Below are 71,010 nucleotides of genomic sequence, written 5' to 3' on the forward strand. Positions count from 1 at the left end.
CAATGCGTGGATTTGTGTGGCACCTGCAAAAGTCAAAGCAAAAGACACATGCCGAGATATTGCCCCAGTCAACAGCAGCCCACACCAGTCGTTGCAACATCCCCTCTGCAACAACTCCCAGGCTCAGCACTTCAGCTTAGTCCCTCAACTTATCTTCCTGAGGGCTGGTGTTTTGGATCTGTGTCCAGCAAAACACCACGCTGTCTGATGGGCATGTTCCTCTTCATCACCTGCAATCAGAAAAAAAGGAAAAATCAGAAACAGTGTCACCAATAAGGTGTACTTCAGCCATCAACAACCACTTATACTACATCCACCACCTCAAAAGAGCCCCACTCACCTCCTCAATCCAGAGTTGAATGCTGTGGCCACCACTGCTTTGGACACCTAAAAGACCAAGAGAAAGAGCTACTGTTCTGCTGATCAGTACTCACTAGCTCCATGAACCCACTCTCTACCACCCCAGCTCGCATTCAATGCTCATATGGTTCCAAAGGTGGCACGCACAGCACCTGAAAAATAAGGGAAACGTTTAAGAGAGCTGACGTTAATACATGGCTGACCCAGCCCACAGCCATCTCACCTTCTCCAACTGCTTCTCAAGTCACGGCTTTGTCACTCCAGCACTGTGTGACACCTGCCAAAGTCAAAGCAAAAGGCACACGCTGAGATATTGCCCCCAACAACAACCAGGCCACTGGGAAGTGCAACTCCTGCTCCTTTACCTCAGCCTCTCACCCATCTACCTGCCATCTCTTTGAGGTGCCAAAATGAGGTTAGGAGGGCACCTGAAAAAAAAAACCACAAACAACAAGGCATGCTGATGACCAATGAACAATGCAACACTTGAGAAATTACTGCTCCTTCAGCCCACCAGCCTTTGCTCGCCTTGCCACAGCCACCTCCAGTGCCCATATCCCGCTTCCGCCTTCAAAATGACAACAAACCATAATGTGGTCGGGTAGCCAAGGGAGGCACCTTCCCACCAACTCCACACCCTGACCAACCTTCAGATGGCAGCCTCCTCTCCTCCTCCATCTGCTTCTTGCTGGTCATTGACACGTGGGATCTGAAAAACAGAATGACGCAAGTTACCGGACCGCCGCTCAGCCCAAAGTCAGTCGGGTTGTGGCACTTCCTGTGGCCCCTGAACCTACACAGCAGGCAGGGCAGCTTCAAGCCAAACACTCACACACACAGACTGACCCACGACACAGCCATGTGAGTCACCAGACTTGACCTCAAGATAAAACTCGCAGCAAGAAGACGGACTCTGGAATCCAAGACTTTTGGGCAATAAGACCTACAGCAATGTGTCTGCAAAGCAAGGGAACAAAGCGAAAGATGCCCGAGAAGCTGCCTTCAAGACCTGAGGATGCAAGGATGCGGGGAATGAGTCCAGATGCTGATGCAGTTGGCGATGATGTTTCAGAAGGTGACAATCAAGGAACTTCCAAGTCAAGAGACCGATCTGCAATTTAGACTCGTCGTGTGGAATAACACGCTGCTCATTAGCACCATGCTGAGCAGGAAAGGCTTTCCAGGGACAATGCCCAAGATGAAGGACTTGCTCTGTGAGGACACAGAGGACCATCAAGGCCCGAGGAAGCTCTAAGACAACAAAGACGTACAACACAAAACACACAACGCCACACACCAAGGCTGGAGCTGCCCTGCCCATGCTGGAATCATCCTGGAAAGTAACCTGTTCCCTTCACCCACACAAAGGGGGCTGATTGTAGACAGCCCTCTCCACGACACTAGTTTCAAAACACCACTTGCAATTCCCAACCTCGACTCCTCTGCTCAGCCCCTCCCCACCCACCCCTGGGCCCTCAACTTATCTTCAAGAGCGACAGCAGCACAAAACCATGGTCAGTAATGAAAACCACATTGTTTGACTGGGATGCGCTTCCAGTCGCACAGTTCCTCTTCATCCCCTATATATTGAAAAGAAAAAACCAAAACCCACAGTTCACAAACAGCGCTGGCACAAGTCCCACCTAAGCCAATGCACGCTACTTCCGCTGCACTCACCTCTTCAAGAAAGCCCCACGGTATTCCACGCACCTTCTCATTCCAGAGTTGAACACTAGCACCACCATTGCTCGGGGCACCTGAAACACCAGGAGAAAGAGTTCCTGTTCTGCTGATCAGAAGTCACCAGCCCCATGAACCCCTCGCTACCAACTCAACTTCAATGCTCATCCGGTTCCAAAGGTGGCACGCACAGCGCCTGCAAAAACAAAAGGAAACGTTTAAGCGACTTGACATAAAATGGGTGGCTGACCCAGCCCACCACCATCTCGCATTCTCCAACCCCTTCTAAAAGGGTCTTTGCCCCTCCAAGGATGGCTGTGGCACCTACAAAAATCAAAGCAAAAGGCACATGCTGAGGTAGTGCCTCCAACAACAGGCAGCCTACTGCGATGTCCACCTCCTGCCCCTTTACCTCGGCCTCTCACCCATCTGCTGGCCGTCCTTGTGGGGTGCCAAAAGTAGGTTCGGAGGACACCTGGAAAACACAAAAAAAACAGGTGATACCAATGCCTTCAATGGCAATAAAACACCTGAGAAATAACTGCTCCATCTGCACACCAGACTTTGCTCAACTTTCCAGAGCCACCTCTGGAACAGATATTCTGCTTCACTGGCTGCTCTCACCCTCAGAAGGACAAACAAACCATGATGTGGTCAGGCAGCCAGGAGAGGGACCTTCCTTCCAACACCAAACGCTGACTAACCTTTGGATGGTGCTCTTCTCTCCTCCTGCTCTTTTATGTACATCCTTGTCACACGGGATCTGAAAAACGGTGATACGCAAGTCACTGGAATACTATTCAACAGCTCTGGACTAGTCCTTTAGGCTCTTCCAAAAAACCCTGACCCTACAACTCTGGGAAGAGTAGCTGCAAGACAAACACACCAATTCAAGACACAGCCCTGCAAATCATGAGACGTGATCTCAAGAGAACACCAAGCAAAAAGAATATCTCTGGGATCCAAGTTTGTTGGGCAAGAAGCAAGGGGCTGAAGCAACAGATGCCCACCAACCCGGGCTTCAAGACCTAAGGATGCAGAGAACAAGTGCTACTCTGCAAAAATCCATGACCAGAGATGCTGATTAAGAATGGAAAAGTGTTTCAGAATACCACCATCAAGAAACTTCCCAGATGAAAATAATCCATGTGTTTAACTCGTCATGAAAGACATAGATGCTGCTGACTAGTACTGTGTTGATGAGACAAGACCTTCCAGGGACGATGCCCAAGATGCAGGACTTGCTCTGTGAGGACAAAGAGGGCATCAAAGGATGAAGAAGTTATAAAACACTCAAGACAGACAACACAAAGTACACACGACCACACAAACACTGGAGCTGTCCTGCCCAGGCCAAACCAATGCTATAAACTCATCTGCCCCCTTCACCTGACCAAAGCAAGCTGCTCTGACCAAAGCAGCCCTCTCCCTGATACTAACTTCAAAACCACTCCCTGCCATTCCCAGCTTTGTCCCCTCTGCCCATCCTCAGTCCCGCAACTTATATTTGATGGTAGGGATCCAAAGCCGTGCTCCTCAAGGAAACACAAAACCATCCACAGAGATGTTCCTGCAGCCACAAGTTTCCTGTTCATCATCTGCTGTAAAAGAAACAACACAAACCAACCATATCATCACACATAACTGTCACCAGAAATTCCAACATGAGCCAGCACCAACCTCTTAGAGAAGACCCAGCTTCTCAAGAGTCCTGTGAGGTCTCACCCACCTGCTCATCACAGAATTAGGCACTGCAGGAGGATACCTAAAATAAACAAAACCACTGTTTGCCTTGAAAGAAGTCACCACCTTTATGAACCTCCAAAATTACCACCCTGGCTTGCCTCAGCTCCAAAGTTGACAAAAAACAAAACACACAAACAGCCAAACAAAAAAAAAAACCCAAAACAAAAACAAAACAAAAAAAAGCTTTAAAAGAAACACAAACCACACATACACAAACCCACACAAAAAAAATCTTACAAAAACAAAGGGAAACACTTAACTGAATTGACATTAAACACCCAGCTGACCGAGCCCACAGCCATCTCACCTTCTCCAACTGCTCCTCTGCACGTGGCTTTGTACCTCCTAGGCAGTGTGTGACACATGCAAAAGTCAAAGCAAAAGACACATGCCGAGATATTGCCCCAGTCAACAGCAGCCCGCACCAGCCTTTGCTCAGAAAGCTTCAACATCCCCTCTGCAACAACTCCCAAGCTCGGAGCCCCACTCACCTCCTCAATCCCGAGTTGAATGCAGTGGCCACCACTGCTTTGGACACCTAAAAGACCAAGAGAAAGAGCTACTGTTCTGCTGATCAATCATAAGGAGCTCCATGAACCCCCTCTCTACCACCTCACCTTCAACAGTCATCCGTTCTCAAAGGCAGAAGGCACACCACCTGCAAAAAAAGGGGAAACATTTTACTGAGTTGACATAAAACACGTGAACGACTCTGCGCACAGCCATCTCACCTTATTGAACCGCTCCTTGACACATGGCCTTGTCACTCCGGCACTGTGTGCGACACCTGCAAAAGTCAAAGCAAAAGGCACACACTGAGATATTGTCTCCAACAACACCCAGGCCACTGTGACATTCGTCTCCTGCTCCATTACCTTTGGCCCTCGCCCATCTGCCTGCCATCTCTTTGGGGTGCCATGATGAGGTTAGGAGGGCACCTGAAAAAAGAAAAAAAACACATACAGGGGATGCTCATGACTAACTGACAAAACAACACCTGAGAAGTAACTGCTCCTCCAGCCCACCAGCTTTTGCTCACCTTGTCACAGCCACTTCCGGTGTCCGTATCCCGCTTTGCTCACCGCTTCCACCTTCAAAATGACAACAAACCATAATGTGGTCAGGTAGCCAAGGGAGGCACCTTCCCACCAACTCCACACCCTGACCAACCTTCAGATGGCGGCCTCCTCTCCTCTTCCATCCATTTCTTGCTCATCCTTGACTTGTGGGATCTGAAAAACAGAATGACACAAGTTTCCGGACCGTTCACGTTGTGGTGCTTCCTGTGGCCCCTGATCCTACACAGCAGGCAGGGCAGCTCCAAGCCAAACACTCACATGCACAGACTGACCCAAGACACAGCCATGTGAGTACAAGACTTGAATTCAAGATAAAGCTCGCAGCAAGAAGACGGACTCTGGAATCCAAGACTTTTGGGCAATAAGACCTACATAGATGCCTCTGCAAAGCAAGGGAATGAAGTGACGGATGCCTGAGAAGCTGCCTTCAAGACCTGAGGACACAAGGATGCGGGGAATGAGTTCCCCTCAGGGAAACTGGATGGGCAGAGATCAGATGACAATGCAATTGAGAATGACATTGCCAAAGACAACCATCAAGAAACTTTCAAATCAAGAGACCAATCTGCAACTTTAACTTGTTGTACAGAAGATGGTGCTGATCAGCACCATGCTGATCAGGAAAGGCTTTGCAGGGATGATGCCCAAGATGCAAGACTTGTTCTGTGAGGACACACAGAAGACCATCAAGAGCGGAGGAAGCTCTAAGAAAAAGACAGACAACACAAAATACACAACCCCACACACCAAGGCTAGAGCTGCCCTGCCCACCCTAGCATTGTGCTGGAAACTAACGCACTCTATTCACCCACCCAAACGGGGCTGATTGTAGACAGCCCTCTCCCAGGTGCCATCTTCAAAATACCTCCTGCAGCTCCAAGTGTCAGCCCTTCTGCAACCAAATTCCTGTACTTAGCTTTCAGAAGGCTGTAGGTCTAAATTTCTGTCCAGCAATAAAAACACATTGTCTGACTAGCATGTTCCTGCAGTTTTAAGGTTCCTCTTCAACAACTGCATTTAAAACAAAACAAAACAAAACAAACATGCATACAACCATATTCTTGCTATAAAGAATGCTACCTTTTGGTGGTTCTAAAGTTCTTACCTTAAAGAATCTTCTCAAACAGCCCAGTCAGCTCAACAGCTGCCCTCAGCTCCAGGAGCAGAAGAGCTCTGATCTCAGAGAAGCCCAGGAGCTGACTGAAGACCCTAGCCAAAGGCTGTAGCTTATATACCCCAGGCACCACCCACTGCTTTTCCCACAATCCCCTGGGAAAGGGGAGGTGGCAATTGCCACAAGGTATAAAAGCAGCCAGAGGAGAAGCAGTCAGTTTTCTTCTCTTTCTTCAGTTTACAGGACAAGCAGAGAAATTTCAGGATGCCAGCTGATGATTTTTGGTGTTTTGTCTCTCTTTGTTACTTCAGCAACAGGACTAGGTAAGAGTTCAACCCACAGGGAACCTTAACAGAGTAAAGGTCATTGGAGGCTTAGATTAGACAGAAAGGAGGAAAGAACAAGTGGGGTGGGTCACAGATATGGACTCACAACGTCTCCTGAAAGACTCAGAGGGGTGAGAGCTCTGCAACAAAGCTCAAAGCGTACTAAAGGCTACCTGGAAGGCACTGTTCTGTTAGAGGGGTCATTTTTGGATCAAAGACACTGAAGAAAGCTGAGGGGCACAAGCAGCAGTCTGGAGGGGACTTGAATAGAGTACAGGTGTCCCTGGGATATTGGGAACCGAATGACAGACGGCGTTAGAAGAGGTTCCTGCGGAGCAAAAAAGGCGTAAAATGCGCACCGGACCAGGAAGGTGGCTGTGGGACGCCGACAGGAGGGCATGAGGTTGGCCTCCAGAGCCGTGATGGTGGGAGAAAGGTGCTGCGAGAGCAGTAAAAGGCAACTCTGGGACACGAGGAAAAACTGTATGTGTTCAGTTGATGTACAGATGTCCTCGGAGGCTGAGTGACTGAACAGATGTCTAAGATCACAACAAAAGAAGGAAGGGTTCTGGAGTGCAAAGAGAGCCTGAAGAAGGATTCTGTCTCAGTAAGAGAGCTAAAAAGAGCTCCACAGAGATTGAAGGGTGTGGGGCGGTGTGAAGATGGTCTCGTAAGGAGCGGTGCCCTGAATGAGAGGGTTTTGAAGGGCAATAATGTTGAAGACGAGTCTGGGAAGACCCTGTGGCAGAGTCTTGAGGGGGAGACGGGACCCCCATCTCTTTTCTGAATGTTTCTTCGGAGAGGACCCTGTGTGCGGCTGGATGCAGTCTTTGCCCCTGGCAGTAAAGCAGTGTTCATACTCTCCTTCTGCTCCAGAGCTGGTGTATTTTATCTCTGCCTTTTAATACCTCGCTACCTGTCCGCATGATGTGCACCCAACCTGTTGTATAAAGGGTTCATTTAAAATGCATCTTACCCCAGGGTGGTTGGTCTCTTGGCTCTTCTACATGAGCCTTTCATTTCACTGAAGTTCTGATGGTTTGCTGCCATCTCCAATAGATGGATCCATTTGCTTCCTGGTCTCCATATGGAACTCTGGTTCCTGAAATTCACCTTTCATTTTGCCAGCTCCATGTCCTGTGGACTTATCTGACTCTCAAGCGGGGAGGGGCTTGCTGCGCTGCTTTTCAACTCTATTAGTCTGTCCCTAGTGGTTCATGTGGCAACAGTTTTTCTGGATTTCAATGACAGTTGAGAGTGTCCTGAGGTCTGTACAGGTCTGCTACTTAATATGATATTTTGCCAAATGGGTGGGGTCAGCCCAAAAGACACAGGCACCCAAATAAAGAAGTTAGTTTATATTTACTGATGTATTAAATTATAAGAGAACAAGTGCAGAAACAAACAACAAAACTGAAGTGCAATAGCAAAGTCAAAGCAAAACACAGCAGCTCATCTAATTGTTACTATACACACGCAGCGATAGCGAGTAAGAAAGACGTGTCGCCGACTGCCGTAATGATTCTACTTTGTCTGGATCTGCGGTTGCTGGGGAGCCCTGGTTGTTATGAGGACATGGAGAACCCTTCCCAGGAGTTGGGAAATCCTACACGGTGCATCCTCTTGTAGGTGAGGACCCCAGAAAGGGTCCAGTTTTTCGAGTATCCTGTTGCTGGTAGTCTGGAGGAATTGCACTTTTCTTAATGTGAAAACATCTGGTCTTCTGCCCCATAACGACTGAAACCAGGGCCTGGCTGGGGTTCAAGTCACAGATCATAGGGCTACGTAAACTATCTCCCCTAAGCATCTTACTGGTAGTTACCTAAACTATCTGCCCGGTCAATTCAGCATATTGGCTGCTTTTGCACTCTCTCATGGTTTCAAAAAATAGTTCTCAGAATGGGGAGGGTAAGCTACTGCTTTCACAAGCCTTTTTCCTCCTATATACTTAGCTAATCTCCCAGTAAACCAAATGTGCTCAGTCTCAGTATGAGTTAATAGATCCAAGGTTTTTCCAAACCTCAGTAAAGATTTATTTTTGAGTGCAAAATCAGGGTTTAGTTCTTGATTACTCATGGGGGGCAGTGGCTAGCTGCTAGTGGAAGGAAATCACACCATAGCCTCCACCTTTGGCTCTATCTTGAATATATTTGACCCATTGCATGATAGGAATTATAGCAGGCAGAGCTGCTTTATGTCCTATTGTGAGTTGTTCTAGTTCTAGCGCAGCCCAAAAACGTGCTAATGTAATATATGTGTTTGTGAATTCATGTTAAATAATTATAAAGTGTTTGCTAACCTAACTTTGAGAGTACTAATAATATATCTGTATTCAACATTGTGAAATATGCAAATATAGGAATTCTTTAGAATGAAATATGGCTGTTCTTTCTGTAACTACAAGGCTTAGGGGAACAAGAAACAAGACATCCACAGTTTCTGTACCATGAAAACACTACAATGTACATCCTGTTGTGCTAATCTAAGCTGATTTTGCTGCTCACCACAAAGCATTGAATTTAAGGTGGTTTTACTGCTGACTGCAGAGTGTTGCACAGGAAAGAGTGAAGGAACTCATGTGCAGAATTGAAGGGTAACGAGAGGGGAAACTGAGGCAGACACTGACTTCATCCAATGACCACCAGATGGGGGTCAAAAAAGACCCTCAGAGATAAAGTGGACATGCGCCTTTGAAGGCCTGCCTCTTCCAAGAACTAATAAGCATAACCTAGCCTATTCCTAGAACAGTCATGAATATGTATTAAGGTATGGAATATAAGATAAAAGATTAAACTTTACGGCATGCGTGTGAGTGGAGCAGAGACTCCGCACGCACTCAAAGCTGTTTTGCTTATTGCAATTTTATTAATTAAATTAAACTATTAACAGAATATTGAGTCCCAGTCATTTATAATACTAATAACTCTCAAAGTGTAGTTATTTTCTGCTTCTGGTAATTTTCTCCCCTGGGCTCCAAGTTCTGTGTAACTAACTTGTCTAAACTATGTTTACAGATATGTTTGAGACCTCTTCTTATTTGTGAGGATTGTAAACCCAAAACCTTTTGTTAAGCTTCTTCTGTCAATTCCAAATCACCCTGCTGTTCACTTCTGCAAACTCACACTTTTCCCTTGTTACCTCACATAACAGGGTTAGGATTGGTCCTACGTGTCAGATGCGCTGTCTCCAAAAACCAAATAGTGCGACGTGTGCTAAGAATTGAACACCCCAATGCACACTGCCACGCACTGAATATTAGAAGACACAAAACCATTGACCGGCAGTCGGGCATCTTTTTAGCGAAAAACTACAAATGAGTTCCCGGAAGTCGGCCATTTTGTCACCGGAAAACTACAAAAGAGTCTCCGGAAGTCGGCCATTTTGTCACCGGAAGTCGGCCGTTTTGTCACCGGAAAACTACAAATGAGTCCCCGGAAGTCGGCTATTTTGTCACCAGAAGTCGGCCATCTTTTTAGCGGAAAACTACAAATGAGTCCACGGTAGTCGGCCATTTTGTCACCGGAAAACTACAAATGAGTCCTCGGAAGTCGGCCATTTTGTCACCGGAAGTCGGCCATCTTTTTAGCGGAAAACTACAAATGAGTCCCCGGAAGTCGGCCATTTTGTCACCGAAAGTCGGCCATTTTGTCACCGGAAAACTACAAATGAGTTCCCGGAAGTCGGCCATTTTGTCACCGGAAGTCGGCCATCTTTTTAGCGGAAAACTACAAATGAGTCCACGGAAGTCGGCCATTTTGTCACCGGAAAACTACAAATGAGTCCTCGGAAGTCGGCCATTTTGTCACCGGAAGTCGGCCATCTTTTTAGCGGAAAACTACAAATGAGTCCCCGGAAGTCGGCCATTTTGTCACCGGAAAACTACAAATGAGTCCCCGGAAGTCGGCCATTTTAACACCGGAAGTCGGCCATCTTTGTAGTTGAAAACTACAAATGAGTCCCCGGAAGTCGGCCATCTTTTTAGCGGAAAACTACAAATGAGTCCCCGGAAGTCGGCCATCTTTGTAGTTGAAAACTACAAATGAGTCCCCGGAAGTCGGCCATCTTTTTAGCGGAAAACTACAAATGAGTCCCCGGAAGTCGGCCATTTTGTCAACGGAAAACTACAAATGAGTCCTCGGAAGTCGGCCATTTTGTCACCGGAAGTCGGCCATCTTTTTAGCGGAAAACTACAAATGAGTCCCCGGAAGTCGGCCATTTTGTCACCGGAAAACTACAAATGAGTCCCCGGAAGTCGGCCATTTTAACACCGGAAGTCGGCCATCTTTGTAGTTGAAAACTACAAATGAGTCCCCGGAAGTCGGCCATCTTTTTAGCGGAAAACTACAAATGAGTCCCCGGAAGTCGGCCATCTTTGTAGTTGAAAACTACAAATGAGTCCCCGGAAGTCGGCCATCTTTTTAGCGGAAAACTACAAATGAGTCCTCGGAAGTCGGCCATTTTGTCACCGGAAGTCGGCCATCTTTTTAGCGGAAAACTACAAATGAGCCCCCGGAAGTCGGCCATTTTGTCACCGGAAAACTACAAATGAGTCCCCGGAAGTCGGCCATCTTTTTAGCGGAAAACTACAAATGAGTCCCCGGAAGTCGGCCATCTTTTTAGCGGAAAACTACAAAAGAGCCCCCGGAAGTCGGCCATTTTGTCACCGGAAGTCGGCCTTCTTTTTAGAAAAAAACTAGAAATGAATCTCCAGAAATCGGCTTTTTAACACCAGAAGTGAGCCATCTTTTTAGCAAAAAACTATAAATGGGTCCCCGGAAGTCGGCCATCTTTTTAGCAAAAATCTACAAATGAGTCCCCGGAAGTCGGCTATTTTTAACCGGAAGTCGGCTATCTCTTTAGCGACAAACTTCAAATGAATTACCGGACATCGGCCATTTTGATACCGGATGTCGGCCATTTTTAAACGAAAAACTATAAATCAGTTTCCGGCAGTCGGCCATTTTTTAATCGGAAGTCGGCCATTTTCTAGCAAAAAACCACAAATGAGTCTCCAGCCAGCGGACAAACTACAAGTTAAAAATTTGGAATTCCCCTTGTCCCCAGGACCCCCCCAGTTGCCCCTTAGCGTGGAAACACACCATTTGGGAGATCCTCTGATCTTTGCCAAAACCTCTCAATTTTCTCTCTTACTTCATAGATTCATTTACTCAATCGTGTTGGAAGGGGCCCTCAAAGAGCATCTGGTCCATCTCTCTACGTAATACTATGGATTCAATGTCTTAACACTTTTCTACAAGTGGAAAGAGGGGGGGGAAATCTTCCGCTTCTCCTGGGAGACCATTGCAAACTTTTACTGTCCACATGGTGAAAAATGAACTTATGTCCAATCAGAAGTTCCCCGTTACCTCTCATCCATTAAGCCCCACCTTACCTTGGTGCTGGAGGACCAAAAGAGAGAACAGTGAGCAGCTGCCTGGCTGCTTCTAGTTACAGGAGGACAAAAAAGAACAGAGTTCAGCTGAGTAATGGGGGACATCTGGTTTCTAAAGAAAAACAGAAAAAACAGAAAGCGTGTCTGGCTGCTTCACACGCTGCTTCCAGTTGCTGGAGGACTGGTGTCTGGCAGCAAGCCAGCAAGCATTTAAATACCCATTTACACATATAATATCTGCTTTGACCTATACATCAGCTTTGATACACTCGCACAGACTCCCTGGAGCAAAATGTCCCCCATCCCCCCTGGTCCCGCACTCCCCCTTCACCTCTACCCCAGACAGCCTGACAGCCCTTACAGCCCATTACCCCTCGCCCCTGTAAGTCCAGTGCTTAAAACACATGTATAAAGACTATTAGGCAGGATTTGTCATTACATTCATAACATCAAAGTAACACTCGTGCTGGGGGCAGAAAAAGCTTCCATCCTCCTTATTCCACTGCTGGGGGAGAGAACCCTATATAGCTCCCTCTACTTGTACTAGAAGAGACAGCTAAACACACACAGTGCAGCAGTAGTGGCCCTGCATCCTGCTTAGACAGCACAGCTGAAAGGAAAAAAATGACTCCTGAAAGTAAAAAAATAAATTCACCATCTGCTCATGAGGTGTCCACATGTTCATACACATCCTATTTAAATACTTCTATAGGCAAGTATTTAATTTCCTTTCTGCATTCATTTAATTTGTACAACTGTTAACTGATACCATTACATTTTCTATCTTGAACACAGGGATAATTTGACAAGGAATTTTTTGTTACACAACCAGGAGGGAGAGCTGCCCAAAGGAGATACTACCAAACCACCAAGGAAATTATCCCATTTAGAGGGAGACAAACGTAGTACTTCAGAGCACTCCATCAAAACATCAGCAAAAGATACCTGCAGCATCCAGCTGTCTCTCTGTTGAAAGATTTAGAATAGATAATTAACTAAACTAGGTAATATATGAGATCTAATGCATTATGGGGCTGTTAGTGTCTAAACAATGCAGTTTGTACTTTATATAACTGTTTTTGTTACATTTATGATACAAAAAAATCTGTGATATAACTCTGGCTTTAATTTTTGAAGGATGATGGAGAGAAGGGAGGGTAAAACTGCAGGAGTCAAACAAATCCCCAGTGCTGCAGTATATAAGGTTACCAAAAACTACTCTGATTTGTTAATACATCCGGATGTACCAAAACACACAGAGGAATGCATTTTCATCATCTCAACTGCTGCAATTGTGAACCATAAAACCAGAAACACCATCAACTTGAGAAAGATGTGCTGTGCTTCCATCTTGAGGACAACTTTCTCTTTTTTTTGAAGGAGGAAAGAGTCTTGTTGCTGCTGACTTCTACAGACTCTCGGGATCTGCTCTGATGAGGAATTTCCAAAATGCAACATCTTTGAGAGGCATTTCTGTTTTGGACTCTCTCTTCCCATCTTCTATCAATGTTCATGCTGAAGGGCAGTTGTTCCTGGTCTCCCAGCTTAGCTTGCAGCAGGCCAAGGATCAGATTCCTTCTTCAAAAAAAGGCACATCAGGTAGCTGGTATATTTCTGCAATCACCAAGCTCATCTTCATCTTCCACAAAGCAGAGTGCCAGCAGGAACAATCCAGAAGAATCCTATGGGTTGACAAACCTCTTCTGCAACAACCTCCTTCACCATCCCTTAAGTACCCATCATCCCTAAAGACACCTCCCAAGACATATAGAAATAGCACTTAGGGATATGGCTTAAGTTCTTGTCAGTGTTAGGTTAATGGTTGGACTCCATGATCTTGAAGGTCTTTTCTAATACAGGTAATTCTGTGATTAGCACCATGAGCTTCCCCTCATCTGCTCTGTACCCATTCAATGCCAGATACTGCACCTGTCATTGTTGATGGAACCCAAGCTACACCAAGAGACAAAATTACTGTTATTCTTGAAGGAAGTCAGCAGCTCCATGTTCATCCTCACTGCTACTCCCGCTCACCTAAAATGTTCATCCAGGCCCAAAAGTGGCCTACAAAGTTCATGCAAAAAAGTTACTGCTTCACGGAGTAACCACATTATTCTCTGCTCTTTGACACTGACCTTACCTTAGACTACTTGCTACAGTGAGCAGCTTTGTCCCAATGAGCCTGCTTTCAATATTTGCAAAAAACAACAGGAACGTACCAAGATGCTGCCTCAAACAGCACCCTGCCTGCAACAATTCCCATCTGTTACTCTTTTACCTTGGCAATTTGCATATCCAGGCTCTGCAATTTTCTTATTGTCACACAGTGGCTACAATAGAACCTATAAACATCAACTGATGCTTCTAACTTCAACAACACACACCCAAAAAACTAACTGCTCTTTGGTCCCACTAGTCATCACTCACTTCACCCCAGTCACCTTCAGTGACTGTCCCACTTTGCTTACTGCTTCTACCTTCAAAATGAGTTAAACAGACACTGTAATCAGGTAGCTACCAGAAGCACAATCCCTCCAACACCACACACTGACTGACCTGACTGCATTCTGCTCCCTTGTTTCTTCTTACAAGTGCACATTTGTCCTTTGCATCTGAAAGAAAGTATTACACCAGTCACTGGAATGCTGAACAATGGACAATTCCAGACACCTCCATCCAAGTTAGGAACCCTCATGCCATTAATAAATACAGCCCCAAAACTTTAAACCCATACAACTGTTAACTACTGAGAGGGTCAATCTCCTGCACTGCACAGGAAAAACCCTTTCATGTGGGTCCTATCACCTTCAAACACCATCAAAGCAACTGCCCACCCAGCCTGACTATGGCTGCTCCACCTAAAGATCACTGTACATTTGTGGCCTAAAAACAAAGCACACAAACATCACCAGAGACCCTCATGGCTCTTCATTATCCCCCAACTCTATACTCTGGGCAGAGCAGCTCCAGGCCAAACACACAAACACAGACCAAGCCAAGACACACCAGTGCAAACTACAAGACCCAACATTAAGAGAAAACTCTCAACAAAAATTACTCCGGGCTCCAAGAAGTTGGCCAAGATCTACAGGGATGCACGGGTGAGGCAAGGAGGCCCCATGGTGGCATCAAGCATCATAGAACACTGCCTGTTACAGTAATTACTCTTCAAAATAACATATCAGATGTACAAGAAGACTAGCATCAAGACCTAAGGACACAGAGACAAGGTTGCAGACGTGGAAAATTCATAACCAGAGATGCCCATTCATTCATAAAAAATTATTACAAAAGATGACCATCAAGAAATCTGCAAGATGCAAGAAAAGAAGAATCCAGATGGCACTATGACGATGATGACTAAATGTGTTCAACGCCATGGGGATGATGTTCAATATTACTGACTAGATCTGTGAGGGACTATGGAATCCAAGACTTTTGGGCAGTAAGACATACAGCGATGCGTCTGCAAAGCGAGGGGACAAAGCAGCAGATGCCCGAGAAGCTGCCTTCAAGACCTGAGGACACAAGGATGCGGGGAATGAGTCCCACTCAGGGAAATTGGATGGACAGAGATCAGATGACAATGCAATTGAGAACGACTTTGCAGAAGACAACCATCAAGAAACTTCCAAGTCAAGAGACCCATCTGCAATTTAGACTTGTCGTGTGGAATAACACCTGCTGATTAGCACCGTGCTGATCAGGAAGGACTTTCCAGGGATGATGCCCAAGATGCCAGACTTGATCTGTGAGGACACAGAGGGCCATCAAGGCCTGAGGAAGCTCTAAGACAACAAAGATGGACAACACAAAACACATAACCCCACAAAGCAAGGCTGGAGCTGCCCTGCCCACGCTGGAATCATACTGGAAAGTAACCTGTTCCCTTCACCCACTCAAAGGGGGCTTCTCCCAGACAGCACTCTCCCCTACACTAACTTCAAAACACCACCTGCAATTCTCAACCTCAACTCCTCTGCTCAGCTCCTCCCCACCCACCCCTGGGCCCTCAACTTATCTTTCAGAGGACTGGATCTCTAAAGCCATAGTTAGCCAGGAAAAAAAACAGGAGCCACTCGGGATAATCCTCAACTTGCTAGGTTCCCCTTCACCACCTTGAAATAATAAAAAAAAAAAATAAAAATCACACAATACCAAAACGAACAAGCCAAAAAAACCCACACACGTAAGCACAACACCAAAACACCTACCAGAATATTCAGCAATAAGCCCAACATTGGCCAGCACTATTCTCTTCCAAATGACGCAGGTTCACAGAAGAGCCCTGCAGCGTCCCACTCAGCCACGCTTTCCAGAGTTGGACGCTGTAGGCCTCATCATTCAGGGCACCTAAAAGGCACAAAACTATTGTTGTGCTTGAGAGAAGACACTACGTCCACAAGCCCTGCACTACCACTTCACCTCCAATGCTCATTCAAGTCCTGGAACTTGCTAGCATCATGCCAGGGAGAGACAGGCTCCCATCAACCACCCAAAGGAGACTACTTCTGGACAGCCCCCTCCCCTACAGTAACTTGAAAACCCGACCCAGCACTTCCTAACCTTGACCCCTCTACACAGACCCTCCCCAACCATTGTCTTTTTCATTTACCTTTCAAACAGCTGGGGCTCTGAAGCACTGGACAGAAAAGTAACCCACATCAGCTGACAGGAACCTTCCCAAACCCACCAAGTTCCTCCTCATCATCTGCAATAACAAACAGCAATGCCATCAGAAATAGAATAAATACCAACCTCTTCCACAAGCTCCTCATAACCCCCCGACTTGCCCTGCTCACCTTCTCCCTCCACACACATTATGGCCACCATCACTTCTGGCACCTGAAGTACCAGGAGACACAAAATTACTGTTCTGCTTGCGAGATCGAGCCTCCTCATTACCATCCCATCTCACCTCCAGCGCTCTTCCGGCTCCAAAGGTGGCACGCACAGCACCTGCAAAAACAAAGGGAAACACTTAACCAAGTCGACGTAAAATCTCTGGATGAGCCAGCCCACAACCATCTCACCTTCTCCGACCACTCCTCAACGCATGGCTTTGTGTGGCACCTGCAAAAGTCAAAGGAAAAGCACATGCCGAGACACTGCCTAAAACAACAGGGAGCCCACTGTGATGTCCACCTCCCACTTGCTCCTTTACCTTGGCCCCTCACCCAACTGCCTGCCAGCCTTGCAGGGTGCCAAAAGGAGATTTGGAGAGCACATTGAAAACACAAAAAACAGGGGATGCCAATGCCTTCAACTGCAATACAACGGGAGAAATAACTGCTCCCGCAGCCCACCAACCTTCGCTCTATGGAATGCTGTTCAACACATGGACAATTCCACTAAGACTCTTCAAAGGACCCTTGACCCAATGTGGGCAGGGCAGCTCCAAACCAAACTCTCGATGCTGAGGCCAACCCAATACACAACATTGCAAACCACAAGACTCAACCTCAAGAGGAAACTCTCAGGAAGATGAATGATGCCAGGATCAAAGACAGCTGGGCTGGAAGACATCCAGGGATGCAAGAGTGACACATGGAGGCTCCACTGTGGCCCCAAGAGTGTTGAAGGACACCGCCTCTTAAAAGAAGCTACTTTCTAGCTTAGGTGACAGGTAAATGAGAAGCCTGGATTTAAGACCCAAGGATACAGGGAACCAGTCCCACTCTAAGAAAGCCCACAATTAGAGATGCTGACGCAGTTAGGAAGAACATGTCAGAAGACAACCTTTGAGAAAGCTACAATACACAAGAATGTTCCGTGTTGTGAATTTGTTGTGCAAGACAATACATCACTGAATGCGTTGATAAGGTGTTTCAGAGCCGAGGGATAGTGCCCAAGGTGCAAGACCTGCTCTGTGAGCACGAGGACATCGAGGCCATAGAAAACTCTGAGACAGTAAAGACAGACAGCAGAAACTACACACCACCATACAAAAAGGCTGGAGCTGCCCTGCTCATGTTTGCATCATGTTGGAATCTAACATGGTCCTTCACCTGACCAAAGGGGGCTGCTCTTGTACAGCCCTCTCACCTACACTAACTTCCAAACCCCTCTCTGCAATTCTCAATTTTCCCCCTCTCTGTCCAGCCCTTCCCTACACCTGGTTCCACTAATTTTTCAGAGAGCTGGGCACCCGAAGCCATAGTCAACAAAGAAAGCCACATCAGGGGGCTGGGATGTCCCTGTAGCTGCAGGGTTCCTCTTCATCATGTGCCATGAAAAAATTCCAACCGACAATAACACCAGCACGCCCCACATCAGTAAACACTCACCTCTTTCAGAATGCTGAACTCCTCCAAAGAGCCCCTTGGTTTTCCACTTACACTCTCATTCCAGAGCTGAACACTGCAGCCGTTACCACTTGGGGAACCAAAAAATACCATGACAGAGCAAACAACCACTGCACCAGCCAAAAGCCCCCAGCCCTGCTCCTCTTACCTGGTAGAGCTCCAAGCACAACACGACCCCAAAGCAGACTGAGCCCTTGAGTAGAAGTGGAGGCTTTTATACCTGGGCCCAGCCCCACTACCCTTCCCACAGTCTTTTGGGAAAGCCCCCTCATCAACCTGACTGGTCACACCTGGGCTACCCCAGCCCCAGCTGGAGCCCTTCAGAGAACATCATCCCCTGCTCCGGCCACAGCTGAGAATTCTCTGTCCCCAGGGGTTGCCAACACCCGACCCCGACCCCTTGGGACACTCTGAAAGCAGGAAAATGTTCATTTAGACTCATCAGAAATCCCAGCAGAGTTGGGGACAAGGCTCGGAGCCTGAACTGAGCCAGAGAAATTAAGAAAAGGAAAGAGAAAAGGAGAATGAGGGAGAGAGAAAGGGGCAGGGGTGGCAAAGAAGGGCAAGGCCATAACAATGGGGGGAGGAGTAAAAGGACAGGGCCACAATGACAAGAAGGGGGCAAGGAACAAAGCCACAACCAGTGCTGCCAATGAGCATCACACCAGCCACTGCCAACCTCTTCAGCACCCAACTCCTCAGATTCCCCACGGCGTTCTGCTCATCTGCTCCTTCCATAATCCGATGCTGTGGCCCTGATTTCTTGAGGTACATAAGATACCAGCAAGACACAAAATTCCTGTTGTGTTTGTGAGAGGTCACCTGCCCCCTGACCCTCCTGGCTACCATCCCAGCTCACCCCAAATGCCCATCCAATCCCAACAGGGCCTGCACAGCACCTACAAACACAACTGGAAAGTGCTGCACTGAGCTGCCACAAGTTACTTTCCCTCAGCACCAACCTGGCCCCATCTGCACAGCACAGAGAAAGAGGGTGGGTCCAAGACAGGTTGGGGTGCAACCACCAGCCCTGCACAGCATGTCACCCCCAGGGAGGCAGGGACCTCCCAGCCCAGCACTGCCACCCACCCCTGCAATCAGGAACCAGGAGTAGGGCCACTCTCGGTAGGCCTCTTCCCCCCTGACTCACGACTCCCTGCAGCATGAACCGAGGGGCCACCCCCCATCACTTCTTGTCCCCTTCTCCCCTCCCCCTCCCCCATGGAGGGGCCAAGCACGGTGTGGGCAGAGCCAAATCTGAAAGGCGGGGAAACAAAAGGAGAGGGGTGCAGCCCCAAATAGGGGGGCGAGGCAAAGCACGGAGGGGGTGGAGTCACAGATAGGGCGGGACAAAGGCGAGGGGGAGGAGACACATGTGGGAGGGCGGGGCTACACTCAGACGGGCTGCGACAAGTGAGGTGGGCGGAGAGAAGCATGGGGGCGTGGTCAGGCGCAGTAGCACCTCCCAGAGCAGGGGGGGGAGCCACACAGGGGCGTGGTCAAGCCAGAGGCATGGCCACACACAGGGCAGACAGACCCGTGCACAAGGGTGTGGCCCAGATCAGGGGGGCGGAGCCACTGCACCCCAGGAGGCAGACACACTCGGGTGGGCACAGGCAAAGTACAACGAGCAAGCACAGGTATAAGTGCAGGGACACGCATGGGGAACGGGGACAAGACTAGAACGGGTGTGGGGAAACATTACAGTTGGGAGGGGGCATCACATGGAGGCTGAGGAGGGGAACTAATTTACTTTGATACTGTCAAAACAAAAATATTCACTTCTCATCTTACACATCTCTAGTCTCCGGTTAACTCCTCTGTCCTATTTCGCATTTTCATACTCACGCAGATATCAGAGTCACATCTGGTTTTGATTTATTTTTTATTTTCTTTCTGTTCTACATTTCTTCCTCTACAACAGAAGTTTTTACTTGTGCATTTGCACAAATGCATTGCATTTTCAAGTCTTTTTTAATTAGGAAATGGTGGAAGACATGATGGCACAAACTCCAATTGCTGTGCACAATCAGAATTGTTTATTATGTGGCTAGCAAGACTTACATAGTATCCTGATATCTACCGATTGATCTACAACTTACATCTCAATGTGCTCTTTCTAGTAACATAAAACCTCATCTACCCCTTCCCACCAGAGGCACCAGGTACCAGGCCATAACATCGTCCAGGTGGCAAATTCCTTACGTTATTTACAGCTCTGTTCTTCTTCAGGGTCAGTGAGTGTCAGGGAATCTGCAGCACTCTATCCCATGCAGGCCTGCTCCTCTGCTGTTCTCCTATGAGGACACACAATAAGTTCATTTTTTTTATTTGTTAAAGATATTTCTACTTATATTTCTCCTTCAAAATCTACTGCATAATACAAAACCAGGAGAAGGTAGCCTGGCCCTGGAGAAAGGGCTGTGATGAACACTAAGAACTAAAATAAATTATTACCTCATGTAGACGATATACCAGTGACAAGTTACATAAAAATGCATTAAATAAGTTTTAAAAGTAAGTGTTCAACTTGAGTAAGGCTCAATTACTGCAACCCCCTTTTAATTTCCTCGGTGCTGTAACTTGGGAAACAGGAAGAGGTACCTAGAAAATTGAAATCTCATATGGAATAAAGACCCCTATTCATCAATCTCAACTTAAAACGGAGCTTAGGGATTTTATTTTCTTCTGGCAGCATTAGATATGCATTAGATATGCATACGTATGCATTAGATATCCTCATGTGCTTATATAGTAACTTTGTGTGTTATGCTTTTCTGCAGGACATTTAATTTTACTCTATCTTTTTGAAGAATGTCACGTTTTAGCACAACTGCATCAATAAGCAACAGCTGACCAAGTTGTAATGACAGGACGGAGACTCTGAGACAATATCGAAGAGATGAGACACGTGGCCTACGGGAAGATTTGCTGCTCAGCAGCAACTGCTAGCATACAGCCCACATGGTTGGGTCTGCAAAACCACTCACGCAGAATGATCCAGAAAACACTGCATCTCAGTAGCATTCCTGTCAGATGTGTCTCCAAGACGCTGTCTTAAATAGTATATTCCCTTTCAGGAAACTGAAAAATTACCCATTGCAGGATGGCACATGAAACTACTGGAAGGTTACTCAAGCGACTCTTTGCCTACAATCCTATTGCGACTTTACTTTCCCCCCCTTTGCCACACACACCTCTAAAAACTCCCAGCCTTTCTACACTGCAGGCCACTGCTATCTGCAGCCCAGCCCCTCCCAGATGCTGCCTTGATAATCCATCTCCCCACTTAGGAATGCTTGCCGTAAGAGAAGCCGGTCTCGAATCAACTCACATAGACAGGCCCCAGCCTGTCAAGGTCGTGCTTTCAAGGGCTGCTGCTGTAAGGAAAGGAGGAAACATGCCAAAAAAACCATTTTTTTCTCACCACGCCTCTTCCACTTCAGCAGAGCTAGGTGGTTCCTGCATCGCACAGTAGGCCACGGAGGAGATCCCAGCGCTTCTCGCCAGGAGGAACATGGTTTTCCTCGGAAACGACTGAGCCTTTGTCGCGACGCCCCACAGTCAAACGCGCACTCCTTGGGACCCTGCGCAGCCACAACACCCTCCAGTGCACTGACCCACAGCGCGGGGCGCCGAGAGACGAGGACCTACCCACCCAGAATGCGGTGGCCGCGTTCCCCCCACGGCCCTCTCGGCAGGGCCATACGATGCGATGACGGCGGGAGTACCTCCTCCCCGCGGGGTCGCCAGAGCACGGCCCAGAGGGCGCGGGGGGCACACGGGCGGAGTTCGCGCCTGTCTCCCCAGGCAGCGCGCCCCGCCCCCGTTGCTAGGGAAGTGAGGTCAGGCAGTATGGCGGCTGGGAGTCAGAGAGGCTGAGGAGCTGGTTCTGTGGGGAATCCGCGTCCATCCTGCATGGGAGCGGTGGGTCCGTGCTGCTAGGCTTGCTAGAACCGAGCGGCGAGACCAGAGCCGCGATGGCATCAGAAACCGCAGGGCTGTGAGGCAGCAGAGCGCGAGCCGGCAAGGCGGGCAGAGCAACAGAACCGGGACGCGGACGTTCCGAGCTGCCGCCATGGAGCTTAGGGTTGGGAACCGGTACCGACTGGGCCGGAAGATCGGGAGCGGCTCCTTCGGGGACATCTACCTGGGTAAGGAGGGCGGCTTGCTGGGGATGTGATTGGCGGATCTGTGGCTGTGTGGAGAACGTCGGGGGCCGTGTCGGGGTGGGCGCTGCTCGCTGCCGTGCCTGATCCCAGCCCCCGGCGAGATTGTGTTGGGGATGGCCCCTGGGACGTTATTTCACCCCGTCTGGAGTTATGGCTGCGCTGCTATCCAGGATACGACTTCTGATATGAAGTACCTTGCTAGGGGCAAAGAAAGCGATTTAATATTTCGCTGGCATACAGTCCTAATTTGGACAGTGAGGAAATCAGGAATTCTGGCTTATTTAGCTGGCACTTCCCATTGTTGTCTTGTGACCTTGGGCATCGGTGATCTTCTTATCTGTAAAATGGGAATAAGAGTATAAATGTCCTCATTTGGGAAAAAAAAATGCCAGCCACCGGGTCCATAAAAATGTCTTTGGGAAAAAAACTTGTGCATCAGAGTTAAATATCGCTGCAGTAGGTTAGGAAAAATTGCTGTCACAGGAATGTTTGGGGTTTTTTCGAGGTCTAAAGAAAAATATACACAACTACGGATAACTAGGTTTCAGTTAAAAAAAATTTCCGAGATCCTTCAAAGAGTCATTATAGTTTGCTGTCCTGTTGCTGGAATGTTGCTCTAATGCCTTACTGCGTGTGTTGTATTGTGCTAACGTGGTATCTGTGCTGCTGTAAGATTTGCAGGCTTGGCATTGTCTTTGCTTTTCCATTTATGTAGCTCTCTTATGGTAGCTCACCGCTTATAAGTATAATGAGCACTGGTGGGTACAAATTTTGAAAGCAAGTATTTTTAAAATAGTGTATTCTGCAAACTCTCAAATAATAACAAATGGGTTAAATACAATAGATTTTATATTCGTCCACATAGAAACGAACACTGTATTTGAACGTTGTGGCAACTTATAAAACCGACATTACTAGTTAATGTATGTGGTACGTTTGGTAGTGTATATAGTATGAGAGGTGTGCGTTTTCTTCTTAGACAGTAGTACTTCATGTTGCATTGCACAGCTGGCATTGAAAAATAATTTGTTAGTTACAGCGACTTGTTTACATACTGGTTGCCTTTTAGTATAAATCGTATGCCTGATGAAAAATCTATGTGTTTAGCTGAAGCCATGTGTTTGTCTAGAGAGAGAACTCGATTCTTTCTGCAGTGCTGCTATAAAAGATTCAAGACTGTTGTGAGAAAGAGTGGAAATGCTTGTGTAAAAATCATCATGAGCTACCATAAGGATTTTGGGTGGAGGTTAAGACTAGTCAAAATCTGAAAAAATCTTTGGGTTATTTGAGAAACTCCTACTTTAGCATTTGACTACTGCTCAGGTAAGTTAGTTTATATGATAAGTTTAAAGTGTAAGTAAAATAAATGGGGTTTTATTCCTCACTTTTATCCTTATGCATACATTACACCAGTGAAGCTGTGCAGAAAATAGTAGTTCTCTGTATATTAATATTACTGCCATGCTGTGTTTTGCACAAGATTTTTTCATGCCCAGTTTTTGACCTCTTCGTTTTATCTCTATGTAGGCAGCATGGATTTACTTTTAGGGCTTGCTGCAGATGTCATCTCTGAGCCAGTAACTAGCAGAAAATTAGGGCCTGGAAGATGCACCTAATGGCATGGATTTCTTTTTCTAGAGGAAAGCACTGTCTCTTGGGAACCAAAGCCTTTTGTAGTGGCTCATTTGGTTTGCCTACCAAAAGAGAGGCATTCAAAATCTCTGCATTTTGGGATAATGAACTGTTGTGTATTTTTAAAAAAATAACTTTGTACCTGGTTGTTCAGGCTATACAGTAGGATACAAGTGCCTTAAAATAACTTCTAAAATTCTTTCAGACTTCACAAATTTTTTTAAGTACATATACCTTCTGACGGCCCTTTGTAGGTGACCTAACTGTAGATTTTCAGCTTAGTTTTATGCTTTGAAAAGGAATGTATTTCTGCATATTTACAGTCTTCCAGTTATTTATTTTTAATTGCAGCTTCAAGGGTGTTGAACACATTCCAAAGTAGAGAGGAAGGGCTTTCTTGGCTGCCTGTTCTTAAGGTGCATTGTGAAATGCCTAATAAATATCAGCCCTGGTGTTAACTCAGAAGAACTTGCTGTACCAGCAATACCATCTTAATACCCATGTGTATGTACACACCAAAAGACACTGTATTAATTGAAAAAAAAATACTGTTTTACATGAACTCAACTGTTGATTCCTTCTAGAGTATTGTGCCCATTCTGAGGTGTGAGATGTTAGCCTTCATTAGCCTGACTTTGTAGACAGAAGGCTATAAAGCCTTGAAGTGGCATCTTAATCTCAGGAATGTCAATTGGAGTTGTAGTAGTTAGGTGCATACAGTAGCTCAGTACTCTGTAATGCTCAAAGAAAAGCATAAGGAAGAAAACTTAAGTAGGAAAAATATAATTGTTCATCTCTGCCTTATTGCTTTGTGTGGCTCAAAACAAGTATTGCTGAAGTATAAAAGGTATAGGTAAATGAAATGGAGAATAATTAGGGGTAATTAAACATTAATTCCATGCAAAGAATGACAACAGTTTTTGAACTCTGTAAAGCCCTACGGGAAGGTGAGGTAGCATAGAAGTCTAAAATCCTGCATGTCATGGAGAAAGTAAGTACAAAATTATTACTGTTTCTTTTAAAAAAAAACTTGCAGACCTCAAGCTTTTAAGAGTGGGGATCAGAACTAATAGCATGTGATGTATTTCAGGTCATCTTAAACCATGAGGTAATGTGGAAAAGGGAAAGCCAGATTCTGAAAGTATGGAGACTTGGTGATACGTCTAAAAAGTGTCACACATCTTTTGCCAGTTGCTGCTTTCCTGTAGTTCCCAAGTTGTTTGGCTGTATGTGTTTTCTTGACTCAGTGTTTCTTTTCAAGAACGTTAGTTCTTCCCTACATATGTTTAAACTTTGAAAAGTAAGCCTATTTTTCAATCATTGGATTCCTGAAACAAGAACTTAATGAAAATTTTTTAAAAGTGTTTTGAGAGAACAAATTCTTGATTCTAGATAATAGGCCTTCCAGCTGGCTATGATCATAAGGTGTCAGAATACATCTGGAGTGCATTTAAATTTAGGCAGTTTGTAGTCTCTTGTTTCAAAGGCACAAAAGGAGGTGATCTAGCATTTCTTCAGTTGGCAGGGAAGCATCCAACACATGTAAGCTTTCATTCTGTGTACTTCAGCCACAAACTGGAAGAACACCCCTTAGAGTATGTGCTGGTATATTAAATTATTTTTTTTTTTTTTTGCAATGGGGTAGCAGCAGTTTTGGCTTCCTGTGCCGCCATGTCTAATACTTGTCTCTTAACTGCTAGTCTGGTGGAGAGAATCTGCAATACTTCATAATTGTCTGAAAGCACTTAATCTCTGGATATTTGCCACTGAGCAGTATTTATTTTGTTTTAGTCTTGACAAAAGAAATATAAAAAGTATAAATGTATAAAATTCTTCTGCTTTTAGGAACCGATATTGCTGCTGGAGAGGAGGTTGCGATTAAGTTGGAATGTGTGAAAACCAAACACCCTCAGCTTCACATTGAGAGTAAAATCTACAAAATGATGCAGGGTGGAGGCAAGCAAATTATTTTCCTTCTTCAGATATTTAAATGGTTTTATGTCTTTCATATCTCTGCCACCTGTAATGCTGAATGGTTAAGATCTCTTGGCATATAAGGAGAAGGTGGCAAAGAGGGCAGAGTAGGTGATGAACAGTACTTCATCTCTTCTGTGAGCAATGTAGCAATTCCAAAACCATGGCTACAAAACTTCATGATCACCACCAGGGTCCTTCAGTGTCGCTCATGGTTACAGGATCTTAAAACTTTGGGCAATGTGGATTAAAGTTTGGTCCCATTTGGTTGTACACTGACTGACATTTGTTTTGCAGAGGTCAGTGAAAATACTGAGCGCTGTTTGGATTCACTTAACCTGACTTGCTTAGTATTGTAGCACTAAGTCTAAATTTAGTAAATTTAGGTTAATTTTTGTTACATATGTTAGTATTATATCTTCTGAGTTAAAATACTTCCTTGCAGTGGGAATTCTGATAAAATGGCATTAGTAGTAGAGAACTGGGGTGTAGCAACTTTGTAGCTACTTTGTGGTACTGTACTACTAGGATAACTCACTTGCATATTTTGGAATTCTGCAAATGTAAGATTTCCATGCAGTTCTGGGACATAAACTCAATGTAGTGAAGTTGTGTAATCCTTTGAATTCTTCCTGAACGGGGCTATACACATAAAGAGTACTTTCCACACTGTATCTCAAATGCAAAATACAGTAATCACACATCTAGAAATAGATAATAATGTGTATTTGCATTTAGTTACCTCTGATTGCTGCCTCAATAGCTGAATAGACTTCATAGAGTAAAATGCTTCCTTTATGGTCTTACTGAGGCGTTGATGATGGGGTCTTTCTGAGGATGGGTGGCACAGAGGCAGGTGGCAGAACGTTAAGTTTGCATCTGAGTAAGAGTGTCTCTATGAAGGGAATTCAGGAATGTATATGAAGTAAAGGTGAGAATTTAAAATGAGTGAATTACACTGTCACTTTGAAAATGCATAGAATTAAAGACATTTGCATTTTTGAATAAGGCTACCTACACACAAGTTTAATTTAAAGTATTAGAGCAGTCCTAGAGTTTTGCTTGAAACAACTTTCATGAGTTTCTTCATAAAGCAGGGCTGTTTTTAGCTCTCTGAAGCTGAGTATATAATACATCTTATAAGCTATGCTGCATTGTTAGAGATTCACTTCAGCAAATACAGTGGAGCTGGAGGAGAGACAAGATTAAGAAACAAGTGTGAAAATTAATTGCAATTGAAATGGGAGAGGTATTTTACAGTGATCTTGTAGGCTTTGAAATTAGGAAGTCAAAGCCTTCAGTAATAATACTCAGTGGCCTGCCAGTATTGTTGTTTTCAGGCTTCCAATTGGTTTCGTATTGCCGTCTTGTAGACACATGAATGTTACAGTCTTTTAAAATATTTAACATTCAAATCCAGCAAAAACAGTAAATACTTCCAAGTTACAAGCTAAGCACAGACTGAGAGATTCCTGGAGAAGAGGAAGAAGGCTGTTTTTAGACTTGTGCTACTATAGTTTTATATTGGTTCTGCTGTGAAATTATCAGACTTTTCATTTTGGAATGGCTGAATGTAGCATAAAATATTAACCTTTACTGTTAATAGAAGCATTCACAGTAATGACCCTCTTAGAAATCATCTTAAAAGCCTGAAGATGTATTAACCGTGTATCTGTATTAACTGTATAAATCAAACTGTTACACTGAATAGAATAAGCATTTCCTTTTTTCCAGTGGGTATTCCCACAATTAAGTGGTGTGGAGCTGAGGGGGACTACAACGTAATGGTGATGGAGCTCTTGGGACCGAGTCTTGAAGATCTCTTCAATTTTTGTTCAAGGAAATTCAGTCTCAAGACAGTCCTGTTACTTGCTGACCAAATGGTATGAAGCTGCTTTGTTGATATTGTTTGTTGATATTGCAGTATTTTGGGATACTAAAATTTCTTGAGAGATCATAACCAACTATGTTTTTAGAGGTTTGTTTAGAGGTGGATACGCTGTAATCATCAGCAAAAAGACTCAAAATCAATTGTGTTTGTATAAATACCAAATGTCACATCAAGAGACATAATAAGTCATAATTTGATTTTTAAAACCTGAACCTACACTGTTTTCAATCCAGACGTCACACTACTCTGAACCAAAGAAATTTCCTCAATAAGTTTTTTGGAAACAGATATAAAATAGACACAGGGAAAGAGCTGAAGACAAGATTTATCTGTTGTAATCTAAATTATGTCCTATTTAATGCCCTTATATTTTACAATAAAAGTTCCTTTACCTCTTCTCTCATTAAGACTATGTTGCTAGTGTTTTTATAAGAAAAAGGGGTGTATGCCTAGTCTGTTGACAATGATTTTTTTTTTCTCTGTATTTAGATTAGTCGAATTGAATATATTCACTCTAAGAACTTCATCCATCGAGATGTTAAGCCAGATAACTTCTTAATGGGCCTGGGGAAGAAAGGCAATCTTGTCTACATAATAGACTTTGGATTAGCAAAGAAGTATCGAGATGCTCGAACTCACCAGCATATTCCATATCGTGAAAATAAAAACTTAACAGGAACTGCCCGTTACGCATCCATCAACACTCATCTTGGAATTGGTGAGCAAGAGAAAGCAATAAATCAAAACTGTAAATGTGTCAGTGAATATAGTTGTAGTGAAAGTAGGTGTTGCTTTGTGGTGGCATAGAAGACAGTCCTTATGTCTGGCACTAACAGTGCAGCATGCTTGGCCTCCTATCTTTCAGTTGGGTGGCCTTTGGTCAGTTTGTAATTCTCAGGAATGAGGACTTTTTTTTAATAACTGCAAGGATGGTAGGCTTTTTCTTGTACTGTATGAGCTTATCATGGGCAAAGTAAGTCTTCGCTGTTGCTTGTTTTTCTAAGGATGTTTATGACAAGTGTTGTTGCACAGTCTTGTATTTCCAGTAGAATATGAAACCTAATGAGTCCACTTTTTTATGCTGTTGTAGAGCAATCTCGCAGAGATGACTTGGAGTCCTTGGGCTATGTACTGATGTATTTTAACCTGGGCTCCCTCCCCTGGCAGGGACTGAAAGCAGCAACAAAGAGGCAGAAATATGAACGTATCAGTGAAAAGAAAATGTCTACACCCATTGAGGTTTTGTGTAAAGGATACCCTTGTAAGTTACTCTTTTGTTTCAGTAGGCCTACGTGTTCACCTTTTAGTGGTATTTCTTTTTTCTTTACACTGAATTCTACTAATCTTTCACTCCTTTTTTTTTTATTTATGTTCCCCTATTATTTGCCACATCCGTAATAAAGACACTGTGCCTTCAAGACTGAGATCTCCTTGTTTACAGAGAATTTCTAATTAACCCTTGTACACTGTATTGTGTGTGTACACATCTGTGCTGGTTGAGTAACTCGATAACAGACAAACAGCTTTTGAAACTACTCCATTTCTTTATATGGGTACTGTTTCTTGGAGGAATTGGATTGTGTAGTCAGATGCACCTCTTAACTATTGCAGCTGTTTTACTTGAGAATTGTCCTTCCAGGTTCATCTAGTTTGTCCTCTTGATGGTCAGCGTCTGTGAGAGGCGTAAGAAACACTCCTGTATCCTAACATTGTGCCTGAAAGCTGTTCTGTTTCTCAGTTTCATAGTTGAGCAGCATTAATAACAAGGCATTTTTTATACCTGCAAAATAATACTTAATTCTGTTTTAAAACTTGTTAATATTAGCTACCATCAGATTATATTGTTGATCTTTCATTAAGAGTTCTGTGCCTGTTCTTTCCGTGCTCTTGGCTTCAGCCACTAGGTACAATAATGAGAACTGTAGTTCTTCTTGGGATTGTATAAAAATTTACTGTCTTTGATCTGTTTCAAATGTTGCTTCATACGAGTTCCTTTACATTCATTAACTCTTTTGCTTTGTTCAACAGTAGTTTTAAAACTGTATGCTCCCACCCACAACTATTGCTTAAAGAACTCTAATATTGGATCTTCTCTGCTGTTGAAAGATTAAATCTTTGCCTACTCTCTGATACAAAACTAATTGCTTTTTCAAGCTTGGCTTGGTAGATGTGCTGTAGTGTTGCCTTCAGTAGATTTCTGGTATTAGGTCATTATTTTTTTCCTTATGTTTAGGAGATACCCTATTTTTTGTGGGTTTTTGGTGGTTGTGGGGTTTTTTTGTGATAAAAAAAAAACAAAACTATAAAAAGATAATTTGAAGCTGGAGGGGGAAAAAAACCCAGTTTTTCTTTTTTTTTAATTACAGCTGAATTTGCCACATATTTGAATTTCTGCCGTTCTTTGCGTTTTGATGACAAACCGGACTATTCCTATCTAAGGCAATTATTCAGAAACCTCTTCCACCGACAGGGTTTCTCCTATGACTATGTGTTTGACTGGAATATGCTGAAATTTGTGAGTAGCTGGCATAGCTTTCTTAAACTTTTTCCTAGATTTTTTTTTTTTTTTTTTTTTTACTTTGTTGTCAGTTTTGAGTATTGTAACTCATACTGCTTGATTGTCATGTTTTTTGCTCCTGTTGTCTCTGAAGCTCCTGAAGCTCTGTTGTCAAGGAAAAAAAGATGAGGGAATGAGAAAAGGCAGCAGATACAGGAGCCATGAGATGGGGGTTGAATGACAATTATGTTGGAAGTTACAGGGTCTTAACTGTGTAAGGCTTCTGAACCAATGTCTTAAGGATATTCACCAGACTAGACTTCAGAATTACTATTTTGTCCCCCTTTGATCTTCATCATAAGTCTTTTTCAACTGTTGAGGGGGTGTACACAGTATTTGTGTACATTACGATGTGGAAGACTGTCCCAGGAGGTGTATGAAAAAATTTGTGGCAGTTCTCCTTAAATTTTGCCAAAATATTTAATGCCCTAGCAACCTTCAGTTCATGGGTTGTCCAGTTCTTTATTTTCAATATTTCTGCCTGAGTATGTATTTGTAAGCTCTATAATCCCCCAAGTTGTTCACTAGTCTTGACTCGTAGGGGGCAAGCAGAGCAGCTGAAGATGCTGAACGTGAAAGACGAGAGCGAGAGGAAAGATTGAGACATACACGAAACCCAACTGTGCGTGGATTACCCTCCACTGCTTCTGGCAGGCTGAGAGGAACGCAAGATGTAGCTCCTCCTACTCCTCTTACCCCCACTTCACATGCTGGTAAGTATCTACCTGGATAGAGGCACCTTGTAGAGTAGTTTGCAACGTGTTCCTAGTCATTGGAAATTAAAAATTAGAATTAGGATATCTGAGTAGTATTATTCTCTGAAGTTCTTGGGGGTTTGTTTTTTATCACCTTGCTTTTCAGTAGATTGATGATAAACATATACAGTCATTACCTACCAGTTGTTTTATGTGAATGTAGAACAAATGCCTTGATTTCTCTTGTTTCTCTCTGTGGAAGCTTTATATGCAAACAGTGAGAATGTAATTTTTCCAGGGACCATGTTGTAATTCCATTTTGAGTTACAAAAATCTAATGCAGCTTTTCTCGCAGCGAACACTTCTCCTCGGCCAGTATCTGGTATGGAACGAGAAAGGAAAGTGAGTATGAGATTGCATCGTGGTGCCCCAGTCAATATCTCGTCGTCTGACTTAACAGGCCGACAAGATACCTCTCGCATGTCAACCTCGCAGGTAAACAAGATTTCTGTATAATGAAAAAATGAGGATAGTTTGATAAAGTTAATTTGCCAAAAGGATATACCAGCTAATTGGTGTGATTTCATACTGATTTTGCAGATGATACTGATTCATATAAATGCATGACGTTTTAACTGGATGTGACATGGCTGTATACGACTTTAAAGGAAAATTGTTTGGTTTTTTTTTACCATGGTTGCAGTACACATAAAATACTCAGTTCTCATATTTGCTATCAATGAGGAAGCAGAGTGAGTTGGAGGCAGTTGTGAGTCATGTTTCCAAATTCTCTTAACAGCAGAGAATATTGGTGCAGAAAAGGCAAGAAATGATTGGTGAAGAACAAAAAAGTGCAAAAGTGAAGAAATGTAGTAGTTCAGTACTGTAATTCAGAAGAGATAAGAAGCCACATACATAGGTGATAGGTTCCAGAAAGCTCATTTGAAGAGGATGGCAGGAGGATGAATGATAGTGATTCATAGCTATATTCATCAGTGAAAGCATCCTCACTGGGCATGGTGACTTCGCAAAGAGATTGACAGACAATGTTTAAAAACATTTTTTAAAAAAACATTTTGTTTAAAAACATTTCATTTGCCATAGCTGAAACTTCTTTTTCAGCATATTCACACAACTTGTCACAAAGTAGGCTTTGTACAGCTTGCTTTCCATCTGACCTGTAGAATGGGGAGTCACCTGTACTGTTAGGCATACCGCAACATTACTGGCAGAGCAGCCTGTCATGAGAACTGGTACGGTTGCCTAGGGGTTTTTCCGCCACACCTCAGTTCTGTGCTGGTGTCTAACTGCATGTTTTTTTTCTCTGGACTCATTTTATTCCTTGTTGATGGAGCATATTGATAAAAATTAACTTGGTTCCTTCTGGCTTTATTGTTTAATTGACAGAATTAATTATTTTGGATAGTATGTGCTCTATATAAAATCTTAGTGCTAGATGGAATGCTCTTTTAGATGGAGGCCAGCTGGGTATCTCTAATGAAGACTGAGATAGAACTGGATTGGAGAAACAATTCTGCTGTAACACAAATGAAGTGGGATTCTTTTGGTTAGTGTTCAGCTGAAAGAATTTCACCATGTAGCTGCAATTGTTTGTGCTTGCATAAGGGATAAACAGTTCAGGAGCAGAAATGACTGGGTGAGAATAGGAGACAGGCAGGGGCTTCAGTGTTGGTTCTGGTGGTAATTTTTTCCAGCTTAAATTGTTCACTGAACTACAGTTTATTCCACCAGAAGGTCTAATGGCTGAAGTTTGTAAGCAGTGTGAAAGCAAAGAGTGTAGACCTGCACATAGATACAGGTTTTCTAAATATGCATAAATACCTGGTAGAATGATGTAAAGAAGGTGCAGCCGTATTATTCTCGGTGATATCCTATGAATGGAACAATGGATATTGGACACAAATTGGAATATAAGAAATTCCATTTAGACATAAGAAAAAACTTTTTTACTGTGAGGCTGGGCAGTCTTCCACATCTTAATTACTCAGAACCCAACTGGACATTTTCCTGAGTGGCCTGCTCTAGTTTGCTACACTTCTGGGTAATAGTTTTGGACTAGGTGATTTCTAGGGGTCCCTTCTGACCTTGGCTGTTCTGTGAGGCTGTGATGCCAAGTTCCCCATTAACTCTGTAAAGATGGTTTCCTGCTGAAGTTTGTATGCCTAGGCTTCATCTCTGGCATTCTGAGCAAATCTTGGATGCTTTGTGTCTGTCACCGGTCACATAAATAGTAAATGTGGTAGTAACAGAAATACCTGCAGCCATCTTTCTTGACCGTTGCTAGGAGAGAGTGTATTTTTTTTTTCCCTGTATTACACGTAGCTCAGTGTGCACATGACACTTTCCTAAGCATTGTAAGGTCCAAGTAATCCAGTTGGGTTTACAGATACATTTTGGTTCTACCTAACTTGTAAAATGGGAGTACTCTGAGATCTTGTAGGACTGTGGAATTTTTTTAGAAGTCTTTGAATATCCAGATGTGTAATTTGTGGTGTGGGCCAACAGTACAATCTAGCTTAATGACACATTTCCATAGATGCCTTTTTTAGCACTGTGCTTTAAGTATGGGATCATTTTGTTGACTTTTTTACAATCCTAGTATCAGCCTTGTTGAGATCTTCCCTGAGTGTGATAGAATTAGTCATTCATCATCTATTGGCTTTGGTTTAGTTCTTACTAAGCAGTGAGCCACTGCTGGTCTCCATTCGTGGTGACTGAAAAATAGTATGTGATTCCAGTGTGGTTTAAACAGCTTCCCATGGACCTCTTGGATTTGGAAGGCAAGAGAGATTTACTTAGGCTTTACTTTACAATACTTTCCCATGAGCTCATTAGAGAAAATTCAGTTTTTAACTTTCTCAGTTTTTACTTATACTATAGCAGGCAACATGGCTGAAGATGCAGTTTTTCATAGCTGCAAAAGTTCTCATTGTCTTCATGAGGTTAAAGTAGGTCTTCCATAATAAAAAAATATCTTTAGATATTAACCAGGTTGCCAATTAAAGTAATAGGTTTCCCATTATCTTTATTCCTTTTTCTTAGTCAGGAAAGCCTTTTAAAGTATCCAACTCACATGGCAAGATTATTAAGGAGACTTTTGATTGGATAGGCATAAGAATATAGAAAATCATCCTGTAGAATACCCCTTTTTATCAGGAGAACAGCAAAGAATAGCAGCTGTTCATCCATGCTCATTCCTAGTGTGTTTCCTTTGAAGGTCTTAGGTAAATATGCTACTGCTACTTCTTTTTAAGGAAGTGCTTAGACTATATTTCTGGTAGAAAGCAGCTTTTGAAGTCTGACATGCAGATCTACAGATGTTTTATGTGAAGAACTGCATTTGTTGGAGTTGTTATTTATAACTTGATAAATTAATTTTGTTGTTTTACTTCGTTGCCTTGATTTGGTAAGGCAGTGCTGCATCAGTGATCACCTCTCCTCATCTAGAGGAAGGGCTACTGCTTGTCACTCAGAGCAGTGGAAATGTGCAGAGGTGACTCAAAGTAGTAGTGAAAGCTGTTTACCTCCAAGTACAGTTCTTAAAGATGACTCTACGTTTTTATCTTTCTTTTTTCCAAAACAAATTCTGATTGGTCCATCCTCAAACTGAAAACTGAGGCTGGAGATGTAGTTAATGGGTACCAAAATTCTTACAGAAAGCAGTCTTGTTAGAGAAAGTCATAGAAAAACAGTAATTGGTAAGGCTAGCAAAATAAGCACCATGTACATTTCCCACCTCCAGGGTATTGTCCACAAAGTACCTAAATCATGCTCATTAGAAAGACTAGTACTGTGTAACACTAAGTATTGAGTGCTTGTAGGCATAATAGCTAGAATGTCTATGAAATTCTTCATGAAACTTCAGTGTTTCTAGTGAAATTGCATAAATTCTATGGCATGCATTATTCAGTATTTCTCAGTTATATGGAAGCTAGTGCAGCAGCTAGAAGCTTGCAGGGTGTGGGATAGTTGACAGCAATAAACATTAGTGAGAGTTGAGCAGTCAGGTAAAGTCTGTTCAAATTAAACAAGTTCCTGCAGTACTTCAAAACCTGACTAGGATGAAGGAGTGGAGCCCATAGTCTTATGTGAGAGAACATAATCTGTAGTACACAATGAGTAAGGAGCATAATTCTGGAGAGATCAGTGTAATGTCATAACAAAAGAGCATAATTTCATCTTTGAATCTATGTATCATACAGTAACAAACAGAAATTCAGAGGTTATTTCATGTCATTGGCGGGGGATATGCTGGAACATTACTCTTAGTTTATTTCTCTGTATGTTAAATTGCTGGAGAACTGTAACATAACACAGAGAAGATCCATAAAAAATTGAACTTGGGCAAACAGATTGTACAGTGGGAGAGTTTTAAATCTGCATCTTTCAGTTTGTCCGAGGGTGAAAGATCATTTTGAGTTAGTTGGTGTATTATGTTAGAGACAATGATCTTAACAGGAACTGACAGTTTTGCGGAAAACATACATGAAGGACTTTCTCCTTAAAATTTAAATAACTTGCATATAAAGGCAAGCAGAACAGAGGTCTAAATGAAGGCAGTTAGCTACTGAAATCCCCTTTTCCTTAGCATCAGAAGTAGATTAATTTCTAGGTGATGTATTGAGGTCTAAAGCAAGCCTAAATTATGTCTCTGTGCAATGAAGAGTTGTAATCTGTGCCAGACAGAAAATCATAACAGCTGTTGAAAGATCCTTCTGCTCTATGAGTGAATTGTTCAGTAGGTCTCCTTGGTAAAGAAGGTAGTATGTGAGGTAATGAATATTAGAGTAAACACTGCTTTGAATCAGTTCTGTCGGTCCACATTACACAGACTGCATCCCAAAAGCAGTTATATAAAAAATCTAGTTACCGTTGAGTAGCCTTAATTTCCTGTCACAGAAGGGTCAATCTGACTGCTCGTGATATACAGTAAGTTGTTAAATTTTGTTCACCCAGCAGTTAAAGCTGTGCATAATTCCTACTGGCAATAGAGGTATTCTCTCTATAGTTGCTAGAAAAGATTGGAATGCTGTACAAAGAAGTGTTTTACTAAGTGTCTTTGACAGAAGTTTTTAGAAAGCCATAGGCAACACTGGCATTTAACAACTTCAGTGTTGTGCTGCTTCCCTGGGGAAAAAGCAACATAGTCCCAGTACCTCTGCATTTTCCATCTCCTCATGAGCTCTTTCTCCATATATCCTTCTTAATAGGCATCATACTCTGCGTTGTTCTTCTGACCCTATCAGCTTTCTTTGAGGAATAATTATTAGTTCCTTTTACGTATCTCTTAATATGATAGAAATATCCTATAGAAGCCTGAAATCAGAGCTCATCGAAAGATAAATTTGCTGCTGCTTTGTTACACATCTTTATATATTGGGGCAGTGGAACTGTTACAAATTGCTGTCTTTTCCCCTACCTCAGAATAGCATTCCTTTCGAACACCATGGCAAGTAGCTGTTCGTCTCCTTTCGTTGGAAGGCAGCACTGGGTGAGTGCTTCTCATTAGACACCGAAACTTCGGATGGGGTGGGGAAAAAAAAAATCTTTGGAAACATCTGACTCTGCTCCTTTTCCTCACGTTATCTTACAGTTGTATCGGTACCTCGATGGAGCATTGTTTTTTCTCTTAACTTTAAAGTAAATGCCCTTCCAAAAGTTGAATTACTGCTCATGCTGTTCCATTGCACTCTTAAGCAGAATTTACAAAAATAGTGATTTTAAAATTTCTTAAAATCATTCAAGTATCAACAATAAAGTAACCAAGCATAAATTTTAGATGTTTGAGAATTATATGTCTTTCCGGGGATGTTCATACAGCAGTGTGTCATCCATTGAAAACCAGATCTGCTTCAAAATCATAAGACCAAAATACTTGTGTGAAGACTCGATTGACTGTGTTACTCAAATGAGGCTCTGTCTTGTCATGAATTGAATGTTCTACTACAGTCATATCCATTTTTCACTGTTATATATTCTTCTCCAGTCCTTATGAGCTGTCATTTTAAAAATACTTATATCTCTTCAGGTCTAAATTTTAAAACAGTTCACATACTAATTAGAATAGTTGGAATATGAGCATCTCAGAGATAGACAGACTTGAATTTGGGTTATTCAAAACTCCTTTCCACTGTTAAGTGCAGTAGAATTTTGTGCTTTTCTGAGTACAGCTTTTGGCTTTTTAGTCTCTTCTGCTTTCGGGAATGAAAGTTTTCATCAGGGAAAAAAGTTTCAGTTGTAATCTTAACCTTGATGGCTGAAGGCTGCTTTCTTAAGTATTTCAGGAGCTTCTTTGCTTTGCTTCTTACTAAAAAAAAGACTGAGATTTTTCTGTTCCTTAAAGAATTCGGTTGTATAGCCCCATACGCTGCCTCACTTTCTCTATAAAGCTTAAGCTTGCACTAATCCTGGATCTGTAGTTGGTGAAGAATCCTGCTATTCATCTTCTTTTTTCTGCTGCTGCTTTGTTTGCTTGGCTGACTGTGCACAAGGTGCTTCATAAACAGTTTGTAACATTAAAAAGATCCAACTGTAAATGGCAGTTTAACACTTTTAAAGTCCAATTATCAGACTTTATTATAAAATTTTAAAATTTTAAAAATCATTAAAAAAGGCAAACTTAAAGCTTCACATTGGAAAAGTTGTGTGCAGGAGGCCTGAAGATTCTGGTTTGTTGAGGGATGTATCTACATTGGTTGGCCTTTACTGTACACTGAAATATTTGTAGCTGTTCACAGCTGAAGTTAATACTGATTCAGCTACTTAGACATTACTCTCCTTAATTAATCACTTAAATTGCAGTGATGTGTGTATGTTTTTCACTATCACAGTGAAAGCAAAATAATGTTACACTGTCACTGAAATAGGTCACACTATGGAATTCAGTGACATGTCTTTCAACACAGTGTTCCATTAAAAATTAAAAGCCTGTGAAAATAATTAATTTTTTTACCCTCTTACTGAATTTTTTTTTTAACTGTATTATTCATTGAGACTTTTTCTGCATATTGGTAGTGTTATCATCTGATTTGCTCTTTCTTCTGTGCATGTTTATGCTCCGTTTACTTTCCTTCGAAACATCCTCTTCCACTGGAAAGGTGATTTTTTCATTTTAACTTCCAATAAAGCAGGAAAATACAGGATACTTCGGTGTAGCTACAGGTGGGTGCAAAACATCGTATAGCTGGTTGGATTTTAAATTCAAACACTTAATTTTGGCAATGTATCATTTAAAAGTACATTGAGAGGCACTTGTATGTTGACTGGAAAGATATGTGCTGATGTTGTCTTATTTTTTTTGGCTTTGGTAGATTCCTGCTCGGGTAGCTACCAGTGTTCTCCAGTCTGCTGTGCATCGATGAAAATTATTTTGTCATGGAGGGCAGATAATGCATGGCTGATCTCCTGTGTTACCAGTGGCTTTACTAGCAAAAATACCCTAAACTAGAGCGGAGACATTACAATTGGGAGTTCTCCATGTGACTTAAAAGGCACTTGGAGGAACATGGACAGACTCCAGCAGCTGCCATTACAGGATGCTTTTGCCAGAAACCCAATGACCTTAAAAGAACCCTGTGGTAACAGGGCTGGAAAAGAAAGATGGTTTACAGAGTTGACCGCCTGTTATCAGATGGCCATTTCAGTTTTCCCTCCACAGGCGGCAGACTTTACCCCCTTTTTATTATTCTACTGTAACTATAAATCTTTTACTTGGTTTAAGAAAGTTTTTTGTATAATTTTGCTAATATTATTGGCTTAATTCTCTGTAAAGAAGTCTTGCTTTTGTCTGATTTAAAAATGTAGAATATAAACAAACCTAAACTAAAGACAATGACTTGACATTTCGTGTTTTAAAAAATCAGTGTGGCAGGGAACATGTATATGAATCAAAACCATCTAACTTTATTTAAATCGTTTACTTATTTTTTTGGCCCCATTCTGACTGAGAGTTTTCTCTTGAAATTTTTAAAACTATAAGATTTTACTTTGGTGTTCGCTGTCTTCATTCACACTTAATATTTAACTTTCCATGTAACAAAAAGGAATTTTTAATACTCATTCTTTTTCATAAAAGGGGGGAATTAAATAACCTGCAGGAGAGTCTTAAGTATAGTAGAGGTGGTGATAATGAATTTATTTTTTAGTAAAGAATATGAAGGACAAAGTGAAAGACTCTGGCATTTGAGAGCTTTAGAATTTGAAAGTCTGTCCTATCTCTGTTTAGTTTGGTTAAATGGGTAGTTGCAAACATTTGTTTTATTGATAAAATTTTATTTCCTGCACTCTGAGGCTGGAGATTATTGCAAGTGAAAAATACACATTGCTACTGAGTCTTCAGTAAATTTGCATGTTTCATTTAGCATCTACAGGTTTAAAAATAAATAGGTTCAGGCCTTCAGTTTCATACCAAGACTCAAAAAAGTAATTCTTAAACAAAACAAAACAAAATAAAAAACAATCAAAGCAACTTATTCTTGCTATGAAGTCCTGAGAATTTTTATACTTTGGGTGTATACCATACTTAATTCTTGACTGTATTCAGCCTGAGTATGCCTAATATCATTAGCTAGGAATGAATGACTCAATACGCTTAGGTTGTTCAAAAAAACTGTTGCAGGTGGTTAGCACCTGTTAGCTATGGAACATGGGAGGTTCTTCATATTACTTGTTACTGCAAACAGTCTAAGAAAGTAGATATTCTGTCTTCACAGTACTTGTAATAGTATCAGAAGTACTGTTTATACTAGTGTGACTGAAGTAATGGATAGTTCCATGCTGGAAGTGAATGTGTATGCAGAGGTTTTGTTTGAACAGTTAGGTACTTTGAGAAATTCTTCCTTGCTTGAAAACTTTTTTTTAAAGGCCTGTTGATCTTTTATGAAGCATAATTGATAAAATTTACAAATACTTTTTTGCCCCTCTCAAAAGTCCACTCTTCCTTGGATGTTTTCAGAACATTAGCTACTTGCTTGTGTGTACTCTGGGTCTGACTGGGGAAGCCTGTGTTTGGAGAGAGTATAGTGAAAAAGCTTAAGAGTTTGATCCATGTATAAGTTTGCATAAGAGAACTATTTCCTCAGTTACTATATACTTCAGTATTTTAGGCATGTGCACTACCATTAGAACAGTTTTACACTTCACTGTGCTGTCTTTGTAAATGTCTGTGGTTAATAATGTACTGTTAGAGGGATTTAACAAAGGCAGCGTCTTTATTCTCTGTATCTGGAACATTAGATTGCTGTACTATACTTAAAAGTTGACTGCAGACTTCTAGAACTGTACTCACTTGTGGGCAGTTTTTGTCCTTCATAGTAGTTAAATTCCATCATGCAGAAAATAGTTAGACTGTCTATATAAACCTGTGTATTGGAAACCAGTATCTCAGAGCACTTCATTTGTATTACCACTGTATTTGTGTACTTAAACAAATATGTAAATACATTCATAATAACTTCATTTCTTCTTTGGTGTATCTTACTTACAATGAATCCTTACTCTTGGTGTAACTTCTTTTTTTTTTTTTTCTTTTTCTTTTTTTAAGGGGTTTCTGTACCTGCAAAGTGCTTTGTCAGTTGCAAAGACATTGTTGTCAGTTGAAGACATTGTCACGGTACTAAAACTTCCAATGAAGGATTTTGGTAGTTCATGGTCAGAATGCAGCAGTTAGGGTGTACAAGAACAAGGAGAAGGCATTCATTGCTTTGCTCACTGAAAGTGTGTCTTTTGTCTCCTTGAAGCTAAATGTATTTGTCTGCATATTGCTTTTCCAAAAGTCTTTTTTACAAACACTTTCTCTTATCAAGTAATAAGTTGTTATGATGGGAGGCATGGAAAGAGAACTGCTACTGAGACTTGATCAGTTGCAGCAGTTAGGTGAAAAGCAAGTAAAATACTGAGCTCTATCCACAGTGCCCTGTATAATAAAAGCCCTGGGTTTTGCCATTTCCAGAATTCTGTTCATAATCTGAAGGCAAATATACATTCAAGAATTCTCTTTGTTGCTGACTAGCAAGCCTTTAAAAACTGGAAGGATATTTTAATTTATGCTTGCAGTTTTCATTTAGAACTGGCTACCTGCTTTTATGTAGAAAATACCACGTGTGCTGCTGATTTACATAATCTTGATGGTTACAGAGTCCCAGTATTCTTTGTGGTACAAGTACCTTGAAAACGATTGAAAATAAATCCTATGCTTTAAGAGATATGTTAAGTAAAAGCATATAAAGAGTCCATATGTTTAGTTTAAACTTCATGAAGTTACTCAAGTCTCCCTTGGAGGAAGGCATGTAGAACTCAGTGGCATGTAATCCTTCATTCTTCAGTGGGAAAAAAATAGCATAAGCGCAACTATTTCTTGACATTTCTACACATTCTAGACCTCTGAGTGGCATTCCCTCCATAAAATTTGTCAAAGGCAACAGTTCCAAAAATTGAATTCCCACCAAAAAATCTATACAATGAATTTACAGATTTGTAAGTAGATCATCAGCTAGAGCATACATGTTAATTTCAAAAATAGGTTTTTTTCTTTGTAAAATATTAATACAAAGGTATTTATTTTGTTCAGGCTTTGCTTTACAAAAGCCACACTTCATACGTATAAAATAAGTTAGTGAAAACAAACACTTGTTTTTTTAGTATTGCTGAGTCGCCATCTGTTCAGAAATCTAGATTTTGTCTAGTTGTGAGGAAGTGTAATCCACCCTGAATTTACGACAATGTAGGACACTATATGTCGTTCAGTAGTTTTGTATCAGGTGGGTGCTCAGAGGTCTGATGTTCACTAAGAATCAGTTTCATAGTAAAATCCTACTAAATAGCAAATATTTGCAAAGGAGTAATACTTCATGACTTTCTCAGTCATTGAGAGCTTTTCCCTGCTTAATCTCATTAAAACTGGTGTGCTTTAACAGAATCACAGAAAGTTAGGGGTTGGAAGGGACCTTGAGATCATTGAGTCCAACCCCCCTGCCAGAGCAGGGCCAACCAAGGAATGCATCTAGGTGGGTTTTAAACGTCTCCAGAGAAGGAGACTACATAGCCTGCCTGGGCAGCCTGTTCCAGTGCTCTTGTCACCCTCACAGTAAAAAAATTTATCCTCACGTTTATATGGAGCCTCCTATGCTCAAGTTTATATTCATTGCCTCTTGTCCTATAATTGGGCATAATTGAGAAGAGCCTGGTACCATCCTTCTGGCTCTCTCCTTTTATGTATTTATAAACATTAATGAACTCACCCCTCATTCTTCTCCAATCTGAAGAGCCCCAGCTCCCTCAGCCTTTCCTCATAAGGGAGATGATCCACTCCCTTAATCATTTTGGAGGCTCTCTGCTGTACCCTTTCAAGAATGAAACCATTGCATGCTGCAGGCAGAGTGACAAGGGAAAATCAGATAGAATATGCATATACATGCACCAAATATGCAGTATAAGAAAAAATACTTGTTTTAAGATGGTGTTGTTTGTTAATCTCGTTTGGGGAAAATTCTTGACTCAAAATGTATGGATATGATCTGGATCTGAGAACTACACATCTAATGAACAAACAGGGATGTGGAAAAAGGAGAAGTGGTCTATATAATGCTAAAGCTTTAAGCCCAATTGTACTGTGTCTGTGCTGTGACCAACCCAGGATACTTTAGATGTGGTTGGAATAATTTGGTACATTATGCACTAGGAAGAAAATGTCTAGCCCTGGTCTCATAACCAGACAAACATTTAGTTTAATTAGAGTCCTTGCTTAGTTCAGAGCTGCAAATGTTAAAGGTACAAAGGCAATTCACAGCTTCTGGTATTTCCCATAATCCTTAAGGAAAGGATAAACCAGATTATCTTGAGGTCATGCAGAGACTTTTTTTTCTAAAAAAATGCCGAACAGCAAATGTTTCTCTACTCTCACTGCTAAGAAAACGTATTTTCATTTTATCTGACATTGTCAACCCACTGGATCTTAGATCACATTTTTCTACAAGTCTGAAAAGTGTTTTGCTATTTAAGATTTTTAAGTACTAAAATCTAGATTGGCTGATTCATTGCGTTCAGAGTTTTCCAGTGGAAGGCTTTAATTGCTGAAACAGCAGTAGATGGAAAAGTCAGAAGAGCAAGAGCTATCCTTATTTCTAACTGTTTTGAAGCATTCATCTAGGGATAGTGAGGAAAGGTGCTGGCTTGAATTTTGCCGAGATGATGAAGCAGGTATTGAGATCAGTCAAGGAACAAACAGCTTTTAACTAGAGGTAAGTAGCTTTTTACTCTGCCTCTCACTTTCCCTGTTTTCAGATGAATGCAGGGCTGCTGATCTTGCAGACTGTCACTAGCAAGATACTGTTACGATCCCAAATTTTTGCAGTAGTAGTGGATACACCATTTTCCTTTTGGTACAGATAAGACCTATTCCATAAATGGAGAGAAAGCTGCTAAAATAGTATATTCTAAAGCCATTGCTTCTCATATGCAGTGCCTCTGCTATGGGCAACATTGTTTACTCTTCAGATATTGGTGGGTGACCTTCCTTCAGCAGGTCCAGCAGCAGGGAAAAACAGTCTGCAACTTGGGTTATTCCTGTTTTCCTCTGCAGCAAATGGCCTGACACCTTTCTTTGAGACTCAGAGTAGCGGACACAAAGATCAACTCTGGTTTTCTGTCACAAGGGTGTGCTGGATGCTAATAAATTGTGTAATTTCAAGTGCATCCAGGAACTATTCATTCCTGTAGCAGCATATGCCTTCATCTGGCCATTGGAGTACAGCTCTCTGTACTGGGAGTACGGTGCTGGGAAACTTTTTTTTTTTTTTTTTTTTTTTTTTTTTTTTTTTTTTTTTTTTTTTTTTTTTTTCTCCACATTTTCGGGTGGTAAGGAGGTCAGTAATGTAAAAGGCCTTTGTGGCCATTTCTGTAGGAGCTGTTGGGTACATGTCTCAACACAGCCTAGCATACTGGCTCAGTTGTCTTGAGTGGGACAGAATGGAAGCAGGGAACCTAACTGGCGCCAGTAGTCAGTAGTATGCTCAACCCTGCCAGTTCTGATGTTGCTGAGAGATCTGCTTTAGTCTTATATCTGTGCTGGTGCTTCTTGCAAATGAAAATGGTAAAGATATAGCCTACATGAAACTGCCTCGAAAATTAAATTATATTAATAAAAGAAACCTATAATTTGACCTCGTGCAGAATGCATCCCCTGCTCTCACAAATCATTGCAGTACATTGGTAGGTCTGTGCTGAAAATAGCACAAAAACAGTGGCAGTCCTGCTCATTCATCTTTGAGTTAAGAACTTGCATGGGCCCATGAGGCACCTTCTGCGAACTCTAGATTTAGTAATTATTTGTGGTGTCTTTGTTGTAATGCCTTTCTATAATATTATATAATCCATAACCTCCTCTTCTGCCCTACACACATAAAATTGTGGCATAACACATTTCCAGCTTAACCTAAAGGTACTGTGTATGGAAAGCAAAGCATAGCATGGAAAGCCAGTGTGATCAGCCCAAATTTCCAAGATGTTAAGAGTCTGGACAGTTTGGAGGATATATGGAAACCTAATCCTGTGCCAAAATCTGAGGTCAAAGGAATAACCATTTAGTTCTCTAATAACAGTATAGCATGATCTAGCAAAGAAATCTGGTGATCAAAACCCACAAGGACAAAAATGGCTGTTTGAGAATCTGAATTCACCTTTGTGAAGCTTTTTAGTTTTTGCTTTTTGAAACAGAACTCCATCTGAAAACTGTATAAGGCCTTCACATACTATCTGAAGCAGCCTCCAGGGATATAAACTGATCAAGGGATTCTGGCTTCTTCTTGCCCTTTTATATGTTGGCCCTCTCGAGCTAGCAGTTCTGTGGTTCAAGTACTGACTTAGTCTTTAGCAAACTGAGCTGAATTTGGTGACTACATTCATGTAACTAGGACAAGCCAGCACAATTCCTGACGCTAAATTAATAAAAGGTTTTAAAGTAACGCGCTATTATGTGATAAAAATAAACAGTTTATTCAGTGCAGCATCGATTTCTTTTTAAAAATAAAAATAAAAAAAACCCCACAACCTCAAAACAAACAAACAACAAACAAACAACACCTGTCAGGATCCTAACTTTTCAATTTCTGTGCAATTGTCCTAACAATGCAAAACCATTTTGAAGAAATTACCAGAATGGAGGCGAGTATCTGAAATACCATTCCATTACGGAATGGTTCGTGGTTTTGGCACTTTGTTGGATTTACTGTATGTTTCTGTTAAAATGGTTGAGTATGAAACTAATGGTGTTATTTTTAAAAAGGTACACTCTTTAAAAAACTCTTAAAACTCTTTAAAAAAGTTTTAAGGGATTAAGGTGTTTTAGTTTTCAGTTATTATGCAAAACAGTTTTGGCATCTGAAAGCCAGTAATCCTTTGCTACCAACAAGAAAACAGAATCTTTTACAATTGGTCTGTTCTGAAGATTGTTACTGCAGTCACAAACTCTAGAGTTTTTTATAAATGTACCTGAAAGATGCATTGCAGTAGCAGAATTTTGTGTAAAATAAATTTCTTTAATGTGTTTGGGTGGAAAAAAATACATATTGACTTCCCTTTAGCTTCCTTTTCTATTCAGTGTTTTCACATGCATCTTTTCCCTCTCCTTGTTTCTTCAGCTATGCTGTCACTACCTTGGTTGACCTGTTTCTTCTCCTTCCCTCATGACAATTTCAGAGACAATCTAAAGACTGGCCAGATACTCCCCACTCTGTTTGCAGAATGAGTAGCAGAACCGACCCCGTTACTGATTGGTCCTTGTGTACTGCTGTCATAAATGGGAATCAACAATATTATCATGCTTTCTCAACCAGCAAGAATGGCAGCTTTTTCCATAGATTAACCAAAAGGATGGGTAAGTGGGCAAATGAAAAAGAAAACAAAACAAATAATAATTAAAAAAAAAAACACAAAAAAACCCAAGCAAAACAAACAAACAAAACAACCCACAAAACCAAACCAAACAATAAAACACCCTATTAAGAACTTCCTACGTGGCTAACATCTGGAAACTTACAGGTTTTTTTATATCTAAAATGCGCACTCTTTCAGAAGACTCTACTAAACCTAATATTCATCTTCTCTATGTTGCTTGTAATAATTTTCAGTGCTGCAGGGGAACTACTGAAAACCATGTATGTAAACATTGGCTGACTTTGTTTGCTTACAGGCTCTGTCAGGATCAGTTCTGCTCATTTTATTTTCTTTTCATACTACCTCATAATACCACTTGTGTTATCTGCTGAGGACAGTATCTGTAATGTGTGTTTTCACATTGAATATTTCCAGATGATAATTACAAAGATTATAGGTTTAGACAAAAACCTAGAAATACACTTACACAAATCAAGGTAACAGATACATCAAAGGTAAGTTAGGGCTGAGCCAATTAATCTAAAAATCTAAAAAAGTAAGAAATTCAAAAACCAAATGGAGAACTTCAAGTTCCTGAGATTTTTCTCCATCTTGAACTCTCTCACCTTCACAAAGAACACAGAAAGGGAAATTATATTTATCCATACAACGCAGCAATTTCACCAATATTGTTTGAAAACATACATATAATTCCACTTTTTTTTAAAATATATTCTTCCTGTGTCTTCCAAGTGAGTAGTTTCTGGTGATGCATAGCAAGACTACTTGTGTTTATAAAAGCTTGTTTAGTTTACATAAAAAGTATAACCAAAATACTCCACCTTTTACTGTTAAAGCTAATTCTCCAATAAAAGGTTGTGTAGCTGATCAGCTTCCAGAGGGAGACCCGAAGAGCTGACCAGCATCCAGGTAATAAAGCAGACGGCCCAGCCCTAAACTAGATCTATTTCTAAAATAAATAGTGTTGAAAATCTTCCTTTTCTAAACATTTTGCTTCCTGTCATGTTCACACACATGTTTCTGGGTTAGTTACAACTTTGCCATTTTTTTCAGGCTCATCTTTCAGAAACTGCTCCACTTCAATAGAGTCCACCTTGGCTTCATCTTTTGTGTGTGGTTCTTCTGATTTTTTCTTAATGCAGAAGAAATTTCCCAATGCCAATACAAATGCTGAGGTGGTAACTTCAGTTCCAGCAGTAATAAAAACAAACATGTACCTCCCTGTTGCATCCAAGAGTTTTCCTGAAAAACACAATGTTGCATGTAATTAAGAAAAGTGTTTGTCTTGCAAATAATTGGTTTTTACTTTGTAAAAATATTTAAATGCCTCCTGTCCAGAAATACCATGACTAAAATACCCTTTTGCCATGTTTGTAACAAATATTTTTTCTATTATTTCAGTTCAGTTTAACATTCACTGTCCCACCTCAATACACATGCTACCCTGCACAGACTCATGCAGTTCAGCTGGAATAAAACTAGCCTAGCCTTCATATGCAAGAGATCAAACAAGTCCATGTATTTCAGATCAAAACTTGCGTATCTGTGGCAAGGATCTGTATCATTAGCTTTCTCTCACTCCCAGTCTCAGTTTCTTTCCTGCATGGGCAGTGCACTGTCTGGTTAAAATGGAAATCTTAATAGTTGGTCTGGAATACTTGACTAATTCTGATGTTTAGTCAAATTAACTTTTCATAGGACACAGTGGAGTTGAAAGTACAGGAGAGAGGATGTGAAGAAAATGCCTCTCCAAACCTAAATACTGAGTAGTAGTACACAGAACTTTTTTTTCTGCAAGTGATTGGTACAACAAAAATAATTGATGCTTTTTAGTGCCTCCTATAAACACTGCCATTTTATAGTAGTGAACAAAGGGGGGGGAGGTTGGGTGGCTTTTTGGTTTTTTAGGGTAAAATTTACATTTCTTAAGTAATTAATTTGCAATTCTGAATTCAAATTTATGATTATTTTGTAATGCCCCCTTTTTCTTGAATTGTGAGACTATGACAGTAGTCTACCTTCCTTAAAACAGTCCAGCCTTATCAGATTCTTTACCCCTTCCCTCCTGATGTTTTCCTTTCTCCTCCAAATCTACTATAGACAGAGAATCTATCCTAGTTCTTTCCAAGGAAAATACACAGGTTTCCTGTTCTGAATCCCAGTTCCAAAGAGATCTGAATATCACAAGTTATTCATCTGTCTTATACAATTATTAGTCATCTCCTACTAAGAGGTCTGGTGCAGGCTTTCAGTGAAGGAAGTGCAGCACCTCCAGATGGCATTTCAACCAATGCTGAAACGGATCCAAGAAGGAAAAGATCATCCCACCCTGTCTTGGACTACTGACACATGTGCAATACTAGTAATGATAGGCACTTCTCACATAACTTGTCTTTTTTTCCCCTGTATAATTTGTGTAGATGGATGCAATACAAATTATTATGAATTCTTAATTCAATGGAATACCTACCTGCCGATGGTGGACCAATTAGAACAGCCATAGCTTCTGCCAGGAGCACCAGACCAATAGCACTGGAAAACTTCTGAGTACCAACAATAGCCATGAGAACTTCAAACTGAAGAGCACCTACCATTCCGTAAGAAATACCAAAGAAAATGCAAAAGACCACCAAGCCAGTATAATCAACAGACATAGAACCCATGAGATCTGTAAAGCCATTGAAAATCATAGCAAAGCTGAAGAGGTAGACACAGCGTGGTCTAACCCACTTAAGACTAGCTACCATCCCACAAATAGGCCGAGCAAAGATATCAATGAATCCCAGAATAGTCAGAAGAAAAGCTGCTTTGGTATCCTGATACCCTAAATCCTTGGCATAATTCACAACAAAAACTGGGGGAACAAAGAGGCCCAGCACCATGATAGATGCTGCTAGTGTGTAGATTACAAAACCACCATCTTTAAACACACTGAAATCCAGAAGTTTTTTCTTCACTCTCTTCTCAGGTGATTCTTTGGTAGCTTCAGACTTTTTGGGTGGCTCCAAAGGCCTCATTAATGCTCCACATACACAGCAGTTGAGCAGAATCCCACCTAATATAAGGAATCCTCCTCTCCAACCATACTCGTGTTGTAGTATCTGCCCCAATGGTGAGAGTGCGCAAAGAAACACAGGACTGCCAGCAGCGGATAGCCCATTGGCTAAGGGACGACGTTTGTCAAAGTAACGGTTTAGCATGATGAGTGAAGGCTGAAAGTTCAGTGCCAGACCCAAACCTGTTACAGAGGGTACATAAGAATTAATACTGGCCTACAATATCCCAATTACATTCTAATTACAGGTTTTCTGATTAATGACTTAAGAGTTTTATTTCAAATGGACAAAAGGAGTTGTAACATTTTTAAAAGCATTCCACTTCCATAACATTATTGTACTATCTGCTCACACTTCACTGATTGCAGCAGTGGTTATTGAACATACCAGAAAAAATAACATACATTGCAAAATACATGACAGTTTAATTCCACAGGTATATTCCATCTTTATAAAAGCCCATTTGAATGATCCTGATGATGTACATAATTGTCACAGCTAAGACATAAGCTAGCTCATTTTCAACCTACTTACCTGTAATCACACCTGCAGTAAAATAGATCTGAATTATGCTTGTGCAGAAAGAGGCTGTCACCATCCCCATTGAGGCAAAAAGGCCACCCACCAGCATGACAGGGCGACAGCCAAAGCGATTGACACATACACTACACAGAGGACCTAAGAAAGAAGAGCAAGTTAAGAGTTGCTAAGATAAACCAATTGCCGCAATTGATTTTATGTCAGTTTGCATTTTTTCTCCAATGGATTTGGCACTCAGATTTACAGTTGGAGTTGATGATCTTAAAGGTCTCTTACAACCTAAACGATTCTGTGATTCTTTCCGTACTTTACCCACACTGTCAGGCCAAATTGGAAGAGTGTTCTTTCCTCTGTAGTCAAATACTTGTCTTTTTGGTATTCAGAAGGCCATGCAATTTTTCATCATCTTTTGTAGCTACTGAGCTACAGAATTTAATTTCCTATGCAAGCTGGATGTCCTTTTGGATTTATGTGATTAATAGTAATTAATTGTAATTATGTGCTTTTTTTTTTAATTTATCTGATTAGTAGTAATTCTTCTTTGGAATGCCTTACTTACACACAAGTAATGATACACAGTTATGACATGCTGGAAATGGCTATATGATTTACAAACATTATTGCATGACACAAAACTGTTTCGAAAACAGCTGCCTACCTGTTCCATAAAGCATGGCCAACAGAATGGAGGAAATCCATGCGGTGTCACTATATCCAATGCCAAATTCCCGGATAAGTTCTTTAAAGAAGACGCTAACTGCCTTAGGAAAGGCATAGGAGAATCCTGTGATGATAAAGCAGCCAAAAAGGACAGCCCAGCCCCAGCCGCCATCAGGGGCTTTAACACCAGATGGACCATCATCAATCACTACAGCTCCCATGATGAAGCTCAAGAGTGTTCCCTAGGAAAAAAAAGTAGTTACAGATAATAGACATTGGGACAATTATCTAACCAAAATCATCTAACCAAAATAGGGACAAATTGCACTGCAGCTAAAGTTACAAAGAAGAGATGGGACTATTTTAAATACAAACCTTGAAGATAAAGTGCAATTGTAACTATTGGTTGTTTAGGCTTAGTCCATGTAGAGCTTGCAAAAGATCGGTAAAAATGAAATGCACACAGCTGAGTTTAAAATGAACATCACTTCACAGCTGTCTCGAAGTTAAAACTAGAATTCAACCAAATTAGTGTTTCATAGGAAAACTGAAGCCATCACAGTATTTCGGGGGTGTATCTGACCTTCACAAATACATAACTACTCCATGAAGCCTTCGGGGTTCTTGTTGTAAGACCTTGTTGTATGAAGTTCACTGAGGAGAGACCTGAATGCAACATGAGGTCCATCACAAGTATTCGGTGCAACAAAGGATAAATCATTCAGGTTTTTGTTCCCTACTGAGGACAGTGATACAAACATGATGCTCTGGTATATGGAAAAGAGGAAGACCCCTTTGAGCTCCTGATGAGCTATCAGTTTTCACACATTGAGTAAGTGCCTAAGCTAAATTGCAATGAAGATCTGCACAGTTTTTGTGGATGATGGTAGTCAGTAACTGCCACAGTGCTCAGTATCACTGCCTGAAGCAAATACTGCCCATTGTTGCTAGTACTACATTATCAGTACAACTGTTGATATTTGGTCATAGTTCACCTCCTCCATATGCTGCCACAAGCACCTTTGCATCTAAAAAATATTTTCTCATGGGATTGTTATGTGCTATACAGTAATGCTGCAAAGTTTTAAGAGATACTGGGTACTAAATGATGCTGAGGTACGCCCGGGGACCCTGGAGGGCTGCGGGTGGACCCTGCTCGGAGCCGCTTCCGTCCCACGCATCCCCGCCACCCCCATGACGTGAGGCGGCGTGAGCCGCCCCGGCAGCGCTAGCTGGCGGCAGCCGCACTGAGACGTGCGGGACGTGACAGGGCGGCGGGCGGGGTCGCGGCTGCAGCCACCGAGAGCTGCGCGGCTGCGAGGGAGCCCGGCGGAAACACCCTCCTCCCTGGTCGCTCCTTCGCTGCTCCCGGCCCGACCTGCGCGCTGCCTACTGTCCCGCCCGGCCGACGGGACAGACGGGACTGGCGTGCCTGAAGAGAAGCGGTCTATAAAACGGGTCTGTGTTCTGCTGTGATAAAAGAGCTAGGCTTGCAGATGTGAGGGGACCTGGCACACTTCCAACATTTCATAAAAATAAGTCTATAGGGAAACAGTAACATCCACTCACTCTTCTTCACGGCATGTCTATTTACCACATCTAGCTAAAAATCACCATAAACCAATCTACCAGACCGTCAAAGGCCATCTACATATGCACACACATACATCAGTCTTGTTTATCTGGTTTAGTCCATCAGTAGTTCATGTTAGCACATCAAAATTGAAAGACCATTAGCCACAACTAAATGAACCCTGTCTCTAAACAGAACACATATGAACTTCACCCTACTGCAGTGTGCCCTTACTACATTACACTGTATTCACCTCCCCTGGAGAATTAATAGGAAGTGGTGGGGAGGTTTCTGTCTGAAACGTGGAAACTGGAGTTAGCATTAGAAGAGAAGAGATTAGTTCATGGTTGACTTGCACAAGCAAAATTTTTACTTATCATTTCATTACTGGGACTCTGCTTTGCTTTCTGCCCTTGCTAGCTCAGTCCTGTTTAAAGGCAAAGGATTACCATGAGCTGGCTACAGTTCAGTTTCAGTATCTTCACAACACACATCAGTATTGTCAGTATTTATTCCAGATTCCTCCTATCATAAATTGTTTCTTCCTTTGGTAATGTGTTAGACAAAGAGAGTAAACGTAGTTAAATATTTGAGGTTTCGTGCTCCTGAGATTATCTTCTTGTTGCCGTGGAAACTAATGCAGGATCAGTTAGGAGGAAATATTAGGTGATTGTAGGTAGCATTGTGGGTGATGCATTTGTTGTGTTGGTGCAGTGTATTTAAAAGGAGATAATTTGTATTATTAATAGGAATAGCTAGAAATGGCAAGAATCTAAAATCAGCATCTAGTCAATGCCCTTACTGGACACAGTGCAGTACTTTATGGTCAGCAGTATGGGTAGGAAGGACATTTGTGAGTATGCAGGCTGACCTATATAAATTAAAAACTTCCCCTGCATTAATTGTTTTAACTAAAGCAGAAATCTAACCAAGCTTGGATTCCTAGCATAGAAATAAAAATGGTTATCAAAAATAAATAAATGAAGAGGTTAATAATTCTCTCTTCACAGGGTCTTGGGCATATAGATACACTGAAGACTGTAGACTACTCAATACTATGTTAAGAGTCACAGACCTCCTATACTTGCCCACAGGTACTAAAACCTAAGCAGACTAAACCAAAGATGTATTCCATCCTTGGCTTTGAGTGAAGAATCCTAAGACTAGCAAATTCTACTCATTTTTGTGGGAAATGACCACTTGAAAAGCAATTTAATACCCTCCAGAACCTGGTGATAGCCCTCTACATATAGAACAGCTACCCTTTAGAACAGCTACCCTTTGCATTGACACCACTGACATCTGCCTATTTGACATGATTGTAACTCTTTTCCTGATGTTCTTGCACTAACACATAGATCCTTAGTTTGAATTTTATTATGACTCATTCTTAGGTACTTTGTACAAGCTATTTTAATGGACCACTGGCATGAAAAAGTTGTGCCTTTCTTGTGGCTTACCTTGTTAAATATCAGTCAATTGAATTACATTCCAAAAGCTGCTGAAAACTCCTGTTCTCTACAAAATCATTACTGCATTTACTGATGCCTGCCCTGACCTCCTGTCCTCCCCGCAAGGCTCTGCAGTGACTTTCACGCTTTCATTTTGGCCTCTTCTGTTTAATATGAAAGTTTTCCAGTTCCACTGCATATGCCTTTCTTAGGAGTTTGACAGCTTTCACCATTCTCTAATTTCTCTCTAAAAACTCACAGGGAAAAACATACAGTAATTCTATGCTGGCTGTAGCTGTAGGTAATGTTCCAGTCCCCCACTTACCCAAAACCTTTTCAGTGTTCACTGCTACAGCACAGTGACATACATCACAAGTTACTAGCAGACTGCAACACAGTAAATTCATATGCAATTTTTTGTGTAGTAAGTAATACAAGTGTAGATTCTACACTGCTGCATTGTGAGGAAAGATCATCTGGCCAAAAAGCATCATTTTACACAGTCACTTTGGACAGTGCAGCTGCATAACATGGTGTCATACATTGAGATATGTGAATTCCCACTTAAGTCACAATTTAAAATGTCGCCTTAATATTTTTATAATTTACCTTGAGTTTTACTTTCAAATTAACCACAACAGGTGTTCTGTACTGATTCTGTTCCCCATTTTTAAACTGTTGGCTGCCACGCCTTAAGAAACTACCGCTCCCTCTGAAATAAATATTGCAAAACCATACATGACTCCATTCTGTGACATCCTAAACTAAACCGTTTTCCAACTGCTTTACGCAAAAAGCACACAAACCCACTGACCAAAAGTGCGTTTCTACAACCGGTGGTGACGGTCTGCACCGGTGATGAAGCCGTATCGCTACATTTCACCCACAGCTTTATGCGCTTCGCTTTTCCCCACGGAACCGTTCGGAGGAAAACGAGCCCCAAACCTTTTCATGAGGATTACCAGTTGAAGCAGAAAAGGGCTCTTCCCGCAGAGATGGAGAGGGGCTGCAGCTGCCCGCCGCGGGGGAGGCGCGGGGTAGGGAGAACAATAGTGGCCGCCCGTGGCCCTTCAGGGCGGGCACGGCGCAGAGACGACCCCGGGAACGCTGGGGCCGCCGCCGGTTCTCGGGAAGCCCCCGGGAGGTGGTCGCGCGATTCAGCGTCCGAGCGCCTCACCTTCCTCCGCGCGCTCGCAGAACGGAGTAACGGAGCTCAGACCCAGGGCTGCGGCGAGGGAACGGTCCCTCAGACAGCGCGTTGCTCGCTTTGGCGGATCTAAACTGTCGCCCCCGTCGAGAAAGGGAACTCCGGAACTTACCCCCGAGGCTCGACGCTTAAACGAAAAGTGAGCAGCTGCGAAGGGAACGCGGCGTCAGGGCTGGACGCGGAGACCCGCGTCGCCCGGTACCGGTCTGAAGCCAGCAATGGCGGGAACAAAGCCCGAGCTGGCGGGTGCAGCGCAAGCTACCCGCGTGGCACTGTACGTGCGCCGAGGCGGGACCCGGACCGAAGGGGAAGCGGGGGGCAGCGCCCTCTCACCGCAGCTGGAGCGAGGCTTGGTCCCCAGTACGACTCAGTGTCGGGACAGCGCTATCAGACCGACAGCGTCGGAGACGGTGGGAGACCTGCACCGCAGCGCGGGTTTCCCGAGGAAAAAATCCGCCCGCCTGTTCCCATAAGCTGGGATAAACGGAGACGGGGCATGTGGGGGGAGGACGGGCATCCGCCTCCCGTGAGGTGGAGCCCGGGGCGTTGCGGACAGCTCGTGCCGTGCCCACCGCCTCACCGTCTCCTTGAGCAGCCTCTGGGCGCAGAATGAAGCCGCGAAGCACGCGTCGCTCTCGCCCAAATCCTCTGCCGCGCTCGAGCGCGGCCGCCGTCCAGGGCAGCCCGATGCAAAGATGCACCCTCGGCCGGCCCGGCCCTTCGGAGTCGGTTCACGCGGCTCCGGACCCCCCGGCGCTCCCCAAGACGCTCGCCCCCGTACGCCAGCCGAGCACTCCGCAGCAGCAAGCACAGCGGCTCCGCCTCAGTACCTGAGTCACGTCCCACGCCTTAGCCTCAGGATGCTCGTGCTCGTGCCGCTCTGCTGCCCGCCGTCACCGTTCGCCTAGGCAAACTCCCCCCAGCCCGCCTGCGTTCCGCCGCGCGCACCGGCGAAGCAGTTCGGTGTCTGCTGGCCCCTCCCACGCCAGAGCGGGGGCGCCCGGGTCCTGGCGCCGGCACGTGACTCCTTCCCGCCGCCCCCGTTCTCCTGCACCAGCACCGCGGGCGACCCGGCCCGCGGGGGAGAGGCGGCAGCCGTCGACTCGCCCGGAGCGGAGCCCCGCGGGCGCCCTGGGCGGCGCAGCCAGCGCACAAGGTACCAACGCGAGTGTTCTGTTGCTTGCCTGGAACGCCAGGCGGGGTCGGATCCTGCCCGCGGGGATTACTGCCCCGATGCTGAGAGGATCAAGACCTGAGCAACGGACTGAGTTGAATTTGTTTCTGTAGTTGAGGTTTGTTCTGAGATGAGGTTTCAATTTGCTAGGGAACAATCACAGTTTCTTCGCTGTTTCCTCACACAAGACAGACTTTAATGAGCTTCCTTGCTTTTTTTTTTTTTTTAATTAGTTTTTTCATCTTATACAAGATTTTGATTGTGATACTGTGCATTCAGCATGTAACTTGCAGCTTGCCTCCTCAGCAAGGGATCACTGTTAGCAAATATGCCTGCTTGAGATACTCTGCTTTTGCATCCAGATGCAGTGAGCTTTCTGCACTAATCTTCTCTGGCTCTACTGCTATTCATACTAATACTGAAATATAAGACTGGGTGTTGATATTGGCATTATTTAGCATCCATAGAAAATGTGATGGGCTTCTATGGTGCAGTACATAAAATACTTGTCCTTAGGCTACTCAGGGCTTAGGAAATTCAGGAGTAGGTGCTCCACTCCTTTGTGTGCTTGCAGCACACAATCCACTGTATAGAGTAGTGATTGTCCTGTACTCACAGAATCATCAGGGTTGGAAAGGAACTCCAAGATCACCAACACCAACCATCCATTGAGGATAAAAGGGATGAGGCCCATCAAAATTGGTAGAGTCTAGCAGTTGAAGACATTTTTGCATGTCTTTACACATAATATTATTTCTCCAGAAAAAGGAAGTACAATCTCCATTGCCAGTCCCAAAGGACTGGAAAAAAGAAGTTTCTCAGAGGGAGATAGTTTCAGTAGTCATGGCCCAAATTTTGTCATTTCTTAAGGAGGAGTTTCATCCTACTAAATCTTATGAGTTGTTACTCAGTTTTATCTGAACGACTTCACAAAAATGTATAGCCACCACTAGAGTGTTTAATTCAAACCTTAGAGGTATGTTCTTTGTGAAGATATTCTCAGGAAGGATAGAGGTGCCTAGGAACGGAGAGGAGCAATGGTGAAAGTGAATTTGGCAAAATACCTAAACCACCAGAATCTCTTACAGCTACTCAAGTGGTGTAAGAGGCAAGATAAGGAAAGAGGTATTAATCAAACATGTTAAAAAGACAAAAAAGAGGACTGGGTCAACACTGTCCCTACTAAAGCCTCCATCTCTCAGCATCTTAGTTAATAGAGTGCAACATGTGCTCTCTGGTTGGTTCACACCATTTTAGAGTTCAGTGTTGTTTTTTTTCTAGAGGCCGAAGAGTGTCACTGCAGTTGGTCTGTTTTTCAGAAGTGGACATACATAGGCATAGACCAGCTGCTGAGAAAATTGCCCAGCAGTCTCTGTTCTGTAGCTGATGGCTTCTATTGTTTCTGAAGAATGCATTTTCTGAAAGAGAGGTATTTGTAGTGGATGACATAGCAGGGTAAATGACAGCCCCCAGCATCAGCACCCAGATAATTGAATTTCATTCTGATTCAACAAATGAGCCGAACACAGCATTACTGTGCTTAAAGAAGCCTTCAGAGTCTGGTTAACTTCATAAACACTTGGAACAAAGGCACAAAGTCTGCTAGGTAGAGTTATGTTAACATGGGTTTAAGCATTAAATGTGCTACTTTAAGATATACAAATGAAGCAAAGAGAACCCAAAGCACTGTGACTTAAGACATTTAACTATTAGAAGAGCTTCAAAAAGTTCTTCTTCGGAGTTCTAACTAAATATAAAAAAAATTCCCCATCATAGTACTGTTCAACTTTAATTACATGGCTTATTACAGATCTTCCCAAAGTGGTGTTGAGATCATGAGGAATCATTAAGTAGGCTAATTACTTGGCCAGAGCAGACTGCAAGTTTCAGTTTAGTTTCTTGCTTTGGGGGCTTCTTAATAGGAAAGTATAATGTCATTGGGTTATACTTAATAGATTCTGGATTACACCAACCCTCCATGAAAAGGTCTTCATTTCATAATGCCTTACTGGTTTCCAAATCAGGAAGAAACCTGGTGTGTTCTTTATTTACTTATTTCATTTGACTATGTTAGTTTTTATTTTGCACGTGTGTGTCAAGGAAGGCTAATGATACTCTAGGGGCTGAGTTCAAGGGCACATTCATGGCTCATGGACAATTTGTTGTCCAGGAGGATGCTAAGCTTTCCAACTGACTGGCCCCCCAGTCTGTACAGGTGCATGGGATGTGCCTTACCACATGCAGGACTTTACATTTTGTTCTGTTGAGCTTTGTGAGATTCCTAGATTGTTTCCGTCAAAATGGAGTGACACAGTGAATTCGGTAACTGTTCACCATTCACATCGGCAAAGACAGAGAATGCTGGAAGTTTGCCTGATCAGGCTTCCAGAAAGGCAGAAATGACTGAATTATTGTTGTTATGGATTATGAATAGGAAAACAATAACTCAAATTAGGATGCAATTTCATTGCACTGAAACTTTGGGCTTCTGATGGCAAATGTCTTCCTTTGCACCTCCTGAACTATAGAAATGCTTCTGTGTATGTTAGGAGTTTTGGGTGTTAGCTGCTTTCTCTTCCAAATTCCACCTGTACTCTTTGCTGTTCCTGCAGTTTGTAGGTACAAGATCTCAAATCTTACCTTCGAAGTGTCCATAAACGTTTATTCTTATTAAGCTTTTATAGATGTTTTTACGGTTATGATTTCCTATTTGCACTTGGCATGCATTACACTTATTATGGATTTTCACTGCAGTATTTCAAAGAATGTTAACAATAACATGAAACATTTCAAATGGTCTCTTAAACAGCTGTGACATGCCTTTGATTCAAAAGGTAAATGTAGCAGACAATTTTGAACAAAGAGCCTTTGTAAGATCTTTATTGCAGAAAGGCCAGTAATATTCAGAGTTGAGGTTTTGGTAATTTTTAGGTTTTTTCTATAGCAAGTATGAAAATAAGGTCTTTTTATATGACCCAAGATGTAGTTGAGGTGCATGAACTACCTACAAAGATGTATATAATCTCCAAAGTTATGAATCCACAGTTGTTGTACAGGTAGACATAGAAGGGAGGGGCATGGAAATTAAATTCTAGCCTGGATGAAACTGCAATTTAAGTGTGTCATTTAGTTCCTAAATAACAGCACACAGATTTCAGAGGATATAAAAAAATCCCTCTGGAGTCCTTTGCAAGCTGCAAAGTAGACTGCTTTTGTTTAGAAGATAATCTTTAAAATGTTGGTTCTAATTTTTTAATGTGTATTGTTTGTTAATGTATACCAAGTACAGTGCTTAGGGTTCTGTGGAAGTAAGTTTACTCATTTAAAGGAAAGCTGCACTTGAAAGAAACACTTCTGGATAATATCTAATTTCTGTGTTTCATCAAGGTAGACTGTGTCTGTATCCACTTACTGGGTCCTTGCAGTACATCTGTTCCTCTGATTGTCCAGGTAAGCACCTTTGGAGTGAGCTATGGCTCTAGCATGGTCTGTCTCTTGGAACTACTCTTCCATAGAAACAAGAATGATGGTGGCAGGATAAATACTTCTTGTCTTATTGTGGAGTTGGGCATAGCTGTTAGACTGGAAACTTAAAAGTGCTTTTGAACCTACTGGTATATTTCTAGCCAAGATATACCCTGCTTTTCCTCTAATATGCATTATTTTCAGACGTTTGGTCCATTCTTTCTTTGTGAAGCTACTTGGAGTGTTGCTATTCCACAGTATGCTGGTGAACCCTAAGACTTGTATTCAGAAGTTGTGTCGATGAATGTGATTCTAAAGGTGAGTGAAATCTTGCTTTGTCTAAATCTTACTGAACTCAATGGCTTGATAAGAACATAAAATCTGTGTCATTCTTCTCAGTTTCTAATGATTTTTGCTAAAAGGGCAAAATGAGTCCTTTCACTTCCATGACCAGAACATTCTCTATATTTATTGTAGGTGTATACAGGTTTCTGTATTGATCCCAAGATCCATATTTTGTAGACTAATCTTTTTGAATCAATATTAAGATTAAAATTCATCCATTTCAGGCACTGTTGAATCACTATAAGCCATCAGTTACTCATTTGGGGAAGCAACATGTATTCAACTAGGTGACTAAAGACTGTCTGAAGATACCTCAGAGAAGATGACAGCTAATTTGGAAGGGAAAGGGAAGGCTGAGGAAGGGCTGCAAAAAAAAATGTAGTTGATAGGTTAACAACTCTGGCATAAGGCTTACAGAAACAGCATATGCCACCAGTCAGTATGGTATACGCATTTAGACATACAGCTACTATGTATTGATTATGAGGACTGCTTTGAGAGGCCTAGTGCAGGGTATAAATTATGCTGGGATTTTCACTGTAACTTCTGCACTCAGATTTATTGCACTGTTGTATTTTAAACCAGAGGTGACCATATAAACAAATTAACAATCTCTCCAGTAACTCTAGTATTGTGAAATTGTATGTAGATACACTTCATGTAGCTAAATAAAACCTGATTTATTTCAAAAGTCAAATTACTAGTTCTGATTCTAATTTTCTGTGATAGTTATTAATGGAAATAAACCCCTCCTTTCCTTAGGTGACATGGGGTTTGGAAAGACAGTTCTCTTCTGATGACCTTTGGAAAGTTATATAAAAATTGCTGATGATCCATTTTCTTTAAATTATTGTACTTTAGATATAGCTCATGCAACATTCAGGTTTCTGAAAGGTGTCTCATAAGATAAAGCCATTTATATAATGCAGAAACAAAAAAATGAGAGAGCGTTTCAGGAAGTTCACCTCATGATTTCCAGACAGGCGAGTCATCTAGTGACTAAGGGAAAATCACACTTTGTCCAGTTCCTGTGTTACTTCTTCCTCAGTCTCAGGTAGACAGTGTAGTCCAATTTAGTCGAAAAACGTATCTTTTAATAATGAAATGCCTTGGTAGCAGAACTTGGTAGCATCACACGATGCAGTGGGAGTTAGGAGAGAATGGGAAGTTTGTTCTGTTTGCTCTCTTGCCCAACAACTGTACTTGAAATGGGCCAAGACTCTTGTCTCCTGATCTAGGGGAGAAAACTGGGGAGAAATGGTTTAATACTAAGCAGTCTAATAAACAAAATGTATAGAAGACAAGTGAACACGAAAATTAGGTTTGAGAGCATTTTAGAGGGTGAAGTGAGGAAGACAGAAGAGTGTCAAATCAGGTGCCTGGAAGTGACTGCAGTGAGAGGAACCGAGAAACGCTGGTTTGTGGAACAAAAGAGAGGTGGTGAAGGGCATCCTCAGCAGAGCTAAGGCCAGAGTACGAAACAGCTCGAATCCAAGCGCCGCGGGGCTGCTGGCGCTGCTGCCAGGCCAGGCCGGGCCGGGTGAGCGGGGCGGGTGGCGCTGATTGGTAGGAAACGGGGCTGAGGGCCGGTCGGCAGTTCTCATGGAGACGGTTACTATGGAGACGGTCCCGCCCGCGGCCCGCGCGGCCTACAGCTGGAAGCAGCGTGACGTGCAGGTTCGTGTCGGGAGGCGCCGAACCGCCACTGGGCTGCTCGGCGGACGCCATCAGAAAGCACAGCGGATGCCCAGCGTTTACTTGTGCGCAGCTTATCCTTCAGAGCTCCCGACGCGGCACACGTGCGTCTTGCGCTGTTTTCTTTCTCGGGACGCTTTGTCTCTGTGCACCCTTCCTGCTACTGAGTGCCCTATTTGTCCCGTCTCTGAGCCGCAAGCATTATCTTGTGCTGCCATGTGCACCTCTACTGCCTTCCCCTAAGGGACTTGATCTCGGCGGTATGCCTGCCTTCTACTTTTCTGCCTCACAGCGTTCGACCCTCCATGCATCTTTTCACTCCTGGAACCTGCTTCCTGCCTGCTAGCTCTTCTGCTAGCAGTGTTTTCTTTTGCTTCTACTCGGATTTTGTCTCTCTCCCTCTCTGAACTTAAGGTGTACAAGCCTCTAGTCCTGCAGGGTACTTAATCGTTGGCTTGACAGTAGCATTCCTTTCCTCCATCCATGGGGCTGTCGCTTCTTGCCATCCCTGAGCGTATTTGCTCTAAGGCCTTGAAGGCAGTGTTCCTCATGGAGCGTTGCTCTCTGCTTACGTTCTTGGACATTCTCTAGAGTATGTGCCCATTTTTCAGTCCCAGGGGCAATTGTTTCTTCCCACCATACCTTGCCTTATGCAGTTGCATATGCCTCCTACTCTTCTGGCCTGCATAATGGCAGAGCCCGACATTGGGCTATCATGTACCCCTCAACATAGTCCACCTCATATTTTGCCAGTCCTTCTCAGGAAGTGAGATCCCAGTTTTGTCTTGTATGCTATTGGTATGCTATCCTTCAGCTTCTGCTATATTTTATGCTGATCAGATTGTATATTTAATGTGAATTTGCTGTTTTGTATGTCTAGCCTTCCTTGTAGACACCAAACCAGTTACTAGTAGTAAAGAAAGAGACGGCACACAAATGATGCTAGCTCCTGTCACCAAGTGTCATAATGTTTTTCTTGGAACTGTGTTGTCATTATATATATATTTTTTTTTTTAAAACCTGATGATTGCTTGTCTCATCATGACTTGCAGCACATAGTGAAACAGCTGTTTCAGTACTCAGGTGCTCTTGGTTCTGTCACTGCTTCATCAAGTAAATCACGTTGTAGGTAGATATACTCAGCTGATGCTGGCTGTGTAGCATTTTCTTTCTCATCCTCTTTTCTGTAGTTTTGAAAGGAACCTCAGCAATCCCAGTTTATTATCTCTGCTGGTCTGTTATGCACATCTTATTTTTGGTACATTAAGGATATGTTATAAGGACAGAAAGGAAGAGAGAAGCAAGCACAGCTTCTTTATATTTTGAACAAAATTTTAAAACTTTACACGTCTTTGATAAATAGGAGTTGTAATATCTGAAGGTTCTCAAGTTTTACTCTGAAATGTTCTTTGGCATCACCTTGTTCTCCTTTATTTGGTTGAAAAGTAACTTAGGTAAGTTACTTGTTGACACTTGTTGTTGAAGTAATATTTTAATAGTAAAGGTTGCAAAATTTCCACTGATACAGATATGCCATCCACATTCAATTGTGTGTGATTTACAGGCAAACCAAAATTTTCCTTTGGTAGAGGCTGATATGAGTCCCATTAGGCCCTTATTTGGGGGAATAGGAGCACCTGGCTGGATATGTTTGAAGTCAGTGATTGGACTGTAATGTGTATTTTTGCTGTTTAGGTTGTATAGGTAAGCTGTGCTTGTAAAATGTCTCTCCTCTACATATATGCTGTTTCCTAAGTTGTCTTTTAATGTCATCATATACAGGTTTACTATTCTTCTTTTGACTGCATGGCATCCAGGCAATTGGTGCCATTTATATTTACAGTTATACTGTCATTTCCACTATGGTCTTTATTGAAATTGACTTGCAATTATAAATGCTACTGCTATCAAAAGGAAAATGCTCCCTTCTCTATTAAATTTCATTTCTAAGAAATACATCTCTCTGTGAGGGAAAGCAGTATTTTAAAATTACAGTGAGGCTCATTCATTCATATTTTAATGTGAGATTAAAAATTCCTGTTATGTGTGACTCAAATTTACCTCAGGATACCACTTTGAATTTACCAGTGCATTATTTAAGTGAGATATAAGGAGAAGAAGGGTTGCTTTTATAGGAAACTGTGTGGTGCCTTTAATTTTAAGGTAATTGTAGAGAGAGATTGTAAAAGAAGTATATTTCTTAACTGCCTCTTTCCAAGAAAAATGGTGGCTTTCGTTTGATGATTTCAAGGAAGTCATGGGCTGGGGTCTTGTTTTTAATACCTTACACAAAGGTCTTGCCTAGTAATGTAATGCTAATTTTAGCTAATGAAGCATACATTAGGTTTTCAAAAGGCCCTTAACAGAAGTATTTTGATACCCTAATGGATGTAGGGTGAGCATAGTTTCTTTCAGTTGAGTCCAGAAAGCATCTCATAGGCATTTTTTATCTTTAATAGATTTATGATTGGGGTGGGGAGAGGAAGGAAGTAAAATTTAGTTCATCTGTTTACTTATCAAATGTATTTGGAGCAAGAGTAGCTGAAAGGAAGATACAGAAAGAACATCTTGGGTTGCATGTTAGAGGCATGGAGGCAGTGCTGCGCATTAATAACTGTACCGGTGATTTTTTACAAAAAATATTTCTGCTTGCCAAGATGAAGAAGAAAATATTTATACTGTCTTCTACATGGTAGCACAATTTGAAGACTGCCAACAAGGAGTGAAATAGGAGGAGAAAATATTTTCTTATATTTGCCTTAGGGGTAAATGGGAAGTCTAGGACAGCAGAACTGAAAGACCATGAGATCATTGGGTCCTCTAGCAGTGTTTGTTACTTGGTGCACTTGGGAACAACAACCTTGAATTTTTTATACTTGTCACATCCAATGATCAGAGACTCATTTTTTTGATCCTGGAGAATTAGAGTTGTCTAGTTCATGAAGAAAAATGTTGTTTAAACTGTGGAATCCTGTGGAATCCTTTAGCATAGAGATACTGCATCATGTTTGCTGATCTGGAAACATCTCATGAAAGAGATTAAAAAGCCACTATCTGAAAGGCATGCTTGTCTGATTTGTTCTCTGCATCCCTGTTCTTATCCAGATGGGATTATCTGTAACCACTGACACAGAATAATACTGTACAGTGAGAGAAACTGTATCTCTGGAGAGATCTGAGCAGAAATTACCTTTTTTAAATGTTGGGGTTTTTTTTTAAGCAACCATGTTGGTTAGAAATAATGTTTTTAGAAATAATGTTTTATTCTTCTACAGGATTGGTAATTAGATATCTTAAAAATATGGAGAATAAACAATAGGAAGAGTTGGAAGTGAAGCAGGTAAGAGATTTTACCAGTACAACTTCTACCTTGTTTATTTCTATTTTAGTTTTAAAGATACACTTAATATGTTACTAAAATACAGCTATTTCCTCATACCTGTTGACCTTTCTAAAAAGTAACTTCAAAGTGGACTTAACTGTGGACAGAAGAGTAGCTTTGTAGTCCTGTGAGTAATTGTGGGAGAAAACAAATGGGATACAGCAGTTAATATTGTTGGTATAAGAGAATGTTAGACTGTAACTTAAATTGTCATAAATGTATTCAAGAAAAGAGAAATATATATGCACTTTACACATCTTCTTATGCCTCTACTTTCAGTCTGCGTAAAGAAAGGAGAAAATTGTTTTCCCACCCCAAAATATCCGTACAGATGGACCCTAGGAGGCTGCTGATCTCTGAGCAGTTAAAATACTCTTGTCCAGTAAAATAGTTAGAGTGGAGTAGAATAAAAATAGAAATTTGGGAAGTAGATGAGGACAGCAAACAAGGCTGAGATTAAAAAGCCCCCAAAAAACTAAACCACAATAAGCCCACCCCCATGCAAACAAACATAAAACATCCTCAGTATTTATCCTGCTGAAATTGTCAGCTTTGATCTGTATATCACAGTTACAAGCAACAACTGTCTCTGGCAACTGAGCAAGAATGGTTTGTGAACCAGAGTAAAATGCAAGAACTGAACTGGCAGCAGCTCTGTGAGAATGCTGGAAGCAAACAGCATCAAAAATCAAAGGATCTAGCACAATTCATGGCTTCAGCAAGAAAGCAGGTGGGAATTTCTGATGAACACTGTTTAGGAACTACCTGTTGCATAGATAACTGTGAAGTTTTTTTGTCATGGTGTTTCTCAGGGAAGGTGTGACTTCAGTTATCTTGAAAAAGTCTATAAAACAGTTAATTCTGTATTGTGCGCAGCAGTTCACCAAATATATTTGATCAGAGACCATGTTAGTTTTCATGGACAGACTCTAATAGTTGTCTTTTCTCTCTTGTAATGAAGTCAAGTCACCTTCAGCGATGCCACTACTTTTCTCTTTGCATTGTAGCAGAAGAAACATCCCTCTGAGATCAGCAACAGGCCAGAAAGTTTCAGATCACAGTGCAGCTTGAATTCAATCAAGGGAAAATATTAGTCCTGAAAAACTCAAAATATTTTTGTATGGAAAAAAAAATCCTATATTGTGAAGGGTTCATCTTCTGTTTCTGAAAAATTAAACACATGTTTATTTAGACACTATTACAGAATGGACTAGAAATAATTCTCAATGACTAGTTGCCTAGTAAACTCATGGGTACAGATGAAACACTTGTTTACAAAGTTTAGGATGTAAGCATTTACTCTGGTGTTCCATTTTATTGTCTTCCCTAAATGATTCATAGACACCAATAGATGTAGCATAGGAATACATATAAAAGATTAATCAGCATTGTCTGTTTCACATACAGAAGACAATGAAGCCAGATTATTGTTCTGTGAGAACGGTTTTTGACAGAGCCAAAAGGAATATGGTTTAAATCTCTGTCCTGTGATGCAAAATAACTTTTTCTTTTATATGATTTTTTTTTAAATATCTCTACACCCTTTGTCCTTGAGATACTGACATCCAGTGCTTTCCCTCGCTTCTAGGTTAAAGATGATCTACAGAAAACAGACTACAGGTTGCCTGAAGTGAAGACTGTTCTTTCTGCTTTGACTTTTGGGAGAGAACAGACGATACAATCATCATTTAATCAAAGTATTTTGCCCCAGGAGGAGAAACAGGTTAGAGAACACTTACTGTCTTCACTTGGATGAATTTATTCTGAAATTACAACTTTATAGGGCTTGTTTCTGCTGGACTCTCTGTAAGCAGTTAATCTGTTTAATATGTTTAATTCAAAATACAGACATATGTAGTTTTCCTTACATTGCTACTTATTAAAATACATTTTAAAAAATCCACTGAAAATAGCAAATGTAATGCTCGTTTGAAGCCATTGCTGAAGGATAGTGGATTATGACTGGAAATTTGTCTTTGGTAAAAGAATGAAAGAGGGTGCTGCAGTGCACCCTACTGGGCAGTTGCAGATGCTCAACCGCGAGTATTTACCAGTGAGTATTATCAGGCTTTGTTGGTGAGGAAAAGCAGTGTTAGGGAACTCAAGTGGTTTCTGAATGCAGAAAGTGTTGTATTCAGAAATATACTTTCTGAAAAAAATTTTCACTATAAATTAGACAAAATTAGACTGCTACCCAAAACCTGCTGTGGAGCTAGTTGCTTTTCCTATTAGTTTCAAACTGGGACTGATTTGGAATTTTATAATTCAAATACCAAGAGAATCAGAGCTGGGGAGGGTTTCTTTTACTGTTCATGTTCACTGTTGTCTTCCACTAAGTGATCATTACTGTTGTTCACAAGACTTTTCATTGTCACACTTCTCTTTCTGTTAATATGTCTATGTTTTGGCCTCTAGGATAAGCAGTACTCATCTCAGCAAAACCATTTTTTATCTGATTTATGTGAAGGGCCATTGTTTTAAAAAGCCAAATAAACAACACCAAAAATATTCTGAAGCAGAACCTTTTCTCTTAATTTTTCTAAACAAAATGACCTGTAAACAGAGAGGAAAAGTGATTAGAAATTTAAATTGACAGCATTTAAACCAGTGAGTCTCAGGTTCTCATTATACTACATTTTCCCTGGCAAATCCCCGGAATAAACAGATCTTTTTCTTTTCTACCTGTGGTTCTTTCCTCCCAAATCTGTTCATGTACTAGGATCACTGTGTGTGGTGTTGTGGAGAGAATATGTTTTGCTCATTAAGGAAGGCTTGTTGTGCTTCTATTTACAGATATTTCAGTATGATGATAAAAGTTCACTGAGCAAAGATATTCCTACTTTGGAAATTAAAAAGCTGCAGGAGCAGAATGCCAGCCTTCGGGCTGCTGTTGCACAAATGAGGAAACAAATGGAGAGTCTTAATGAGCAGATGTTGTCCTGTCTTCCTCTGACAGAAAACAGACAGCTTGCAGACCAAGGTGACAACTCTTACCGCAGAACTAAAAATTCAGTTTTCCAGGAATGATTTAAAAATGCAGTATTGGAAGAAATAAAACCTTCTCTGCCGCTTACCCAGAAATTGACCTTTCTAATGTGTCTTGTTGCTTCTGTATTTTGTAGCTGACTGTTGTCTGTATCTTTTGAGACCATACTTTTTGTTTTTCATATTTCTTCACCTCTTTTTGTAATACATCTGCTGAAGTGGTATACATGTATATTAATGACACAAAGTTCTGAAGCAGTTGTTGCTGTGAAAGTGTAACCTCTGTATAAATACATACACATTCATATTATACTCCCCTTTTAGGTTCATTGTGTATGAACAGGATTTCAGGTGGAAATACTTTGCACAGTATTGAAGTCAGCTCAACTGTCTTGGACTGTATAGCAAACTCAGACACAGAAAAGGTATGAAGAAATTAAGGTATCTGTGTGTATGTGTCTGTAATTAAATACACAGTGTACTGTTTTTGCTTTGATAAATATTAAAAATTGAAGTAATATACACTTACGTTAATAGTAATAAATGTAAGTTAGATAAGAGTCGGTAACGATTTTTTTAGCCAAACTGATGCTCATTCTTTCGAATGAATAAATTTTGACCAGTGATTCTCTGGCACAGGTCATTCCTGAGCCTTCAATTCCTCCTTGATAGCTTTTTTCCCACATGCTAATTCTTAAACTACTGCGTATCATGTCTTCAAGTTTTCCACTGCGAATCCTTTAGCTCTTTTTTAAAATACAAAAAATCTTCCAGCACGGTATGTAATAAGGTGAAGGGAGCTGTTAGCACAGAGTGGACCGGACCAGAGGGTCCTCAGAGGGCGTGAGGCTTCCGTGCCGCTAGGAGGCGCTATGGGTCTGCACTCTCGGTTTGTCCCGGGAAGAGAGGTGGAGCCGTGGGGGCAGAGCCCGGGCCCGAGAGTGGAGGGGAGCGCGCTTCCTGCGGGAGCCGTGAGACGCAGCTCTCGAGTTCACAAATGGCATTCCCATGGTGTTATTTGAAAGGGTAGGAACAGTGTCAGCATTAAAAGGTGGAAGAGCTTTCTCTGGGAAAAATAATAAATTGAAATATGGGAAAAATGCCTAATACTACTTGTGGGGCAAGTCACTATGGTTTCCCCTTACTTTCTCCTAGCAATTTCATGGTGTAGTAAAGGAAATCTAAAGCAAGTTAGGTTAAAATAAAATTTAAAAATAAGGGGTTTCTAATTTTCAAGTCATAAAATGGCCACCGTCTCTTTCACACTTTTAATCTTATGTTAAGAATCACCAATAACTAAGTTAAAGAAAACCGAAATAATAGCTAAGTAATAAATCCGTATGAGAGGTGCTGATTGTATTAAAAGCTAAGACCTTTAAGAACTGAAACAACAGATGTTTAAATAAAGCTTAGGAGCCTTGGGGACCTTGTGTGAAAATGTATACAACCCACCAGGTGCAGATCATGTTTAATCTTAATTGCATCTTTTTGCTGAATGTAGAAGGATATTTGTTTGTTCCTGCTGTTAAATCCCATATAGGAAATTACTGTGTGCCAGCACAGACAACGCAGATTTATTTTTTCTCTTTAGCTGCTTCCAGAATTACATGAAAACTGAATTTTATACCAATTATTCTTTTCTGTTGCAGAAAATGTTTTACAAACTGCTGTCCAAAATACATTCTCATTTTCTTCATTTTGCTTTAAGTGGACATAGAGCCATAAAAGAAGAGAGTAATTTTGCCTTGGAGACTGTAATATGGGAACTGAACATTCCCTGTGCCAGAGATTAATCCTTGGCTTTATGATGCTAAACTATAATTGCATGTTTAGGTTTGCATTGAAGAATGAAGAACATTTTCAGGCAATGATGTGCATCTTCAGTGTGAAATGCTGAATTACTTGTGTTTCATATGTATAGGCATTTAGTAAATATCAGGTGTGAAGGCCAAAACTTAAAATGAACAAAATGCTGGGTTTGTGATTGCTGCTATCTTTACTGATGCTGAACTACGATTTCCTGTCTGTTTCTGCTATCTGCTTTATTTCTTCATCCTTAGTACATAACAAGCCACCTTAGGGATAGGCTGGAAGCTGGACAAACAATGGGTAAAACTTTGTTAGAATTCCTTACTGGCTTTTAGAAGTGCTTATTTTCTAACATTCTGCTATACTGTCACTGTGCTTCCTATGTTCATTGATTGCATACTAAGGATGTACTTAAGGCCATGATGAATTACAGGCAAAAATATTTCTATCTTGAGGGGTTTAAGATCTGTTGAGTGATAAGGGTAACAAAACATGGGGGTGCAGATGTCAAGTCAATACAGAGAGCCATAGTGATAGTTTTCTTCACTTAATCTAACAGAGGTTCTGGGACCATAATGATGGACTGCAGAGCTAAAATGTAGCTAAAGAAAAAGAGAAAGGTTTATTGTGAAAACTAATAAAATAAAAACTTCCATGTGTGTGCATGTAATTGTTCTTTGTATCAGCTTTAAGAAGAGTTTTTCCTCCCATCTTTTTAGCACTCATTTAAAAATTAACTGCTTTCTACCTTACAGCTATACAGTGCTTGTCTACATGTATTTTTCTCATGCTTTCAGTCAACAATATTTGTGGGAATGTTCCAGGCTGTTAAAGTGTTTTGCTGTTAAAGTTTAATTTGCCCTGTATTGCAAACAAAATCTTGAAAATGGGCACACAAAAATGGGCTGTAGACTTCAACTTTACGATTTTTCTTCAACTGGATTCTTAAGCATGTTTGTACAAAACTCTCAACCTGGAGACCACGCTTTCAAACTCTTCATAATAAGCACCTTGGTTTTTTTTCAGGGACCAGGCCCCAAAGTTCTTGAAGAAAGCATGGAAGGTCTTAGACAACAGTTACCAGAAGCACATCCTGGTGTTGATCTTCAATATGGTGTCAGCTGCACACTACAAGGAATGCAAAATAAGCTGAAGGAGGCAGCAAGAAAAATCTCAGTACTGAGCCAAGAGAAACAGCAGCTGATTGAAATGGGAAACAGACTAAGGGCAGAACTTGGAATGGTACTAAAGGAAGGTAAATTTATTCTATGGAAGAGGGCTAGCTTATGTATTTAGAATAAAATCTGGGATTCATTTCGTCTTTTGAGCTGGAGAGAACTAGGCTTTAATATGAAAACAAAGTGCTGGACCTGATTTATTCTTGATCTGTATAGTTTGTGTGAGACTGTGGTGCTGTTGTAAGATTATTTTGTGATAGAAGGTGCTGTAGAACAATGAGAGTATGCAGGGAGGACTCCCTGATGCTTAGATGTCAGTGAGGGAAGTGAAAGCTGAACCAAGAATTCTTTTAAGAGCAGAAAAGAGAAGTAGCTTATCTCTTAGTAGTTTATCTCTTGAAATAAAAACTAATAATGGAAGTGGACAAGAAAGCAGATTAAGCTTACTGTAGAATAAACTGGAATCAAGAGTGCATATAAGGTAAGATTTCAGTGGGGACATTTAAGTTCAATGCAACTTAAATTGCTCTGGCAATGAAGCACACGACAAAACCAACCAAACAGACAGAAAAAAAACAAAACAAAGAAAAAAACCAAACCACTTCCACATAGCACTGAGTCCATCTGCAGTGAGAGAGAGCCTGTGTTATGTGGGAC

At 41.7% G+C, this 71,010-nt stretch overlaps 3 protein-coding genes across 16 annotated transcripts in view; 2 read left to right on the top strand and 1 right to left on the bottom strand.

The window, feature by feature from the left end:
• Window positions 1-21,742: 21,742 nt before the first annotated feature.
• CSNK1D (casein kinase 1 delta) lies at window positions 21,743-47,053 on the top strand. 8 transcript variants are annotated; one of them, XR_003988324.1, is made up of 11 exons: window positions 21,746-22,156; window positions 25,652-25,762; window positions 27,515-27,663; window positions 28,161-28,389; window positions 28,762-28,932; window positions 30,038-30,186; window positions 30,770-30,941; window positions 31,279-31,418; window positions 43,079-43,180; window positions 45,636-45,813; window positions 46,887-47,053. XR_003988324.1 is itself a non-coding variant. In XM_030462080.1 (10 exons), the coding sequence occupies exons 1-10, from the start codon at window positions 22,081-22,083 to the stop codon at window positions 46,917-46,919; spliced, it is 1,395 nt and encodes a 464-aa protein (XP_030317940.1). In that variant the 5' UTR covers window positions 21,743-22,080; the 3' UTR covers window positions 46,920-46,960. The 8 variants fall into 8 exon arrangements, 7 of the variants coding, with proteins under 7 accessions (XP_030317940.1, XP_030317939.1, XP_030317941.1 ...); XM_030462080.1 differs by lacking the exon at window positions 43,079-43,180 and having other exon boundaries at window positions 21,743-22,156; window positions 46,900-46,960; XM_030462081.1 differs by lacking the exon at window positions 46,887-47,053 and having other exon boundaries at window positions 45,680-45,697.
• SLC16A3 (solute carrier family 16 member 3) lies at window positions 44,920-55,319 on the bottom strand. 7 transcript variants are annotated; one of them, XM_030462090.1, is made up of 5 exons: window positions 55,151-55,319; window positions 50,088-50,331; window positions 49,424-49,567; window positions 48,304-49,071; window positions 44,920-47,075 (listed from the first exon to the last, which is right to left on the bottom strand). In XM_030462090.1, the coding sequence occupies exons 2-5, from the start codon at window positions 50,308-50,310 to the stop codon at window positions 46,840-46,842; spliced, it is 1,371 nt and encodes a 456-aa protein (XP_030317950.1). In that variant the 5' UTR covers window positions 50,311-50,331; window positions 55,151-55,319; the 3' UTR covers window positions 44,920-46,839. The 7 variants fall into 7 exon arrangements, with proteins under 7 accessions (XP_030317950.1, XP_008492797.1, XP_030317952.1 ...); XM_008494575.2 differs by lacking the exon at window positions 55,151-55,319 and adding an exon at window positions 54,076-54,877 and having other exon boundaries at window positions 45,873-47,075; XM_030462092.1 differs by lacking the exon at window positions 55,151-55,319 and adding an exon at window positions 54,901-55,123 and having other exon boundaries at window positions 46,840-47,075.
• Window positions 55,320-60,921: 5,602 nt separating this feature from the next.
• Window positions 60,922-71,010, top strand: part of CCDC57 (coiled-coil domain containing 57) — a 23,209-nt gene continuing 13,120 nt past the window's right edge. The window contains exons 1-6 of the mRNA XM_030462103.1: window positions 60,922-61,103; window positions 64,952-65,111; window positions 65,970-66,104; window positions 67,175-67,361; window positions 67,691-67,791; window positions 70,202-70,430. Of these exons, the coding sequence (XP_030317963.1) occupies window positions 60,922-61,103; window positions 64,952-65,111; window positions 65,970-66,104; window positions 67,175-67,361; window positions 67,691-67,791; window positions 70,202-70,430 (994 nt within the window). The remainder of the gene's footprint in view (window positions 61,104-64,951; window positions 65,112-65,969; window positions 66,105-67,174; window positions 67,362-67,690; window positions 67,792-70,201; window positions 70,431-71,010) is intronic.

This window comes from Calypte anna, chromosome 18 (assembly GCF_003957555.1).
Source record: "Calypte anna isolate BGI_N300 chromosome 18, bCalAnn1_v1.p, whole genome shotgun sequence".
Classification (NCBI taxonomy): domain Eukaryota; kingdom Metazoa; phylum Chordata; class Aves; order Apodiformes; family Trochilidae; genus Calypte; species Calypte anna.

What these genes read in the sequence shown, in the direction of transcription:
- CSNK1D (XM_030462079.1), top strand. Translation starts at nt 22,081, where the DNA reads ATGGAGCTTAGGGTTGGGAACCGGTACCGACTGGGCCGGAAGATCGGG. An exon ending in TTTGTGTAAAGGATACCCTT is followed by an intron (nt 28,933 to 30,037) that starts GTAAGTTACTCT and finishes TTTTAATTACAG; the next exon opens with CTGAATTTGCCACATATTTG. An exon ending in CTCGCATGTCAACCTCGCAG is followed by an intron (nt 31,419 to 45,635) that starts GTAAACAAGATT and finishes TGACAATTTCAG; the next exon opens with AGACAATCTAAAGACTGGCC.
- SLC16A3 (XM_030462090.1), bottom strand. Translation starts at nt 50,310, where the DNA reads ATGGGAGCTGTAGTGATTGATGATGGTCCATCTGGTGTTAAAGCCCCT. An exon ending in TACTGCAGGTGTGATTACAG is followed by an intron (nt 49,072 to 49,423) that starts GTAAGTAGGTTG and finishes CCTCTGTAACAG; the next exon opens with GTTTGGGTCTGGCACTGAAC. An exon ending in AATTGGTCCACCATCGGCAG is followed by an intron (nt 47,076 to 48,303) that starts GTAGGTATTCCA and finishes TGTGTTTTTCAG; the next exon opens with GAAAACTCTTGGATGCAACA.